Below are 72,089 nucleotides of genomic sequence, written 5' to 3' on the forward strand. Positions count from 1 at the left end.
AATCATTCTACGGTAACTACAGAGAGTGTGTTCTGAAGAGATCAAGTAGCAAAAGTTTGCTAAAGCCAAACTGGAATACATTTTCTTAACAACAGGAAGAATTTCATCACCAGCCTACAACAACCTCACCCTGAAGCCATTTCCTAAATTGTTCTTGACCTGCAGGGCATATCAGTATTTTCATCCCTATAAATCTCTCTCTTTTTGAGCTAAGTGTCCTTGGCTAGAGTTTTTCACCTTCTCTTTATGCTTCTCAGCTATAAAAGGCAACCCATACATCTTTAAATATGGAGACATGGAACTTTGAAAAAGAGATGCTATTATCCTTCTCCTATGAAATTCCTTTTGATCATATTTACTACCTCTATATGCAATTGTTATTGTCTCTTTTCAGATGCATCAATATCAGCATGATTATGATTTAACACCACACCCCCCTTTCTGTTAATTCTAGTACATGATCTCACACTCCTTTCATGCTCTGAAGGAGCATATGTGCTCTACCTAGGCAGATGTACATCCACTGCCAATTTGATTTCACCTACACACTGGAGACAGCCAACATCCATGAAACAAAACACTGCTAGGGATGAAAAGCAGGCTCCAGGAGTCAATCACTGGGACTGGTAACAGACACCATGTGCTGTCTGGGTATTACATCAGCTTCTGCAAGCAATACCAAACACTTCCTGGATATATGGTTACTCTGAGCTTCCAGTTTTTCTCAGAAAAAGACTTGCTACGAAATACCCTGGAATCTGGGCCCCAGAGAGGTTGACAGGGTAGAGAGGAGGAGGGTAAGGGGATCTAAGGTGCTCACACCAAAGCCATGTGACCAATGCAAAGGTAGTCAGGAAAAAAAGCAGATTTTTATAATAAATAAACCATCCAAGCTGCATTAGTGTTCCAGATATGTACTCAACAAGACCCTCTCCCAGTCAAAAATCCACAAGAATGGGACATGAAAACTCATTCAGACAGCTAATGGCATAGTCTCTCTGAACTGTGGAGAGGATTTCCCACTGATTTAAGGCCCACCTTTCGTTGTCTTTCCTACATATACCCAAGGATCATGCCCCCCACCCCACCACAAAACCCTTAGGGAGTCAAGGATACATCAGGGACAAGACCGGTAGTAAACCCTCTGCAACAAAAAAAGTTTCCTGATAAATGGCATTTTTGTACAGGCATGAAAGCAGGAACTTTCAGTCAGGAATGAACATTTCTCCATCCTCTTACTGAGCTCAAGTCCCAGGGACTTGCATTCCTTTGGTAGAAATTGTGGTCCCTGCTATGGGCTTCAGACCAACATAGCTGGCACCAGCATGAACTCTTCCACTTCTTCCCTACCTCCCTGAAGCTCACCAAGCTATACCTTTTACTGCTCTGAAGCTATTACTCTGGGCCATTGCCATTTCTGAGGATTATTCCTAGCTCTAAAAGTCTCCTGCACAGCCTGAAGTCATACAGCAAAAATACTTAGATTTATCCATACTGGTGGGATGAGGGTGGGACCTGTCGGATTAACAATCCCCTGACATTGCCATTCTATTTACACATCAAACAAAAGAAAACAAATTAAAATCCAGTTAAGAGTCTGCCCCAAGGATAACAGAAATAACCAACCAACCAAAAAAAAAAGAATTAAAAACAAGCAGCAACTTTTTTATAAAATTAATAAAAACAAGAGACAAATGAAAAAGAAATTGTCAGTAGCATCTATCGCCTCTCTGCATCTGAACTGCACTTATACAAACTAGTCCATTAGTACAGCAGCTTGCTAGAAATTGACTTTGGTTCAAGCTTAGTTTTAAAAAAATAAAACATAAAAATAATCACAAACACATTAGAAACGGTGGACGGACATTTGTTAGCTTCCCTGCTTGCAGTTCACTAGTTTTGAAGTTTTAGGGATAACCGGCTTAAATATTCAGTAAAACAGGAAGGTGGAGAGTTAGAGATGAACAGAGCAAAACCATGGGGCGGGGGGGGAAGGTAAGGGGTTCTGCCACTTGAGTGCAAACACAAATCTCACATGCTCAGGTCACAAACCAAAGCACATTAAAGTTTAAAGTTGCTGCCTTCTGGATCTTGGATGAGAAGCTCCAGGATCCCCCTGAATCATCAACAAAATGAACATAGCTGCATCTGCTCATTATTTTAGGACACTGGTGACAAAAGAAAAGAGGGCGGGGAAAAGGGACTCTTCTAATACCCTCACTAGCTAAAAGTAGTTTAGTTTTATACACATGGCAGAAACCTTTAAATCTTAAACCTTAAATCCATCAGGAACGGAAAATTAAAAGTGAACTGCATTGCAGTGATCCAGTCTTCTAATTTTTTTTTTTTTTTGGTTCAGATACTAGACTGTATATTTAAGAATATACAGATCTAACTTCAGTTCATTACTCTTCCTCATCTATAGAAATACCACTTGCCACATGTATCAGAATCAACCTTGAAAAGACAGTTACAGTGGCAGGCAAACCCTGAGGCTCTGGTCAGAGATGCTTACTCCCATTTTTACATTACTAGCAGCATCACAGCTCAGACACTACATGAGATCACCCAGGTACGTGCAAAGTCCCAGAGTCAGTTTGATTGTGTTAGCATCAATGATGGTAACTTCTGTTCTCACACTGTTGTGTTTTGTAGCCAGAGCACATTTTTATTAGAAAGTTTTTTCTAAATGCGATGTTGGAAGCATCAGTATTGACGGAAAAGGAATATTGCTATGAATAGAGAGTATCTGACCTCTTAAAGTCCTATACCAATTCAGCTAGTGGGAGTCTAGGGCTGTAAATGCTGCTTTGCATGCTGCCAATTAGTTTGGGTAACGCTTTTAAATATTTGTGTATGGTCTAAACAGCAAAATCAAATCAACAGAACAGAAGAGCCATTGGTATGTCACACAATCTAGACTTGGGAGGTCAAATCCTATGCTTTGGCATAAAAAAGACCCATGCACAAAAAGCTAAGAGCAGAATTTGGCCATTTTGTCTAAGTATTTCAGGGAAAGAGAACAGCAGTTCAGAATTAATTCCTACCTTTGCTTAAAAAGCATAGACCAGACTGGAAGTTTGCACACAATGAGCTCTACTGCCACAGCGAGCTTCCTGCAACAATAATGAACAGAAATTTTTCTGACCCCTACAAGTAACAATTAGACAAATTCAGAGATGAGGAAACTGTTCAGCATGTTCCCAGAAGATGAGGACAGAAAGTCTATTTGTGTTCCATTCTTCCTCTCCACCCTCCCGCCCTCCCCCTGTGGTGTGGGAGCTCACTGAATATAAACCAGGAGCAAAAGACAAATGCGTCCAAACTATATATATAAAAATAATAATAATAATCATAATAATAATAATAATAGAGATACACCAGTAATACAGGCCTGCCTAAATTGTACCAGTTAAGAAAGGAACCCCCAACACAATTGATACGATTATAAACACCTTGTATGACATAATGGCCTGTACAACAGACCTATAAAATGATAATTAAAAAAGAAAGATATTTAGACCAAAAAGAAGCAGGAAATCCCCTTCCTATGTTTGAGTTGATAACCCACCTTAACTTGTCATTGTGAGTGCTGGAAATGATAAGTAGTCCTTTCACTTTTTTGTGGGTTTTTTTGTTTGGATTTTTTTTTTTGATTTGGGGTTTTTTTTGTTTGGTTTTTTTTTTGGTGGCTTTTTTTTTTTTAATTTTTGGTTAGAAAGTTCTCCGATCCATGAAGTGATCCTGAAAAGACAGTGTTTATTACAAAATTAGGCAAATGTCTGTCTCAGCTTTAAATCCTTCCTGTTTTGCTTTTGGTTTTTATATCTTTTCCTTCTCTCCCTTGTCCCCAGCAACATGGTGAGAGGATGCCCATCACATTTTCAGTTTATAAACCCTGCTGGCAGCCAATCCCACCTCACAGTGAAATAGGCTGCTGGCAGCACAGCTCGGCCCGGCTCACTGTGCCTTGGAGGCAGTAGTGGTGGTGGATGTGGCCCCACTCGCAGAGGCCACCGTGAGGAGAGAGTTCTGGATGGACTCCGCTGAGGTGGAGGTGGTGTGAAGGCTGGCGACTGGTCCAGAGGTCCCTGCCGAAGCTGCAGCTGCAGAGACCAAGCTAACCGGATTGCTGGTGAGCAGAGAAAGGTTCTGAGGATTCAGGAATAGAGGAGCAGTTACAATGTTAGGAGTACCTCCAGCATTGGCAAACACCAAGTTTCCAGTTGCATCCAGTGATGTTATTGGAAGAGAGCCACCGGATGCAAGAGCTAGAAAAGGGAAAATTAACAGTAAGCAATAATGCAAAATGTGCATAAAAAGTGCCTAAAAAGTAACAGGTCTCTGCATTTTCCTTTCTCTGATATGCATGCCCTCTACAACCCTAATGACAATCATCTCATTGTAGGTTGGGTTTTAAAAAACATCTCTTTAAGAAGAGTGGACAAGACCTTGCAGATACTAAAATGCTTTTGCCATCTGCTCTTGAGCTAATTCCATTGTGTCTTTCTTCAGATCTTTAAGTGCAATACTGGTCTGTTTCCTGTCATGGGAAAACTGTACATTCAGGCAACCTGTACTGGGAAGCATTGAGATGAGTGTTCACAATGGAATGACAGCTATCACAAGATGAAGAAGGTCATGTAAGCCTGAACATAACATTTTAAATGTCAATATACAACCTCTGTTACAACTTACTTTCACAGTATGATCTCCTAAATTTAACTGTGACACTACAAAATGGTTCTTTCTTGTACACTGGAAACAAGATTTGATAAGCTGGTTTAGATGATATTTGAATACGTAGGTTAGCTAACTCTTTAGGTACTTGCTCTATTTTTTACAGATCACAAACCATGAACTGAGAACAACTCTTGCTGTGTGGCACTTCCAAAGTAAATCTTTACTCCTCTTAATGAGAATTTATGGATACATAAGGACTTTAGGAAGTAGATTGTTTGTTGTGGGTTCTTTTTAAATACAAATGAGGACAAGAATTCAGGGTCAAGTCTTGCTCAGAACTGCCCTCCTAACAGACCTCAACACAAGTCTTCTCAAACTTATGCCAGAAGAGTTATAAAAAGCAAATCTCTAACCTACTGTAAATACATGCCAAAGAGAGAAAAATAACAAAATAAATTCCAGATCACATTCAGTGTCTTAAAATGCCTTGTGTAAATCACTAGAACATCATACACAGTTCTAATCCCCACTATGAAGCTGTACCTGCTCTTATCTCTGTGATACATAAAATACATTTGCACATTTGAATTTTGTAAAACCTTTATTCCTAAAACATTTATGTCCACTGCTGAGGAGTTAGTGTTCTTTTCTAATAGGAAAAAACAAAGCTCGTAAACTGAAGTTGTATGACAGAGATGCATTAAAAGGAACAGTACTGACCTTGAATAGTTGCCAGTGTACTGTTGCTCATCAGGGCCGGGCTGAGAGCACCACCTAATGTCCCTGGATTGAGACTGAGTAAGGCACCTCTACAAGAAGCAAAATCGATGGAGAGACAAAGACAAAAGGAAGGAGCGTTACTTTTAAGGAAAGGCTGTCACTTTTCAGAAGTACACCACTGTCTTTTCTTAAAAAAAGAAAAAAATTGAGAGGGAGGAGGGACAGAGATAAAGGGCTAACTTTAGTTCATTTTAGTTTTTCATTCATGGTGCCTTGAATAGATGGTACCTTTCAGATGTGTGGTTAGTGACATGCCTTAAGCACAGGCACTGCAAATACAAGACTTGTATTGACTGTTGCTGTAAAACATTCTTGTATTTTGGGGAAACTGCCACTCATTAGAGAGCTATCATCATCTCCCAAATTCAGGTAAGGAAGACGTACATCAAAAGGAATTCAAGAAAGAGAGTCACCTCTCAGAGCAACATTTTTAAAACTAAAGCTTCAACAATGCAGCATCATGCATCTTTTACAGCTTCTTGCTCACAATAAAGAAATGAGCACAGAGGTGGGAAGTGGGCCTAGACTAGCTCTCCACTTTACAATTAGTAGAACAGAATCTATGACTCAATGGTAAGTTTCATCTCTTAAGCTCTGCAGTGGGATGGATGACTTATAAAATAACAGCATTGCTGCAACACAGCTTTTCCACCTGTAAAATGAAAACAGTATTTGTGTACATTGATGGGAACAGCCAATGACTGTCTGTAAGTAAGCCTTCAGAATCTGAGATAAATTACACAAGAATCACCAAGTGAGCTACCAGGAAATAGTGATACATAAAAGCAATTTATCCCTCTTTTGTCATCTCATCTAAAAGAGTGTGAAAAATTCATCCTTACCCAGCTGCAAACTGCGAGGATGCCATCAAGCCTGGGTTTAGTCCTGCTGCAGCAGCCATGGCAGCAAGACTTGCATTTGTAGGCAACTGTGCAGCTCCTTGTAATGCAGCTGCTGCCGCTGTTTGCAACCCTGATGCTGTTACCATCACCTGGCTGGTCCCAAGAGGGGAGGACAAGGGAGTGGAGGTTGTCTGTGTTGTGCTGGTCTCACTGGCACTGGATGCCTCTGAAGCGGAGGCTGAGGCAGAAGGGGAAGGACTCAGGGAAGGTGATGTCACTGCTGAAGAAGCTGGAGGTGCTGTTGAAATCACTGTTGCTGTGCTGTTGGAGGTGGTTTCTGATGTCCCTAGAAGATTTATTATGGTTAGATCAGTACAGAACACAGTAGACTGAACAGAAACTACCACCCACCTGAACTGAATTGCACATCCAACTGAAAGGGAGACAAACATATTTCTGTAGGATCAAGAAGCACCAAGAGTTCAAATGAGAAGCTGAGACTACACCAAAATGACACTTCCCCAGCAGCAGGCTGGGGAGCTCTAGATGCTCACAATGGAATATAGCAAATGTCATTTATCACCTTTGATTTTATTCCCAGAAAAGTCAACTAAATGATCACAGGTGTCCTGGGATACCAGTGACTAATACTAAATGAACTTCTGAAGAGTCTAAAAGGTAAAAATGGTAGAGGTTAATGTGGGAACAAGAGAGATCAGCCCTTACCTGTGACTGAAAGACTAGTTACAGCAGGACTAGTCAGAGGGAGCACAGGATTGACAGTCAGGGTTGTAGCTGCACTGCTAGTCACAAGGCTTGGTGTGGTTGCCACCTAGAGGTCGAAAAAGAATTCAACTGCTCAACCATTAAAACACAAAAAGAGTTAACTGCTAAAATTCTTTTTTACCCATCCTCAGCCGGGAAAGTTATCAAGGAAAACTATCAGGGAAAACACTGCATCCCATTACTTTATCATTCAGTGGACCAACCACAGTACCTTCTCTAATTACCAGCAATAACTTTATTCTTAATCATTCAGTATTTGAAGGGGAGATATATCCTTTACATCTAGGCTGCCTGAGGTCTGCAAGTTAGCCCTCCCACTCATTCTGCCCTCCCTCAAAGACAGCACCTTGTTTTAATAGTCACTCTCCTAGAAATACAAAACGTATTATTTCTGGATGGGTTTCACCTCTGTTTAAAAATCCTTCCAGCTCCAAACCCCTTTCTCTAATAAAATTATTTAAATGCCCCAGCGTTAACAAGGATATTTAGAGCCATGTTTTCACATGGGTAAGCAGAATAATATCTCACTTTTCCTCAACCAAAGTATAAGCTCTGCTTTGGTAAGTTTCCTTGTGCCAGAGGAAGGATCTCTGAATTTTAAGATATTCAAATGACATTAGTTGATTTTACTTGTGGACAGATTACAGGAAATCTACAATAAACTGAAGATAGAGATTTAAAAAAACCCACAAACAAACAAAAAACCACTAAAGATTTAAAGCTGGGCTAGCTTATGAGGAAAAATGAAATAAAAGGCAAGAAATTCTTATGGACACAAAATGGTGTCCAACAGCAATATTTGAAGGCTGTTATACATCAATGAGAGAAATGAATCCTTTAGAATTGCTCAAGAGAACACAGCCAAGGATTTAGGCTGAAAACTTCCTCTTTCTCCTCTCTTCCTTGAAGTTTATTATCAGAGAAATCTCTCATGCTGCATATCCTTATAGGAAGTTAAATGTTTCGTACATTTTAAAAAAGACGGGGCAACTGGGACAGATCTAAAAGTTTTCTGCCCATCTCAAATAGTGTATGAAAGAGCTAGACATACACAACACTTCCCACTAATGCAGCCCAGACATTGCATCTGTCATCAGAATCATAGAATACTTAGGGTTGGAAAGGACCTGAAGATCATACAGTTCCAATCCCCTGCCATGGGCAGGGACACCTCACACTAAGCCATATCATCCAAGGCTTGGTCCAACCTGGCCTTGAACACCAGGGATGGAGCATTCACAGCTTAGCAAGGCAACCCATCCAGTACCTCATCACCCTAACAGTAAAGAACTTCCTCCTTATATCTAATCTAAACTTCTTCTGTTTAAGTTTGAACCTGTTACCCCTTGTCCTGTCACTATAGTCCCTAACGAAGAGTCCCTCACCAGCATCCTTATAGGCCCCCTTCAGATACTGGAAGGCTGCTCTGAGGTCTCCACGCAGCCTTTTCTCCAGGCTGAACAGCCCCAACTTTCTCAGCCTGTCTTCATACAGGAGGTGCTCCAGTCCCCTGATCATCCTTGTGGCCTCCTCTGGACTTGTTCCAACCATTCCATGTCCTTTTTATGTTGAGGACACGAGAACTGCACACAATACTCCAAGTGAGGTCTCACAAGAGCAGAGTAGAGGGGCAGGATCATCTCCTTCCACCTGCTGATCATGCTCCTCTTGATGCAGCCCAGGATACAGTTGGCTTTCTGGGCTGCAAGCGCACACTGCTGGCTCATGTTCATTTTCTCATCGACCAACACACCCAAGTCCTTCTCCGCAGGGCTGCTCTACATCTCTTCTCTACCCAACCTGTATCTGTGACTGGGATTGCTCTGGCCCAGGTGTAGAAACTTGTACTTGTCATGGTTAAACTTCCTAAGGTTGGCATCAGCCCACCTCACAAGCATGTCAAGGTCCCTCTGGATGGCAATCCTTCCCTCCAGTGTATCAACCGAACCACACAGCTTGGTGTCATCGGCAAACTTGCTGAGGGCGCACTCAATCCCACTGTCCATGCGCACCAGCAAAGATGTTGAACAAGACCGGTCCCAACACCGATCCCTGAGGGACACCACTTGTGACTGGTCTCCAGCTGGACATTGAACCGTTGACCACACGTCTTTGTGTGCAACCATCCAGCCAGTTCTTTATCCACCGAGTGGTCCACCTATCAAATTGATGTCTCTCCAATTTAGAGACAAGGATGTCGTGTGGGACAGTGTCACAAGTCCAGGTAGATGACGTCAGCTGTTCCACCCCTGTCCATCACTTCTGTAGCCCCATCATAGAAGGCCACCAAATTGGTCAGGCAGAATTTCCCCTTGGTGAAGCCATGCTGGCTGTCTTCAACTACCTTGCTGTTTTTCATGTGCCTTAACAATGTGTTCAGCCCACTGAACAGTTAAGGCTAAGGTCACAATCTGTATTCCAGGGCAGTGAATGACCTAGAATTTATACAGCTAATCCCATGGTTGGAGTGACTACCTTCAGACAATGCAAAAGTAAGCTGCCATCAAAAGGAGCACTCCCCTCAAATCGTGCTTCAGAGCCCTAGCACTGGTGCAGCCAAGCTACAAGTCAGACTGGTTATAGCCATACTGAAAATTCAACACATGGTTATTTGCAGTCAATTTAGTAAACTGAGCTCAATCATCCTACAGACACATAACCTCCAGAGCTGACATAGGAATCAGCAAAGCACATTGCCAGTGAAGGCTGGGGGCAGGAGGACTAGAACATCCATTTGAGTGGTAGCAGTGTCTTAAGAGAAGCTTACAGTAAGTGAAAATACTTAGTGAAACATCGCTGAAAAAAAAGAGACTGCAGTCAACACCTCAACTTCTTGCATATAATGGCAGTTTCTAATAAAAGGGAAATTTATGTAGCAAAGCTTTCTTAAGTTGTAGTCTGAGTAAGTGTGCATGCTTACTAAATCAGGCTATCATAAATCTCACTATGGTCTGCTTTGGTAGCAAGGCATGCAACCTTGCTTTCCCACCGGAAAAAAAAGTAAAATAAATAAAAAGGCTAAGTACATTTAAAATATCCCTTCCCCTGAAACAAAAGGTTGCATGCACACATCCTGAGACAAGGATGAAGGGAAAGAATGACACATCACCAAAATTAATAATTTAATGAAGTACTGGAAGATACTAGCTACTATGGTGATGAGCTACTACAAAAGGACAGCTACAGGCTACATAAAATCCATCACATACCTATTAGCATAGCTAATATGAAATCTAATAGCTACTGTTTCTATTTATGAAAACAGACCTCCATGGACATTGGTAGCAAAGGAGCTGAAGGAACCTTGATGCATGTATTTTGTTACTCTTATTTTCAGGAAGTTTGTGTTTACCTGAGACAAATACAAGTGTGGGAAATAAATTATATGAGGCTTAGAAAGTTGGGACTAGGCTAAGAAAGTTGGGGCTGTTCAGCCTGGAGTAGAGAAGGTTGCATGGAGACCTGTGGAGACAGTGTTCTCACAGGAGAATGGGTATTTGGTACATGAGCTCTGAATAACTCTGAGGGATACAGCAAGGCCGTGGGAGGCCTGAGGAAGCTTAAGCAAGCAAGATAAGAAGAAGCTGTAATTCCCTGAGTTATGAGAACTGTGGACTGTTGGCAAGCGTTCGAGGTCAAGTTCTCACACCTGTGCTTAACCTATTATATGTTAGTCACTAAGGCTCTTCAAGACAAGTATCCAATCATGATATGCCAAATTGCTGTGTGTGTAAGCAATAGTATATAAGGAGTTAATGCTTTGCAATAAATGGCTTTTTGTCTGATCATATCGGTCTCTGACTGAGTCCTTTCCATGGCAGAGACCTCATAGCAGCCTTCCAGTATCTGAAGGGAGGCTATAGGGATGCTGGGGATGGACTATTCATTAGGGACTGTAGTGATAGGACAACGGGTAACAGGTTAAAACTTAAACAGGGGAAATTTAGATTGGATAGAAGGAAGAAGTTCTTTACTGTAAAGGTGGTGAGGCACTGGAATGGGTTGCCCAGCGAAGCTGGGAATGCTCCATCCCTGGTGGTGTTCAAGGCCAGGTTGGACAGGGTGACATGGTTTAGTGTGAGGTGACCCTGCCCATGGCAGGGGGATTGGAACTAGATGATCTTAAGGTCCTTTCCAACCCTAACTATCCTATGATTAACTAAATTGTTTCTTTGTCCACGTCTTTTTTTTTATACAGATCATTCCTGACTAAAAGTGACAACAGTATCATTGGATTTGTGTGACTTAAGTCTCCAAATGACATGTTATACTCCTGCTCTTCTACTTATCAGAGCAGCTAAAATATGAGGGAAGGGGTAGAGCTGTTGAGCATTTTTTTATTAGTACTATTTTACAGAAGACGTTTGGGCAAGAGAAAATGTCTAGATACAAACTGGAGTTACTATTTTGTATATGTTCAAAACAATAACCCCAAATGGAAATTTGCTACCCAGCATACTTACCCACAAGTTGACTAAATTAAACATCCTAACTGAAGGCCCAACTACTGCCTCATTTGTAAGCATAATCTCTCTCAGTAAGCAAGTAGGATGCTTAAAATGATAGTAAAATACACATTTGTGAGAACAAGTCTGGTGTACACAAAAGCCATAGCATGTGCAATTCCCACAGTGACCACAGTAGAACTATCTCTTCCAGTGATTTTCGTCAGCACAGTTTCTTGATTCTTACCAGTGAGGTTGGGCAAGGGAAAATTGCTTTGATGGGCGAGCTGCTGGTTCCACCACTGCTGGGTGGGTTGATCCTTTTCTCCTTCTGGCGTCGGTTACAGAACCAAACGCGGATCACCTCCTTCTCCATGTTTAGCTGGTCAGCTATCATGGTGATCTCATCCGAGGTAGGCTTTTGGTTCTGAGAAAAGGGAACAGCACTTGTAAAGCTGTGAAATTATATTCTGAAGTTTTACACTAAATAGCTACTTCTTCACTAGGCAGAAATATAGATGGGTCATCTATACCCTGAATCTGGTCAGTGGTACAGTAGAGATTGATCATAATAGATACTTTTGCCCTCCGTCTTCTTAGTTACAGGAACATTTCTACCAATAGGCAGCTGTGTTCCTCAGAGATGGATGATGAAGACTAAGCTTACATGCTTCTTTTTGAAAGAAGTGATCTGACTTGTGAACTAATCCTTCAAGGAATTCTAGACCTTGATAAAGAAATCTTTCAGCATCTCTCAAAAAGGAATACAAGAGATTGCCTACAGCAATAGCCAAATGAATCCCAGTTTGTCTACACCTATAATGAAAGGTAGATTGAATGGGCTACTTACAGAGGCTATCTGTCCATATAGCTACACAAAGTGCCAAATAAGAGTAACCTAAGGCCAGCTAAAAACCTCACATTATGTATGCTGGGGCTGTCACCCTATTTATCCATCTCCAGAAAGGGTAATCTGTTTTATTTCCTTTTGATGTGCTGAGTATCAGTCTTAGATCCGTGGCTCAGCACCTTGGAATGCGAAATCACGAACTCAGCAAACTGCAAAAACTAATGAGACATTTTGAGAAGTTTTGTGTTCTTGTGGTTGATTGTTGGGGTTTTTTTTGGGTTTTTTTTTTTAATGAATTAGGCACTGATGTGTGCTTCTTGGCATATCCTCTGTATCCACCCTGCTTAGTATAAGCACTTTTCTAAATAGCACAGTAATGAGTTCACTCTAATAGATATGATTGTTAAGCAAAGTTTCTTCATTTCTATATAGGCTGAGCAGTGCAACAGCATCACTGACCTCCAGGAAACTCTTCTCTAAGGCCACACGTATGTTGGTCTCTATGCTGGTGCGTTTCTTCCTCCTACGGTTCAAGCCTTCACTCCCCAGCCCTGGAGAATTCAGGGCACTTGGGCTGGAGAGAGTTGAATCAGATGAGAGGTTTTCTGAAAAAAGAAAGTAACATAAATCAGGAGATTTATTTTATGCAGTGCAGTCTAATACTAATGTTCGTCACCTGTGCAAAGTGTGTTAAAACCCATATTTCAGATATACAGAAATTTCTGAAGATCACATGCATTAATCCTCCTACTTAGAAATTACAGCGCATATTTAAAGGCTACAAGAAAGCCCCAAGGGCACACTCTGCTCCTGTATACTATCAGCATACCTTTTGTAATACCTATACAAAGTTTGCCTCTTATCTCACCCTGCACTCATTCACTGCAGGCCAGAGTTTAAAGAAAAAAGAGCAGAAACTGATATCCATGAGCCACAAAAGTAAGTCACAGGCAATTACAAAAAATCTGTGCAGCCTGCAGTTTCTTCTACCCACTCTGCAATACACTACAGGAAGAGGAAATTCACAGCCAGCTTGAAGAGGTGTGCAACCTCTTATCTCTGGTGATCTTAGCAGATACTCAGTGCTGTGCAATTCTACCAAACAGCCTACACAGATAGCAGCTCCCCTTAGCTACACAAGGTCTCGAGCTCTCAACCCCTGGCTACCCAGAAGAGCAAAGAGAGGACACATGTGACCCTACTTTGTAGCAGTTAGTGCAAAATAACCAACAGGCAGGTACAAAATTATTAATTATGACTGGAGATCCCTCACTACACTGGTGTTTGTGGGTGATAAGCAGGTGTCAAAGTTCACACTACTAAGACCATTTTTGTACGGTCAAATGGGCAAGTACATTAATTTCATTACTTTCTAGATTATTAATTTTTTTCAGTAATGGTATCCATAAACACACTGAAAGCTCTCTCCATGCTGAAAAACCCACACAACAAAGTTCTGTAACAATAAATTCCAATGTAATGTAATAGGAAGGATCATTGGTATGCTTCTCTGGCCTACTTTTACCTAAAAGTAGACTTTAAAGTCATCTTAATTTTTTTCCCAAAGATTTTCATGAAAATGAATCAGTGCCAAAGACAATGGCTCCCAGCTTCCAGCCTGTGAAGGACCCTGACACTATTTACAGTCCTTAGCTTAAATTTACAGATCAAAATATTTCTTCTAGCAGGAAAAGCACAACTCATCCAGTGTTGCTGGAAGGTTTTGGGACTACTGTCCTGTGGACTACAGCACATGTGAAGTTCTTCATGTTTTCTATCACAGATCTAGATTACCTAAACGTAACCCCTGCTAGCACAACAGAACGACTCTTCCTTGTTTCAATGCAGGACAAATTCTCAACACTGCATGCTATTACTTTCAAAATTTCAGAGAATACTGGAGGCACCAGCATAAAGCTCTCTTCACTTTGGTAAAAATAGTCTGTGCCATCTGTTTAGCAAATCCATCAGTTTTATACTATACATACTTGGAAGAAAAACTGACTGACAGCACTCTTAAAACACTTTCTATCCTAACACCTAGCACCACCATCCAGCTCCTTTTGCTGGTGGAAGAAAAGAAAAAAGAAAACATAAGAACACTGCCAACACTGGCATCATTAATAACTTGCATTCCACGAAAAAATAATCCTGGAATTAAAAAGCAAAACCTAGCCCACAAAAAACTCTTCTATGGGGAGAAAGAGGGTGCTTTTAAGGACCCTTGGAGAGAACTTAAAAGAACACACATAGTGGTGTAGGAGGAGATGAATGCAATAAGCTCTGCCTATTGAAACCACAAACCATGCAACTCTCCCTCTACTACACACCTGAAAAAGAAAGCTGGAAGAGGATTATGCATTAACACAAACAAAGGAGGAAAACCATGACACATATTCTCACCCCATGCAATTTTTCAACTGGCTGCAAAACACAGTTCTGAAAGTTCATATTGGAATAGTTTTGGATGAGGACAGGCACATGAAAAGGAAAATATGAACCCTTATTCCTACACCTTTATTTGTCCCATGGACAATTACAAAGATGGGTGGCTTCACAAAACCGTACGGGCACAAAAGAAACAGTTTTTCAGAGTTTTTTAGAATCCTACTGATTTTGGTAGGCTGGTGAAGAAATACAGACTCATTTACCTGCATCATTGAGCCACTTTTCCAGAAGTGGCTTTAACTTGCACATGTTCTTAAAGCTGAGGTTCAAGGCTTCAAAGCGAGAGATGGTAGTTTGGCTGAAGTCATTTCCATAGAGTTTGCCCATAGCGAGCCCAACATCACCCTTGGACAAAGAAAGAGAAAAAAGTGATTCACTAACATAGATGCTTCTACAGCAAAGAATCCTTTCATATTCTTCAGTTCTTTCAGTGACTCCACTGCTGCATGGGATGTTAGTTTCACAGAAACTTGCTCAGTGCTACCAAGATTCATGCTAAAGCAAATAATCATAAAGAAATGTCAAGCTTCAGTCAGTGTAACCATGTAACTCTTTCCAGAAAAACCCCAATGCTTTGTCTTCTGAGCATTATCACTGAGTAGAACATTCCACTGAATATTAACGCGTAAATTTTTTCTTAGTTGTTTAAAGTAAGTGAATGCCAAACACTCTTCAGGAGCATATTTGATTATCTACATACTTCACACTAAAAAGAAAAGTTCAAATAAGCAGAAATGCAGTGAATTCATGTTCTCAAATTAGCAGAAAACACTCCTGAAAAGATGCCTGCAAACATATGTCACATTTAAATAGACGCAAAGATATTATTATCTGAACTTTTAGTATCTTCTGAGGTTCAAGCCAAACTTGTCCTCACAGATATGCATTTCAAAGTGGACAAGAAGTTGAACCATTTAAAATAATGATTAACTGCGGTCTTCACTATCACTACCCATCTGTCAAAAAACTATACAGGAGATGTACAGACAGATGATCATCTCTTTAAATTTGTTATTCCTCTTCAAAACTCAGTTTAGCTAGCTATCAGACATTCTGCTTATCCTAATGTATATGTACACACATCTATGGAGCTTACACTTGGAAAATCTTGTTTAAAAAAAAAAAAAAATCAATCAATTCTTTATTGTGGCCATTAAAAACACCATCACGTTTTCTTGTTTTGCTTTAAAGCTGGAAGGTCCTGCTCTTTGAAAAAAAAAATTATTTAAGTATTTAAGTATGCTGTTTGGTCTAAAGTAGTTTAATTTAGATTTTTATTTTTTTAACACAAAAAAGTATGAAAATTCTAGAAGAGACTGAAAAGCCTGAGCATAATCAGTGGAGTTTAATTGCAAATGGGTTAGTTGGATTGTATGTAAAGCTTGCTTTCTTTTTTAGGTCAGATCCACAAACACAGCTTGATACAAGTGTACTAACAGCATGCAGAGTGGCCATATACAAGCGAGGAAATAAACAGCCTTTGTTAACCTTAGTAAATTGTGCAGGTTATGTAAAGAAAATAACTTCATTCCTAGAAGAGGAGCAGACCAATTGGTTTGTATGCCCTTCAACCACAGGAAACACGTGGGAAATCACATGTGCAACTCTACCCATATATATTTAAAAACTCATAAATCATTCCAAGAGAAGTAACATGGATGCTTTACTGGGTTTATGAAGAAGAAAATCTGGCTACATAAACCATTTTAGAGATGAACTGATTTATGTCTCAGCAGGAAAGAGTTATGAAATGTGCTCCAGTCCCCCAACTAAATTTAATTCTGGTATTTATGTTGTTCTGATTCTGTGATCTGCTGTCTGATTTAAAATGGACAGTTAACTGTTTCTTTGTCAATAGTTTTCAGTGCCAAAAGGTGGCAGCATTTCAGCTGTAAGCAAAGGAACTTCCATGTTGGGGTGAGAATTTCATAAATTGGGGTGGGTGACTGAAAGGACGGATGAGACAGAGGATGAAGGCACCGTATACGTATCTGATCTACTCTGTAGGTTGAATGAAGCTTTGGTACTGAACTGAAACTGGTTATAAGCTACATTACTGCTGTGTGTATTGATCTGTCAAGAAGCTCGGACAGACTAGCAGAGGTAATAACACCTTTAAAGGAATAAAACTAATATAGTCTAAAATGTTTGCTCACACAGCTTGAATCTGTACTGACCAATTAGTCACATACCTGCAATAACGCTAAGGTGCAATATGCTCATTGTATCTCTATGTCAAACATGGAAAGCAATTAAACAAAAGGATTTAAAACCATCACCCATTTTTCAGGGTGGGAGAAGAGACAGAACTGCAGAAATTCAAAACCTGTCACATTGTTCACAAGACAGAAGGTAGTAAGTTATTAGTTTGCAATGCAAACTAAATCTCACAATTATTTTTGAGAGGTAGGGGTGGCGTGAGTCTGAGAATGCTTACAGTACTACTGGAAATAAATTTCTGTTACCCTCTGAAAGGCAGTCTATTTATTCACCTATACCAAACCAAAGTAATAGGGGTCTCTACTTATCATCCAATTATGCAATTAGGTAGAAATTATTTAACTGCCTAATTATACACATACAAACTCAGAGCAGGATAGGAATGCTCAAATGTATTTTTATCACTTTCTCAAGATTCCATTTTTTTTTAAGCTCAAAAGTTAAGACTGAAATGTAAGCGTAAGCACTTGTGTTCATTTTTCCTCACCATGAAAATTCAGAACAGGATCAACAAAGTAAGGTTAACCCCTAATTTAAAAGTCTAGTAGAGCTTTTATAATCATCTCACAGCAAGGCAGATTAAACATAACTAAAGATCTACATGAACCTCCTCAGTCAGGATATAGGGAAACTGTTGTATTTTACTCTATTCTGCTCTGTTCCAGCCTTTGTTTGCATCCATCACTTGTACTTCTGTGCCTCCCTCTAGTGGAAAGAAGGGAGGGAAGGAGGCACACATGCCAGCAAACTCCATTTTACTAAGAACATTCTTCTGTTCTTGAGTTATAATTAAGATGCTACCACGAACTCTCATTATGATCCCTGATTTGTCAAACATTTAGGACTTTGCCAGAAAATATAAATCTGACTGCAGCACATACTTTCAGCTAGAGTAGACTTACTTATTATGGAGAACAAATCACGTATATTGGACTGACTGCTCTGAGCTCACACTTTTAAATACCTACTTTGATTTTTGCAAGCTATTTCTTCCAGCAAAAAACACACCTATGCTTACCACAAGCTCCTGCCAAAATTAATTGTTTACCTGGACAGATATTTTAATTGGAGGGGGGGAATAATTTTGATATTAATAAGAAAAGACTCCTGGATCCAAGCAGCATTTCCTTTCAACGGTCTAACAGGACATATAAATTCAGTTTGTACTTCTAATTGTACTTCTCATTCAACATTTTCACAACATTCAAGATTACTTTTCTCCTGTTCTGTGGATATTTCTGAGCTTTTAAACAAACCAAAACAAACCGCAACTCCAGGTCACCTCTGTAAGGAGCAAACTTTGAAGGTGACAGTCCTTTCAGGTTTAGCAACCTTAGCAAAAGCACTAAATACAGAAATCATTGATGTTTAATAGAAAAATTAATTTGAGAAATAAAAACCCTCTGACATCCAAAGCAACTGCACAGTTGTGATATACTCACAGAGCAGTTAATTGTGCTGTATGATTTCTGGAACTTTGTACTTCTGAAGACAGCTTTAAAGTGCTTTGCCCCATTCATTTTGCATCCTATAGAATGAATAGTGCACATGCAATGACATCTGGCACTGGTAAATACACGTACCTGCTGAGAAAATGGCTATGCTTTAAAAACAACAGGGAAGAAGATGGATGTGTGGCTTTTTCTCTTATTTCTTAGAAATCCCCTACACAAAAGCCAGAGCATAACCCTATTTAAGAACGTTCTCCTAGGAAAAGGTGGAATTGTAGTCTTCCCTCCAGACTTGAAAGATATGACCTCAGATTCTGCACTGGCAGGGACTAAGTTACACAGTCTCACCTGAGTGAATCCAAGTTTGATCCGTCTTTGTTTGAAAGTCTTGGCAAACTGCTCAAGCTCCTCAAGGTCACTGGGCTCCTCCAAGCTGGGAGTGTCAATTCGCTTTGGTGTTGACTGGCTCTGTGGAAGTGGCTGAATGGGGGTCGCTGCTATTGTGCGTGTTGGGGTTGCTGGCTATTAAGATAGCAAGGAAAAGATGAAAATCAGACTTAAAAGAATAATCAGCAAAAAATAAATTAAAAAAAAAGAGATGAGATTTCTGTGAGAAAGATCAATGAATTTGACATTTCCAGCAATCTGAAGTTCCTGCAATTTATTTAGATTCCTCTCAAGAATGAGCAATCACAATCCAGAAAACTGTATTAATATGACAGCCTTTTAAGAGCTGTCAGCATCAATTAAAGAGATGCTCAATGCAGCAGATAACCAACAACTTTTGCTTGCTGCAGAAGCTGCTCAAAAGAAAGGCTGAACACTCTTACTTAATATAGTTCTATCATTTACAGATAACTTGGCATTCACCCCCTTTTAATAATTTAAAAACTGAATTTACTGCTTGTGTAAAGTGGCAGACTGTCATCAGCCCAAAAGATTCATGTTTCCTATTTAGTCTTGGAACAGGGAACACATACAAGGTGCAGCAAAGATGGCAAGTTTCCTTGAATGCCATCTCTTGTAACTGACTCATGTCTTCCAGTAAGAAAAAACTATGGCTACCTCTAACCCTTATGTGGATATTTGCAACAGCAAGGATGAATGTACTGGTGATACAAGAAAGTAAGTAAAGGTAACCTGCATAAAGTAATTCCTTTTAGGTCACATTTTGTTTCTATAAAAAAGGCTAATTTTCCAGTAAGTCCACATGAGGTTCGCTATTCCCGAATATGGGCAGAACAGTGTATTTTACAATGCAACAATAACAAGAATCTGAAAAAAAAATTAGCATCTTAGAAAATATTCACATGGACAAAATAATATCTGGTATTGCACAGTTCATGCTTTATGTACAACAGGAACATCAGAAATGCGTTTTGAGTGCATAATTCCACCTTCTTTCATGCCATAGAGGAAATGAGATGCAGAGACAAATCATTTACTCTAGTAAAATTCTACTCAGTTCAGCTGTGGCTCTTAAGCAAAGGTGACTTCATGCTTTTCTGTGCTATGCCCAGCTCTGAAACTACAGAATCCTTCAGGGCAAATAAGAACAGCCTCTAGTCTAGGCAATATTACAGTACTATGCAAAATCTATGCAAGGGTCCAGAAATGACTGTTCTAAAAGAAATGGCCTACATATAGCTAAGTCTTTACACTGATCCTTATGTTGTTTTTTGTCTGGATTAATACAGTATTTTGCAGTGCACAGCAGATGGCAGAGGGAGGTCAGGATCTATAACTCCATTTCTTGAGAAGTAATGTGATCATATATGATCTATGATTGCAGATGTATGTGTCACACTATAAATATTTTTACTATTTTTTAATTTACATTAAACATAGTAATTACTTCAATATGTCTTTACTGACTTCAACCCCTTTAGACAATTTATTTTCTCTTTGCAGTTTTGATACTTGTTTTTTAATCCAACTGTAATCTTTAGTAGGGTGTCATGCTGCTAACTGAGGTATGAACTACAGAGGTGAGACAAATTCCATTTTCCACATGCTGCATGAAAAATACTATAGGTAATATAACAGAAAATGTAGTTTTCTAAGATGTTGATAGACTCAAGCATCTTACTACAGACTCAAAAATTCTTACATGTAACCAAGTTGACAGGAAAATACCATACATGGTATTTGCAAAACAGCACGCAGTCACATAACTAAACTGCACAGGAAAACCCAGAGTGAAGCAAAACTAAATTTGCAGGCCCATGCAACCTTAAAATTGCTCTTCTTGCAGTCTGAAAGCTTAATTATAGAGCTTTAATATTTTAAAATCTAGCAGAATATTTTAATGTATTTTTAACAATCTCCTCACTTTCACAGAAAGTAACTAGTAAGACTGGCAATGACTTAGCAACAATAGCAAAACAACTGGGCTACAATAAAGACAGATTACCACTGAAATTTCTAGAAAGGAAGATACTTGTCAGTAATCCTCTTTATAGGCTTTTAACGTAACCCATTCCTTCCTCTTCTGAATTTCACAAATTTGTAGATCATTCAAAAAAGTTTTACAAGAAATCAAATGATGTTCTAGAGCCTCAAGGTATCAATCATGGAAATTTTCAGCTAAAAGTAAAAATGTAGACCCTTAAATGCATAAGAGGCACATTAGGGTGGACACTACTAAAACAGAAAAAAACCCAGAAGTCACTAATACTTCAGTTCAACACTGAATCAATCTGGCAAGACAAACACTATTACAGCTGCAATACCTACTCTGGTAACTATTACAAAGGGTCCATTCATTTACAATAGTTAAATCACCTCAAAGCAACTCATAAACTGTAGAAATAAGCCTGACCTGCGAGGCAAGGGTGATGCTTGGCTGAGACTGCAGGAGGTTGGCTTGGCTTTGCTGAGGTAGTTGCGTTAAAAGATTCTGCGCTTGCAGGAGACCTGGAAAAGGAAAAGGGTGGGGTGGATTTGTCATTTTGAAAGACTAAAACATAAAGTGAGATAAAACAAGGCTCTTGACAAATAATGGAAAGTTACAAAAATTTGAGATGCAAGCCTTCGTGTCATCCCTGCACAGACTTCAGACTTTGGACTTTTCTGTCCAAATCCGTTGACATTTATGGAAGGGTAAAAAAAACAGAAGTCTGCACCAGTCTCTCCTGCAGAAAGAGTTTGCAATGATATAGGTTATCCCAGTTCTGTGTTTAGGAATCATTTACTGCTTCTTTCAGCTTACAGATCTGGGGTAAACCTCTTCCTGTAATGAACAGCTGACCAAGAATTTGGGAGCCATATAAAAATAAGCAACTGAACACTAATCAGATCAAATCCAACAACCAAATCCTAATCAAAACCACAAATTTGGCTCCTTGATCACCCTTCTTCCTCTCCATATTACCCCATGCAATCTGCGTAAGAAGAAGGCAACTTTCCCTGGCAAATGTAAGCAGAAGACCACGCCAGAAGACCAAATAAGCCCAGATAACCACTTCCTGGCTGAAATAAAGAAGACATCTTTTGGAAATGTAATCAGAACTTAAAGCTTAGGTAAGATACTGAACACTGGTTAAACGGCACAAACAGAATAAACATTACACTGAATGTATGAAAACCTGTGCTATTATGGAAAAGTGACAACATTAAAGAACAGTTGGGACTGATGCAACCATCAATTGCTGTTGTTCTAAAAATACATTCTCTTACAATCCACTATTTGTATGAATTATTAAATTTCTCAGGAAATAGAGATATAAGCTTGCATCTATATATTTTAACCATAAGCTATCTGATTAATTTTTTTTATTCCAAAATTAGAATTTATATATTTTTAAGGTGTAAGGATCTTGACAAAAATATATCCAGTTAGTTAATTACCTCAATTTTATTGTTAAAAATATTACTAGTATTCTTTAGGTAACTCCTGGCTATGACTATCAACTTCGCCTTATTAATTTAAGAACCTGACCAACTAAACATGTGTTTAGTAGACACCTTCAATATACCAAGTTCCTAAAACCAGGAGAGAACAATGGCACAACAACAGATGGACACTACAGGCACTCAGAGGACAGAACACCAAGTTTCACTTAAATTCTGTAATTTGAATTTGACATGAGCTGTTCTGGCTCATCAGCTGGCTGGTCAACCAGAGCACACCACTCACAACCAGCTACCTCTTAGTAGAACACAGGTAGGAGACACAGGAATTTAGGACTTGATAAATACCAAGTGAGAAACTGGATCTTTTATGCGAGGTTAAGGCCATAGGAGACATGAAAAGAGGGACTACCAGGGGTAGGAAGAAGAAAATGTATCCTCAATGAGGGATACACAACTACAGAATTGTCTTCTGGCAGTAATATTGCTTTTTTTTTTTAAGCAAACTGTTAAACATGTATTTTAAATAGAATACACTACTATCAAATGTCAAGATCCACAGAATAAAGCCAGATGTTCATGCAACATAATAGCACAGTATAGATATCTATGTAAATATGCTTTGCATAACATAATCAACATGTTCCATCTGTGTTTTTGAAAAGCTACAGCGAGGGAAGAGAGCAGCTTAAGGAACTTTGAAGACAGCTCCCTACTACACAGTGCTTTTTACAACACAGATATTTATTCACTTGAAAGATGACATCAGCTGCCCCAACCTAAATATTAATTAGTGAACAATCATCCCCAAGTGAAGAAGTTTTGACCTTCATTTAATGACAGTGAATTTTAACTGATAACTTGAAATAGAAAGGGGCAACTCATTACACTGATACTGTAGAGTGGCCAACCAACAATCAAACAAAAAACAGGCAGCTGACAGTGACCACATTTGACCTCTAGTGCACCAGTTACACCACAGATCACACGTTACTGACTCGTCTTATGACTGTAATCAGTCATTAGGACTGTCCTTTTGGGAGTTTTTGTCCTCAAAGAAATCCCAGAGGATGTTTTTCTGGCAATAACACTTTTGCTGGAGAACACAAGATGACTACATTTTTTCTCAGTTTATTCTCCCTCTAAAGTAATTAGCACTGAGGAACAGTATACAATATTCTGAATGTGTTTAATCTACTCAGTTTTTACATCAATTTATCCTATTTAAGAGAGACTGATACAAGGTTTCTCAGGCAAAAACTGAAGAACAAGTTAGGTCAACCTGCAGTTGACTGAAGTAATAATCAGGGCATGAGGAGCTGAACTGTTTCAGCAAAGCATACATCTCTTCCACTGGTTTACAATCTTTCCAGACATTTTTCATGCATGTGCTTTGGACTCTTGTTGGCTTCCATGCAGTTCTGTTCTTTGCATACATGACTTGCCTAACCTTCATCTTTGGGGTGCTTTTTTTCTGAGAAGAAACTACTGGTCCCCATTTCCACTAAGGAAAACCTCAGTGACTTAATTTATAGGGCACATAGCACAGTCTTTTAAATACAGTTTAAGTCCAAAACTGCACTTTTTAAGCAACTGCTGAGATCCTGGTGTTTCACAGTTTGCTGTTTCCTTAGGAACTTCACACTGCCATTAATACTGTTTAACAGTACTGATGGTAATAATTAATGAATATTAATATAATATCAATATCTTTATAACCAATAACACTGATGGGACAAAATACACTCTCAGGGAGCTTGTGGATAATACTAAATAGAGGGGAAATGGTCAATAAACCAGAAGTCAGGGTCTAGAGAAGCTATGCAAATGGAAACTCATAAAGATCAGTGCAGGAAAATGCGACATCATGGATGGGAACTGGAACAAGCCTGTATAGCAAAACAGGGTGGACATCAGGTGGCTAGAAAGCAGTTTCACAGAAAATAGACCTGGGTGTCCTGGAGGTCAGTAAGATGAGCCTGAGCCAGCAGTGTGTTCTTACAATAAGGACAGTCAACAATCATGTCCTGGGCTCTATCCACAAGAGTGCAATCACCAGGTCAAGGGCTGCAGTTCTTGCCCTCTCTTTGGCACTAGCAAGACGGCATCTAGAGTACTGCGTTCAGCTTTTGGTTTCCACGTACAAGACACAATCATATCCTGGATTTTGTACATTCAAGGCCCACGAGGGTGGCTAACAGACTGGAACACCCATATGAAGAACAGGTAAGTAACCTGGGTTGTTCAGCCTTATGAAAAAAAATAGGTTAGATCCTATTTCTGTCCTCAGAGACAGAAATGGGCTCTTTTTGAGGGTGCACAGTACTGAGATGCAAGAACATGTCTATGACAAGTAGACATAAGGAAACTTTTCTGTTTTATTTTAATCATGAGAGTAGTCAGCTATTGGAGTAGATACTTGAAGAGGCTGCAGAATCTCCATACTTGGTGATGTTCAAAGTCAACTGGCCATGGCCCTAAGCATTCTGCTGTAATTGGACCTGCTTCAAGAAATACTATATGACCTCTACAGGCCCCTTCCAACCTACGTATCTTTTTAAAATTGTACTTGTGTACTTACATTTACAGAGGTAGTATTTCTAGCCCTTTCCTTTGGGTTCTAAGAGTCCAGTAGTATTATTGCACTAAACATGCCACATGTATCACCTATATGATGCTCCAAAAGAATGGATGAGATAAGGATTCATGCAGAGGTATGATGCTTCAGATGTTTTGGAGGTTTCGTTGGATTTTTTAATAGTTAAAGTAAATATATCTACCATCATCCAGGACTCTTCCTGTAATGTCTACAAGAGTATTTTTTTGGTCCAGGGCAAAAAACTCTTCCTGCCAGCCAGCAGACTAATCTGGAGTTTAGTTCTGATTAAAATTAAACAAAAGATAAAACAAACATTCAAATGCAGACCTTTTTTTTCCAGCATAATTTTTAAAAAGTTGGCCCAGAAGCATAATACAGAATTCATTCCTATCTGATCCCCCCAAAGAGTGATTTTTATTATTTTTTTTTAATCTAAAAAGAACTTGATTGCTTTGCCAAAGCCATTCATCTTCTCACAGACATATCCTGGAAGTTAGCTTCCAAGACAAAGCCATTAAAATGTCATAATTTGATTAACTGGAAACAACTGAAAGGAAAGAAGGAAGGGTGTCATACCACATGTTACATACAGTGCTATAACTTTGTTTACCACTGTTGATGCAAAGAACCTTCTGGGCACCTTGGTGTACTCCATTTTATCAAATCCAAATCTTGCAAAATGGGGACTTGGAATTACACTGGGATCCAACACAAGAGAGAAAGTGCTAACCTATCCATTCCTACAAATCTGTTCCACCAAGGTGTTAAGCTGCTGCACACTGCTGCTGCACTTTTTGCTGCATCCAGGTACCCTTTAAGATAGCTCAGGAACATGACGCAAATGTGCTGAAGCTGCTGCACTGTGGTTTTGTAGAGTATCATTTCAGTGATCCATGCAAAGGTGCTGCCACACTACTTCAATGAAAAGTCAGCATTTTTACCCATTGATGCTGTTCAGATGGTTAGAAGCAAAGACTTGATTTCAAAGAGGACAGTATGAGAGGATTTAATTCAGATCTTGGTAATGGGTATTTGTAGCACATGGGGAAAAGTTAACATTTAAATTACTTCTCCCAAGTTCTTCCTCATTCCACTTCAAGCTCTCCCTTCCAATGTGCAGATTCAGCTACATTTTATTCAACTGCTGTGTCAGCAAATACGCTGTCATCAAGAGCCTCTTAATGACAATGAAATCCTGGGTCTCCTCATCTGCATATTGAGGAGACCTAAGCACTTTCACCTGGTTCACAGAGCATATTATTAACAAAACCAGTAAAAGTCCTATAAGAGCAGTACAGGTGCACAATCTCAGATGAGACGAATGCTTGGCCATTACAAATTTGATTTATCTGAGAAGAAATACAAGAAACTTCAGGCATCTTCCTCCATCTTAACACTGGGTAAGGAAGCTGCACTCCTGATTTATGGTACCAGAGGCCAGCAGGGTACATACCAGTGTTTAACATTCGTTATTTCATTTAAAAAATGTGTTTGGGTTTTTTTTTTTCAATGACACAAGTGAGGTCTCAAAGTCTGTTGGACAAGTATGAAAGAAGAGAACAGCACTGGATTTGGCCTGTCATCATCTTCCCAGGTATTTTTACAATAAAATCATAAACAAGGGTTTTAATAATAAACAGGAATAAACTGAGAGTAGGTAGGCCCAGTTTCAATGTTTAAAGCTACTTATTAGCTTGTCTTCCACATTTGCCTTTTTGGATACTTTCTTTACAAGTACTGATTCCAAATCCCCTTTACAATGATGCAGTCTTTTCTCATAACTTCTATTTGCAAGATTAATTTAAATGAAATTAAGTATGATTTCCCTTCTCCATTCACATTTTACCGATATGATTTTTATTGGCAGTATCTTCAGAGTAGAAAGGCAAATGGTCATTTGATGAGGGTATTATTTTTAAGAAACAGCTGTAATTGTAGTAAAGGATGTTGAATTGATTATTCTAGAGACAGATCTATTAGATAGGAGAACAGAAAAAAGATGTATAAATACTGTAAACGGTGCTACATTCCTGCCTATGACCTTAGCAATAATAAGTGGACAAGAATTGCTCTGAATAAGAAATTGTTCCAAATTTCTATTTCCATTCAATCTTCTGCATATCTGTTGAGTCTTGAAACAATTCCTTCAGTTATGATGTTACCTATTACCAAACGTGAAAAACAGGAACTTCACAATTTGTTTCACCTCAGCCAGAGAATAACCAGAAATCATGTGGAAAAGATGACTACACCAGACATATGGCAGTGCACTTAAAGGGAGAATTTCACATATGCTGCTGTGAGCTATGTGTATTGAAGAAAGATAGAAGAATAACATCCTCATTGTTGATTAGTATTTTAGGTGTTAAATTTTCAATTTTTTTTTTCCAGAAGTTGGATCTAAGCCATGACATTCAACCCCTTCCAAGAATCTCAGTATGATTGCTGATGATCACATTACTCTGCACACCATCACCTCTTCAAGTAAAAGAAGCTTCTCTGTACCTAATGTTTACATTTTTTCTACAATCTTGCTTAGAAATAACATTCTTCATTTCCCTCAACTACTCTCTGTATTAAAAATCATATTTCTCATTTACACAATTGGCATGTACAAAATACGTAGGCTGTAAAGCAGTTGATTTCTTCAAGAACAGATAATCCATAAATAAACCTGAATTTTCTTTAGCTGTTAAATACATACATACATATATATATATATATATATATATATATAAAGCGCTATGCAGTACCAATGAGGCAGCAAAAGAACCCTGAATGCCACTGGTTTTAAAGAAAGCTCTATGCTACTTTATTCAAAAATATTATTATTTTATGAAGTTGACTAATGTGCAAGTAGGACTAATAGGACAAGAAAAATATGGAAAAGCCAGCTGCAACAGCAAACAACAAAATAAAAATACACACTTTCTGAATCTTTCTTGTAAATAATAACACACTGTTTGAGATCTTCTAACAATAACCATGAAATACTGCACAAAGCCACACCAAAAAGTGATATAAGGGATATTATGACATACATGTTGCTTTATCATTGAGTGCTCATGAAGAAAATTGGATCCATTCAAGCATTTCAGTTTGGAAGATTGTCACACACTAATGGCCTATGGACAGAATATAAATCTTCCAACATTTTTGAGCTATTCAGTTGTCCAGGTTGCACATTACCAGTAAAAAATGGTGTTTCTACACACACTGCATCACTGATGACAGCAACATGCAGGTCTTAAACTGCAGTGAAGAAATCATTTTCAGAGATGGTCCTTCAAAGAGGTGTACTATGAAAACCTCTCTGGTAGTTAATCTACTTCAACAGATTTTTTTTAAGCAAACAAATAACTTTCCTTCTTTTCCATAATAAAGGCAATTCATTTTGAGATATTAATATAATTGCTTCTGTTAAGTTTCCTTTTTTGTGAACCATCTTCAGAGATGTTTTAAAAAAACAGGTTAGCTGAAAAATGTAGGCATTTTTTAGAAAACCAGTAAATTTTTCAAAACAATGCTTTTTTGTTGCTGTTTCCTTACAAAAGAAAAAAAAAACTGCCTATTTTAAAGAATCCTTGAACTAAATTTTGCTTAAGTTTGAATTCTTCTAGAAGAATACATCAAGCTTGTAAGTTCTGCTTCTTTTTAAGAAACTAGTACATCACTAAATGCTTCCATAAATAGCCTTTTAGCTACTTTCTACCAGTGCTGGTATAAAAGCTCTCCTAAATCAAGTCCTATTTTTAAAAAAGTTAATTTTGATTAACACTTTATCCAAATCTGAGAGCATTCAGACAGTGTGAGGGACTCAGCACAATGGAAAGCCAGGGCTATCAAATTCATAGTATGTAAGAAGGAATGGTGCATGAAAAAATAAAAAAAGAAAAATGAAGTGCAAAGAGCTGCTTTATAGGACAGCCAGGCTCTGGAGGACTCTTCAAGCATAACAGGATTTGCCTTCTGAGCAACAATCTTTGGATTACCAGACCTGAACAACTGAGTTCATACAGAAAAGAAAGGGTGGGGGGGAAGACCATTTTGGCATATCAGTATAAGAGACCATGGCTAAATGCAGTTTTCTGTGGACATCAACAAATGGGGTGCAATCAGTACTCTGATTTATTGCAACATGAATGCATTAGTACTTAGAGCAAAGTTACTGTACAACATCTTAACTGGTTGGGCACAATATCACCTACAACTGCCTTGGTTTGCCTTTAGCATGTAAGCCATACCCAGTTTACCACCAAAATAATATTTCCAGAAGGAATTCTAAAAAAAAAAAAACAAAACAAAAAAACCCTCAAGCCTTTTAGCTCTTTTTTCAAGGTACTATTATTATTTCAGTTCATGACAAAATTCACTGTACCCTCCTTAGGCTTAAGGACTTTTCTAGTCTCCCACAAGGACTCTTGACTTTGTCATCTTTTTCCAGCATGTTCTGGTTTTGGCTGGCATAGTTATTTTTCTTCCTAGTAGCTGGTATAGTGCTGTGTTTTAGCTTTAGTCTGGGAATAATGTTGATGTTTTAGGTGTTGCTAAGCAGTGCTTACACTAAGTCAAAGACTTTTCAGATTCTCACCCCACCCCACCAGTAGGCTGGAGGACGCAAGAAGCTGGGAGGGGGCATAACCAGGACAGCTGACCTGAACTGGCCAAAGTGATATCCCATACCATGTGACATAATGCACAGTATATAAACTAGGGGGAAAGCTGACTAGGGGCCGCTGCCCAGGAACTGGCTGGGTACCAGTCAGCTGGTGGTAAGCAATTGCACTGTGCATCACTTGCTTTGTATATTCTAATTTTTTATTGTCACCATCATCATCATGCCTTCTGGTTCTGTCCTATTTAACTGTCTTTATCTCAACCCACAAGTTTTACTTCTTCCCCCCTCCCTCCTCACAAATCCTCTCCTTCATCGTACAGCAGTTAGAGGAAGTGAACAAGTGGTTGTGAGGTGTTTAACTACCTGCCAGGTTAAACCATGAGACAGTCTTAGCATTTTGCGTTTAACACCCAGAAAGGAGGTGTCCCTTTCAAGTCTTCTAATAGCAATACTGTTATTTCTTCTAGGGAATATCAACAGTTAGTGAAGGTGTATCAACCACTTCAGTTTCACCTTCTCCTCTAAAAAGCTATTTACAATTTTCTTTCCTGGCAAGGACCACTTACCCTGCTGCCCCTGTGGTGTTTGAGAGATGATGAACTGTGCTGGCTGCAAGTTGGTTGTTGGATGCACCAACACAAACTGTTGCAGGTTGAGATTCTGTTGCTGAAGCTGCTGCAAGTGCTGCAAATCCTTAAGGAAACAGGGAAAGGGGGGGGAAGAAAAGGGGAGGGACAAAAAAAAAAAAGAAAGAAAATGGGAAAAGAGAGAACTGTGTGTTAGACATTTAAGTCAGCCGTGACTCCCAGTGTAACTAAATTTCCTATTAATCAGTTATATTCTGACATTTAAAGATAAATGTGGATGTCCAACACAGCAGTCTTGCTATCTGCTACTGAATATCCTTTACACTGGCAATCTGAGTTTCTCTGTACTTCATAAAACCAAACAAAAATTGAGTACCAAATAACCCAGCAAAATATTTCCAGCACTTTTCTTCTTTAACAAAAAAGAAAATCAGTTCCCTCTCTCCCCACCCCAAATGCAGTAGGTTTCAAATACTTTTGAATTATCAGCACACACAGTTTTCAAACTTACTTTCTGAGGATACAACTGCTACAAAATTCACTGTTGACAAATCAAGCATATTAGCTGGGAGCTATTTTGTTTATAACATCAACAATCTGCAATTACCATTCTAATCAGCAACAGGAAAGCAAAAAATTACAGCTTCCTAGCTTGCACTTTTCAGGCCAAATTTCAGAAAGTAGCTAACATAAATAGCAAATAAATATATTTTATTAGTTTTAAATCAAATTACAATAAGCTTAATAAACATGGCTATAATTAAAAATTAAAAGGGATAATTGAAAACACTGCACTACTGTAGAACCCTATTTTTACGTATGTAAACCATTCAGAACTATTACTTCTCTATAATCAAATGCTGGTCTCAACATAAATGCTAAACTTTGAAAAATGCTAATCTTTTCCTTTCATCTTCTTCAAACACAACAATAACAAGAGTAACTGAAGTTTGAAAATGGAAACACAACATGAAGCTGGCCAACATAACAGAGGTAATCTATGAAAATTATCTATTTACTTGTCTAGAATCTTTCTACCTTCCTGGGAAGAACCTATTTCAAAATACCCACCAAGTAGATGGATAAAAGCCTGAGATGCTGCCCAAACGCAGAATTTCTGATTAAACAAACCAAACGAACCAAACAACAAAACCTCCCCAAAACTCTAATTCTGATGAGTTACTCAGATACTGGGTTACCTGTCTGCAGGCAAACGCCCTTTTCTGAGTCTGACTGTGTCAGAAAACGTTAATATTGCCAGTTTGCCCCTAGACAGTGCTCAGTCTTGCTGCCTGAATGGAGCTGCTAGTTTTAACATACTTGGTAAGACACACTAGACCTGATTCTTAAGACCCATAAAGCCGCCAGCCCGCATTTTGACTGATGCAGGTTACTGAGCACTCAAACAAGCTGCTCAGACAGCAGATGTGAAAGGCCATTAACTGCCAGTGATGGAAAGTCAAGACAGACTGACAAGAATAACTTTTTATTTACACAATACAATCATTTGCAGAATATAGATATCTGACTATGACCTTACATGATTTTTAAACTGTTAAACTAAGACTTCAAGGTTGCAACAATCTCATGCTGGGGAAGAGAGGTGAGGAGAATCAGTGGGTAGAAAGGAAGACTAGGGAGGGAAAAAAGAGTCAATTGATTTACGAGACCACACACAGGCATTATAAGAAAATGACTACTTAACCTGCATTACGAAGACACCAGCCATCAATCACTTAGACAACTTGGTCATGGTAAGTCAAAAGCATGCAATGTAACAATATGGTAGACAGACAACAGATGGACTGACCAAGCAATGCTCTTTAAGAAATGAAAACTTACATTTTATAAGAGAATGGTAACATTTCAAAGAAGTACCTCCAGGCAGAACAGAGTGGTTTTGAAGTTGATGGTATTGTTTGCTTTCATAAAATTTGGTAAGTACCACAACCATTCCTATGAAATCAAGGCAAATTTCCTTCTAAAAAAAAAGAGATATAACTACTCCATTTTTTTACCCAAGAATTCCGTATTTCTTCTGATTTCATACTATGGAGTTAGCTCAGTCAGAATTGTTACTAAAAACTCTTACTCCTTCAGCCCAAATCACAACAGCAACATGGATCTCCACTCATTTTCACTTATTTCCAATGTTCTACTAGCTACCTTTTCAGATTGAGCAGACCCTCCAACACAGAGGGGCTCCTACTGAAATAGATGCAAGGACTAGATGCAGAGGAAGAAACAAAAATAGAAAGAGTAGGGCAAACTGACTACGGCTGTAGAGGTGGATAAGAAAAAAAGTAGAAATACAAAAGGAAGAGTTGGGAAGAAATTTTTGAAGGAAAAACTGTGGACAGAAAACCAGATAGGTTTTCTGTCAGGACCTCCCCCACCAAAAGCAAACAACCGAAGAACACACACACACACACACACACACACAGATGATCATGTAGATCTCAGATGATGTGAGGAAGTACCACAGTACATGGAGTTATATAACAAAAAGAATACAAAGAAACAGTGGCAGTGTGTTTCTGAGATCAAAAGAAGAGAGCTTTCTGTTCAAAATTACTGTATTCACAAAACAGGGTACTCAGCTAAGATATGACAGCTCTTATCATCAGGCTCTTACACTTTAATATGAGAAAACTGTTTTTAAATTGAGGCCTCAGGGATAACTGGTATAAGCAATCTTATTCTGTGCATCTATGTTGGTAAATGGCATGTTGGCTGAGTCTTGTTTAAATACAGAAATACAATACCATAGCACAGAATGGAAATGATACTTCCAAGGCTAATCACTCTTAAATAGCCCCTCAAATTAATTTGAAATCCAACTTTATTTCTACCTTGGGAAAGTTCTATTATTCAGTTAATTGTAGCATTTTAATAAAACCCCCAAGAGCAACCATGCAAACAAACGTGACACTGTTTCACTATACCAATCTTTTTCTCAATGGCAAAAATCTGTCTACTAGCACAAGCACATAGAAAGAGATGGAAAGACTTTTCAGGAAACATGCACTTCTTCTAGTGCTGCCTAACAATTTAGAAAGATCAAAACAATCCAGCTCCTATTTTGACAGAATAATCTGTCAAGTGATGCATCTTGACATGAGGAAGTATCTTGGTTTTGTTTTTTAAAGTCATCTGAAGTTCTAAATTCATCAGGGGCTATAGCAATTGGACAAGGGGTGATGGGTTTAAACTTAAACAGTGGATGTTCAGGTTAGATATATGGAAGAAGTTCTTTACTGTAAGGATGGTGAGGCACTGGAAGAGGTTGCCCAAGGAAGTGGTAAATGATCCATAACTAGCAGTGTTCAAGGCCAGGCTGGACAAAGCCTTGGGCGACATGGTCTACTGTGAGGCATCCCTTCCCATGGCAGGGGGTTTGGAACTAGATAATCTTAAGGTCCTTTCCAGCCCCAACCATTCTATGATTATCTCTAGCTACAACTTCAGAACTTCAGCATCTTTGACATTTTGAGATTTACATCATATAAACAATAATCATGGATCCTGAAAAAAAAATAACTTTCACAAAGAATTCCAAAACTTGGTAAAACCGTTTATTGACAATTTAGCAGCAGCACTAACCTCTTACCAGACTGCTACAGCTGATAACCTGTCATTAACTGAGCGCACATGAAAGACATGATGCTTCTGCAAATAGTTAGTTAAATAAGGTAACCCCTCTGCTGCAGAAGCCTGCCAATCAATCAATTATTCAAAAATCATCAATTAAAAGAAACATGCAGCTACCTGTGTAATCACATATATGTTCACAATAACAATGCAAACAAAGCTAAGCAGTACTTGTAAATGGTTGTCAAGATGGATCAAAAAGCATGGGTTTATGCACCTCTACAAATGTACAACAGAAAATTTCCATAGGGTATCTTAATTTATATCCAACATCTGCACATATCCTTGCCTCTAAATTGGAGAAACATCAGTTTGATAGATGGACCACTTGGTGGATAAAGAACTGGCTGGATGGCTGCACACAAAGATGTGTGGTCAATGGCTCAATGTCCAGCTGGAGACCAGTCACAAGTGGTGTCCCTCAGGGATCGGTGTTGGGACCGGTCTTGTTCAACATCTTTGCTGGTGAACATGGACAGTGGGATTGAGTGCGCCCTCAGCAAGTTTGCCGATGACACCAAGCTGTGTGGTTCGGTTGATACACTGGAGGGAAGGAATGCCATTCAGAGGGACCTTGACATGCTTGTGAGGTGGGCAGATGCTAACCTTAAGAATTTTAACCATGTCAAGTACAAGTTTCTACACCTGGGTCAGAGCAATCCCAGTCACAGCTACAGGTTGGGTAGAGAAGAGATGTAGAGCAGCCCTGCGGAGAAGGACTTGGGGGTGTTGGTCGATGAGAAACTTAACATGAGCCAGCAGTGTGCACTTGCAACCCAGAAAGCCAACCGTATCCTAAGCTGCATCAAAAGGAGCATGATCAGCAGGTCGAAGGAGATGATCCTGCCCCTCTACTCTGCTCTTGTGAGACCTCACTTGGAGTATTGTGTGCAGTTCTGGTGTCCTCAATATAAAAAGGACATGGAACTGTTGGAACAAGTCCAGACGAGGCCACAAGGATGATCAGGGGGCTGGGGCACCTCCCATATGAAGACAGGCTGAGAAAGTTGGGCTGTTCAGCCTGGAGAAGAGAAGGTGCATGGAGACATCATAGCAGCCTTCCAGTATCTGAAGGGGGCCTATAAGGATGCTGGTGAGGGACTCTTTGTTAGAGACTGTAGTGACAGGACAAGGTTCAAATTTAAACAGGGGAAGTTTAAACTGGATATAAGGAGGAAGTTCTTTACTGTAAAGGTGGTGAGGCACTGGATGAGTTGCCCAGGGAAGCTGGGAATGCTCCATTCCTGGTGTTGTTCAAGGCCAGGCTGGACAGAGCCTTGGGTGACACAGTTTAGTGTGAGGTGTCCCTGCCCATGGCAGGGGGTTTGAACTAGATGATCTTCAGGTCCTTTCCAACCCTAACTATTCTATGATTCTATATTATGCTTTCTGCTTTCATCGTAAGAAGCTAACAAGATACAACCAAGCTACATTTATGTATCAAAATAACCTATCCTAAAATAAATTAATCGTAAAGCCAAACATCTAAGTAATGAGGAATGCCAGAAAACAAGCAAAACTTTACTTTTTAACCCTTGTGTTACAAATACACATTGTATGTATTTGTATAGGTGGCAACTACATGATCACATCCTATTTTTCATAGAGCATTTAGCTCATTCACGTGCACAAACCAGACAACACTCTCTTCAGAAGCTCCTACTTGAGAGCACATGCCTGATCTTTTCCACTCTTTGCAATTTTCTGAAGTTTCTGAAGTTCTGGAGAAAATCCCAGCATGAAATTAGTAATCCTAAGCACTTCACACATTTTCATAGCTTCCCACTGAAGTGGAAGAGCAGCATTAACCACATCTTGCACACGTACAAAAATACCTGCTAACGCCTGTGGATCACTTACATTTAGGATGACTCACATAATATCAAATGGGAGCCCTGTGACAGATGCACAGAGAGATGCTAGAAGCTAATGACAAGGACATTTCCCATTCTTTTCTTGAAGTATGCCTGTATTACTGGCTAGAGACAAAGGTTTAAGAAAATTAAGAGATAATCTTGGGAGTTATGAGCTTCCTTGAACTCTACATTCTTGAATCATCTCCAGATCATGACAGTGAAGTGGGATACTTTGCTAAAAGAAGTAGTAACATCTGGTCACAGGGCACCAAGGGACTCAGTGGGCAGCTTCAGTTCTGGCCTTCTAAAAGTGGGCTGGCATCACTCTGGCCTTTGTAAGGACAGCCAAAGGGGTCAGAACTTTTAGACTAACACCACAGAAGTTTGCCAATTCAGGTAAGAAAAACCTGACAGCACAACGAGGCTGTTATTCAGCTAGCAGACTAACACAATAAAGGAATAGCATATTTCACCAATGGATGTCACAGGTAATTGCAGAATTTCCATTCTTTTACTTAACCAGCCCTCATCTTCACTTCTTGGACACTTCATCCCAGTTAAATGCAAGTGAAAACAGTCAGAATAGAAAACATCAGTCTTCAAGAACCTGGTAACTGTAAGAAGTAGCAACTTTGGAGATTACATACTCAACATGCTTTGTACATCTACACTAATCAAACTGAAATATTGCATACTAAGAACCTTAATCTATGGGAAGATGAGCCTCAGCAACACAAGTACTGTAGTACTCAAGATGCCTGTGCTGTATATTTGGCTACCATTGTCCAGAAGTGTAGAAGATTCACCATAACATTCGCTAAGCATAGAGTCAGTGGCACTGCATTCTCCACACTGAACTAAGCCAACCCTGGAAGACCTAGAATTTTGCTACTCCTAGTAAGTAGAACTTGCTTCACAATTCTTTTAGCACCAGGACCATAAAACTGGACAGATTCTGACACCAGACTCATTATACACAAGAGTGCCTATCCTTTGTCACTGAACTCGGAGCAATAAGCAGCAAGCCAAAATACCACACAACCGCGTCAAGTCAAATAATCACCTCTACTATTTTGCTATATGGATCTGACAAGCATTCTTTCTGATATATGTGTGTCCCTTCCCATCCACACAGGTCTTGACAAGTGTCATTTCTATGGGCATCTTTCTATGCCCCTTTTTCTCCTTTTCCCAAGCTAACTACAAGAAAGAGGAAATTTCAGAAAATACAGCACCTGGTCAGATTCTGGAACAGACTGAGAAGGCCAGTGGAACTGATAAGCAACTGGTATGCATTCTTTGCTAAAACTATCAACTTCAATCTTATCAGCTAGCGATGCATGGGAAAAGACTAACAGTACTCAAAGACTCTAGAAATTAACTGAATAAGAAAGAAAAATAACATTTGAATGATGCAATTAGTCAGACCTCTTTATTTTCCATTCTCTCAAGCCTCAAGACTCACCTGTGCAATCTGTATTGGCTGAGATAGAGGGATCTGCGTCATCGGCGTTGCAGCAGAGGCCGAGATGGTAGCACCAGCAGCGCTGTGCTGCTGACTGGCAGAATGCTGCACTGCAGCCGCCAGCAACTGTGCCTGCGCCTGTTGTAGCAATAACTGTTGCTGGGCTGGCGTCAACGTGAGCTATAAATAATTAGAAAACATAGCCATTAATAACTGAAAGAACCACTTCAGCTACAAAGTTATCAGCTAGCTCATTACTAGTTGTATTAACCAGACATGCCTAGAACTGTTACTACAGTTCAGCCATTAACTAGCCAATGACTCTGGCCTTCAGTAAGGACAACTGGCTACTCAACAAGATGTAGGAACCAACCCACCACATACCTGCCATAAACCAAACTGCATGAAGGCAAGTATTTGTACTTACTGGAACCTAGAACCTAACTTTATGCCTAACTTTTCTTCATAACTCTACCAGGAGGTTCAGGAAAAGGGTGATAATAGCTAGCAAAAGAAAAGAACCAGTATTGCCAGAATTTGAAAGGAAATTTACACCCAGCAGAACACCAAATAATTTGCCAGATGAATGAGAAGCAGGAATGCTGGCTATGGCTACTGAACAAACTGATAACAGCCCAGCTGCTTCACATTAGCATGAATCTCTGCCATATTTCATCATTTCCATTATGCCATAAGATATAAGAACATGAGCTCCATTTGTTTCTCTCCAAGTCTCCCCATCTGCCTTTATTTTTCTTTTTAGCAGAACAGAGTTGGCAAGTTTACATCCCTTCCTTTTCCCAGACATGCATTATCTCTGTGAAACAGGTGGCAGCAGTCTACATGTAAATGAATCTTGATGCCCATATTTACTACAATCCATATCTGCATAGGCCTGGAGTTTAGAATGTTTCACCACTACAGACAATCACAGTTTAAAACAAACTTTTTTTTTTTTGAGAATGAGAATAATAATAAAATATGCTGAGTTTTAAGCACAGTCTCACTCATATATTAAAACAATCTCACTTTAAAAACTTTCAAATGTAATTAACCAAAAACTAAATAGGATGGTTACTTACACACCAGCATACCAGAAGATCTAACAACTGAACATGAAATTAAGATACTGTTCCATTCAAGAGTAGAGATAATCTAACATAGTACTTCAAATCATAAATACATTGTTGAAGCAACTGCCCTACACTCCTTGTTAACATGCAAACTCTTAACACTGCAAAGCTGATTACACAGAAGCAAACTCTTTAACCAAACTAGTCCATTCATGAATGACTGAAAGCATTTACCATAATGCAGAAACACCAGTAATCCTAAACCAACAGTTACTTCTTAATTACTTCCAAAGCTGTGCAATTAAAAGAATCAAAATTGGTAAGTTAAACCAGGAGGGTTGAGTGGGCTTAAGGCAAGCACTAATATAGTTACTTAAGAGGAAACAGGTTTGAGAAGAGGAATTAGTGTCAGCAGTTCCCATATTTTTTGTTCTTCACCTGGCTATCTGATAAGATTTAGTCTCATGTTCCCATGCCTCATTGCAATCTTGGGAAAAAAAAAAACGAAAATCCTCTTTATGACATCCATGACTTTTTCATTTGTACACACACGAGGTTTTAATTTCACTGTAGAGTCAGGATGGATACTTACAACAGACAGATTTTTTTCTTAAAGCAAATATTTTGCAACTAAACTCAAAGATTAAATTCTGCTTTTTTATAGGAGATATTTTCTGTCCCCTCTTTCACTCGAGTTTCTTCCTATGTTAAGGAAATCACAATTACCCTCACCGATAGTTCTATGGGGCCTGCCACACATAGTACCATCATTTACTGGACAGGAGGCTTACTACAGTATACTTGGGGAAATCTTACCCCAGTGATCTGTCCTCCGGCCAGCATGAGCTGGGTCTGGGGTATGGCCGCCTGCACTGAAGGCTGCTGGGAAGGCTGGCATGGTTGCTGAGAGTCCCCAGATTCTTCATTAGATTTAGACTAGTTAAAAAAAAAAATAAAAATACAGCTCTTTATAGTGTAAAACAGATGTCAACATATAAACACTGCTGTCTCTCAACACTGCACAACAAAAGTGTTTCATCTGCATACAAAAAGCCCTTGGGTTTATTTTAAGAGCGTGTTTAAGCAATGGCTCTATATGACCACCATCTCAGCTACAATTGCTCAAACATGTCTGTAGGTAATGCAGTTTAAACAAAACAAAAAGACTCTCAGGTCTTTTGTAACTCTCTGACATAATTTTCAAGTCTCATTTCATTTTATGCAATGCAGTTGAAGCTGACACTACCTTTCACCATAAAGAAAGAAAAGGTCACTAAAATTATTCATTGCCTAAAATCCTGAACAACAGAATGAAGGAAAGGAGATTGTGCTTCCATTTTCTGTACCTGCATCCTACACCCCTAAGTCATCATTCTGTTGGCTTACAGGGAACTGGTATAAGAAATCCTCACAATCTTCATAGGTTTATCTACCTACAGCAGGATATACAATAAATACAATGCTTTTAAATAATCAAAGTTTAGCATTTACTTAATTGAATGCTACTATATTTTAAAATATTTGAGGGCTTAGGGATTTTTCTGTGGTTTTCATTTGGGGGGAGGTATTTGTTGGGGGTTTTTTTGTGGTTTGTTGTTTGGGGTTTTTGTAACAGAAGAAATTGTGAAGACAAGAGGGAGGAAATGTAAGCACATGATGAGGGGGAGAGTTTTATGATAATTAAAACTGGTTATGCAGAACATTAAAATTCTGCATAGATTTGCATATTTTCCACCACCTGTTTTGGGGACTGCAGAGCAGGCTAATTAACATAAAGGCTCTGATTAATTCTGCCAGTCATTGAGCGGTAATTACAGCGCAGGACTGTAAACACTGCACTGGAGATACAGCCTGTTTGCCAACATATCTCTCAGGGATGGAAGTTTACCATGGCAACCAAGGCAATTTTCTGCCTCCTTCCTCTTAGAAAGGAAGGTCACTATACCCCCTCTTCTTCCCAAATTGTTATTATGTATAAGTGGGTCCGCATTCTATTGCATTCCATGTAATGCACTACCTACATTCTTTAATAACAAGCACTACTGAAACCAGTTTTTTGTAAGACTGCATCCATCCCTTGTCCCTTAAACTACGACTGAGGAAGTGGCACATTAACTGATACACTAAAGTGTTCAGCATCTGAGCATAAAAGTTTGAAAGCTTTGATGTCTCACATATGTTATTAAACAACAATTACTCTGACTTACTTTAAAATCACTATGTGATATTTACACAAGCTATCTACACTAGCCACATTACACAGTTAATGTTACATTATATTCCTCTATTCAGCTACCAGAAGCAAGGACAAATTGCGAAGTAATACTTGCTATTTTTAAAATACATGAATAAATGGAAGAACATGAAATATTCCTGGAGGTTTATAGTTTTCATGATACAATACCTGTCTGAAATTCAGTATAAAGTTACAATCACTGCATGGTTTAACCCCAGTTTCTGAATGCTTAGAATTCTGAGCCCGATTTACAGTTATAAAACTATTATTCCTTCATACCTACACTTGCAAGACCAGTCAGAATGAAAAAATGAAGTAGTATATCATAAGTTAAAAACCATCTCTAATGGGACCACAATGCTGTCTGGAATGAGAGAAGGATGAGCAATGGAAGGTAACTGTCATTACCTGCACATTTAAGGACTGAGCAGCAGCCTGTAAACTTGTCCCAGCGAGCTGGACCTACAACACAGTGCAAAAAAGGGAAATGAAATTACATAGAATGCACAAAAAAACTTAACTTAAAAAGAACCATCTCAACAAAAACTCCCCGAAGAACAATGCATGCCCCTTTAACACCTGAATCAGTGAAAGGGTTGTGCTCCAGGCTGAAAGAAAATCTGTAACTCTCCCACAATGTTTGTCTACCTCTTGTTGAACATATTCCTGCATAGAGATCTAGATATTATCATGAAATTGAGTTAAAACAGCATTTTGAGGTGGCCAGGCTAACTATTCCTGTTTAAAAAAACTGAAGCTTCAGGGGAGGCCAATAAGCTCTGCTCATTATCATCCTTCTTGTGTTTCAGAATGGATATTACCCCAGACATGTACACTGCATTTACCCATTTTCTTATATGGCAGAGGAGCAACCACCTGGATAGCACAAAACCCACAGCATAAACACTCTTCCTCAAATCAACCTATTCAAGTATGCACAGCCCTCAGCCACTGAAAAGATGATCTCAAAACAGAGAGTGGAAACACTTTACAAAAGCTATGTGGATTCACGTATACTCAAAACTTGAACTCAATGTTTGTGATTAACAGGTCCAAAGAAGGTCTTTGTGAGTTAGCAGTAAAGAAAAACTGATGCTTCAAAAAGTGAGACTTTTGAAGTGTTATTTTGTCTTTAATAAGGATTTTCTCTGTACAACAAATGCTAAATTTTCATTTAGTGAAGACCTTTTTAGTTGGTCTCACCTTGTTTCTGCCACCACTCCTACTAATATAAAGAAGGAATACTATGTAATTAATTACCCACACTTGCAAAGGTCAGAATTATAGCCTGTAGTGAATTCCACCTCTGGTCATCCTTGAAAACCACTGCTAATTTGAAAACCAGGAAACACATAAGGATACAACAAAACAAAGCAAAATGTAGCACTCTTGCCTCCGTAAAAAGATGTCCTCATATAATATACATCACAAAAGAGAGCCCACACATCTGCAAGCACAGGAAGGAGAGTTTTAATTTGAATTGCAGTACACAAGATTAATAACTGAGTATTTGAACAAGCAACCCTTGAGAGTCACCTTGGAAATATTTCCTACCACTCTAGACAAAGGTGTTAAACTTACTAAGCATATTCTACATCTAAGCAAGCACTCCCAGAAAACCTCCTCCTCATCACAAGCAAAATATACTTTGACAAAGGTGATGCAATCTCAACTTTTAACGTGAATTAACAGCAGAGAATAATCTAAGCTGTAGTAGCCTGCCCTCCAAAAATCTACTCAGAAATAATAATTTTAAATTAATAAATAATATAAAATAGACCACACAAAACTATACAAATGTATCTCACTCAAGTACAGCCAGCATATTTCTGAAAATCTTTGAATGCAATTTGGACACAGCTTCCACCACACAAAAAAGCCCATTTCTAATTAAAACTTACACTGTTCCTGAATGTTGCCTACAACCTAATGTTTTGTATCGGTCTGGAAGAAAGCATTGTGTGTGAGTAACAGTGAAAAATAAAGCTGAATAACACCCCACTAACAGCCACCACATCAGAAGTGGACAGCTTGACAATGGATTCCCACACACCTGCAGGTACATAAAAGAATAGTCGAGATTTTCCTTTGAACTAGAGTTTCAAGGAATGAATCACACTTTATCAAACATGAAGTTATAAAGATCCTGACAACTCTTTAAATAAATATATTTCCAAAGCAAATATAGCATTGTGCTAAATACAATTACTGTCCTGGATCAATCTGTGTAAAATGAAGACTAAAACAAACACAAAATTCAGCAGAACAGCTGTATCTGTCTCTCTGTTAAACACATACCGACAACCCACAAAAAATAGTCAGCCTCTCTCTACATAAAGGCAGCCTACAACAGCCTATTGGTTCAGCAAATTCAAACACAGTCACACCCTAGGTCCTATATAACCCAGTCTCCTAGGAAAATTGTAATTATGTGACGTGTGCAATATTCCACACAATAAAATGGCAGTTCAGAGCTCTTAAAAGAGGGCATAAAAGCTTCAGCATGTCAATTATACCACAATAACTGTGCAATCTCAGACCTCAGACATTCAGGGTCTGCCAGTTAGGTACAGTATTTTAAAGTTTAATCTTGGTGTTGAGGAAGGGAAAGAAATTAGGACATTTGTTTTTGTACATCAAGTATGAACAGATTAAAAAAATACTACAAAAAATGCCCCTTATACTTCTCTCCACCTAGGGATGCCCTACTTTCCTTCAGCCTACATCTGAAGTTCAGTTTTGATTCCCTAAACACAGCATCAGCAGAACAGAGAGACAGTAGTAGAAGCCTGAATATCATCTGACAAACAGGTCCTTGAAGTAACTAAAAGGAAAATAAACTAAAACTCACAAACAGTACATGCTTAGTAAGTAGCATCACTTTATATTTTGAGTTAATGTGCAAGAGCTTGAAAGATCGAATCATTCAACACCGCTTCTGGTTTCATCAGGTAAGGACAGCTTCAGAATCCTGGCAACTGCTGGGCCAGTACAATCCTTTACCAAAATTATTACATTTTTATCTTGCCTTTCAATTTGTTGCCTTTCAATATCTCCATTAAAATTTAGGGAGAGTAGGGGGGAAATAAAAATGCTTTAGGCATTTTTAAGTCTCCAAAAGGGGGCTCTCTAGTTCCCCCATATAGGTCTCACCCTATTTTGACATACTCTGCAGCCTAATGCACTGAAGTGAGTGCCATAGTAAGAACTTTTTCCCACCCAAGCTATTTAAGCATGTGGTGTACCCATATATTCCTTTGCATATTCCTATCATTCACATAAACAGAGAACACGGAACATAAATGAGCAGCTGTGTTCATAACTGTCCAAGTCTACCTTATTTTGAAATGGGTCTTCTCTTACCTGATGAAGGTGCCCAAGGAAGGCCTGGGCCTGGGCTGTAGAGATAGCTCCTCCAACAGGCACAGGCTGCTTTTGAAAGTCCAGGCCATTTGTCTGTGTGCCTGGAGAAAGAGAGATAAGAACTATTAGTTACTACTTTTATGGAATAATAATTAATATTTCTAAGTCTTTGCTATTCTCTCAATACTATGCAGCAGAAAAGTACTCTCAGAGTAACAAGAATTTAAGATTTTTACTGAAAAGAGAATGGGGGTGAGGAAGCAGTGCTACTTCCAGACTTCAATACTATAGGAGGTGTCAGCTGAATTAAACCAATGCCATATTTTCTTTAGCTTCTATCACCTATGTACACCATTACCCCATCATTCTCTGCCATGGTTTGAGTACCATGCTGCTAAGGTTAAACTGCATCTACATTCTCTATATCCTTTCTATCTAGCAGCTGAAGACTATTGTCAAGTTCAGAAAGTGGCATGAACAATGTTCATATAAAAATCACTTTTCTTTAAACACAGCTAAAATAATACTTGCTAAAAACAGAAGTACAATGTACATGTAGCAGTTATAGGCCACAGTTTTGCTCTTGATAAAAAATAACTACACATTTCCATGATGTGCTCTCATAACAAAACTGCTTGGGCTTCCTTTTGCTCACACCATTTTTCCTATAACTAAAACCTAATTACATTCCTATATTTTTGTTGGTCTTCTTCCTAAGAAGCTCAGAAAACATGAAAACCCCCAAACTATCACCAAATAATCTGGTTGTGAGAAGAAATGGAGAGGAGGAGGGATGTGGGACAGAGACAGACTAGGGCATTTTTTCCACAACTAACACAGATTTCTTTTCTGCCAAGAGGATTTCTAACTATAAACTTTTAAGAATCGTTCTGTGGGGAGGTGATAAAAATCAACGTTAGGGGTTATCAACAACTGATTTTGTATGGTGTGCATTACTACTTACAGCAGCTAAAAAGAAGGCAGACTCAGTGCACCAGGCTGTGTGGAATTTCTAGAACAGATGATGGAATCTTAAAAATCGTGTGACTGAAATGAAGTAAAACCAGCTTTAGATTTGAGTGTTTACTTCTGATGACAACCAGATTTTGGTCAGTGCCTATGGACAGGTGTTCAACTGACTCCTATGTCATCATCTACCATTTTTTGCCGTAAAAATTAGCTTTATCTACTAAGCAAGAGAGTCACAGTTGCTAAACAATAACAGGGGTTTGCTACTCCTTAGAAACATCTGCAAAAGCAAGCAGGCCTAAAATCTGATCAGTGAAATATACTATCCAGTATTTTACATTTCTGTTTTGACCTACAAACAGCTTACACAGATAAGATTTCCAAAGACAGAGTCACTGTTCAATTAAGGAATGACAGAAGCTTTCCAGCACCCATGTAAGGCAAATCTAAGGTGGCCCTTTGGTGAAGGTTCTGTGCAAGAAAAGTTGGTCTATTCTCAAGTTTTTAATTCTGTGCTTTAGGCCAGGGCTTACAGAACTAAGAGACTCATGTGCAGCCAAAGATCCACAGACATGCTAAAAATACTTAAAATAAAAAAAAAAATTAAACTACATAACATTATTTTGCTTAATGAGTCTAAAATTCCAATTCAAAGCGAACACAACTATCACTGGCCTGAACTGATCTGGAATTAATGTGACTTAGTTGCATTTCTAAAGAAAAAAAAAAAGATGAAAATGAAGGTCTGCTGGAAAGAGCTGTAACAATATTTTTGTAACAGCAAGTAGTGATAGGATGAGGGCTCAAACCCAGAAAAGAGTAGATTTAGATATTGAGAAATTCTTAACTGTGAGGGTGGTGAGGCACTGGCACAGGCTGCCCAGAGGAGCTGTGGCTGCCCCATCCCTGGCAGTGTTCAAGGCTTGGCTGGATGGAGCTTGGAGCAACCTGCTCTAGTGGAAGGTGTCTCTGGCCTGTGGCAGGAAGGTTGGAACTGGATTCCTTCCAACCCATTCTATGATTCTATGATAATCTCATCTATTTTTCTTTCTTCCAGTAAATTGCAGAATTAGCTCAATGCAGGAGGTCAAAAAGGAGTGGGAAAATGCTTGGGTAAATATATATAAATAATTCCTGACAAAAAATAATTCCTGACAAACAAAATTCTACCACCTCCTCATTTAAGCAGATGCTTTGAATGAATTTTCACCTATTGGCAGGCACCTCCAAGTAGGGAAAAAAAAAATACAGATAAGAAAAGTTACTGTAAGTTTGAATTTCAATTGGAAACTTGTAGAGTTCAAAAGTATTATCTATATCTGAGACAAATAGCTGGAAGCCTCACCTTAAATAAATTAGGTGAAGCTGCTCTAGTGAACTGTCTTAAGTCAGGATACTGTAATTAAAAGAGCAGTGCTACTCATGTGCGCAGAAAAAAAGCACAGAAATAAGCACTTCTGCTGACTCTTAATATGGAAATTTAAACAAGCCTCCTAGGATTAATAGCTTTGAACAAAGCAACTTCCAAGACTGAACTTAAAATCTCTATGGGTCCCAAGAACCAGTTTAGACAGTTGCTGAGTGAAAACAATGTTTTCTTTAAATTCAACCTTGAAGGACTCCAACCCCTAAAACCAAAGTCAGAGGAAAAAAAACCCAAACCAAACCACCAATCCACACTGCTCACTCTCTGTTCTACTTGCATCTTAAGCTTTCTTTGGTATTTGAAAGTACAGTAAGTATTCCTTCCCTTTCCCATTCCCTTAGTTTCATAAGGAATGGTACCCAGACTGCTTGAATTTATCACAGGATGCTTATGTCTTTTGAAGACCAGCAAGGAAAATAAACTCTGAGATGCCTTGCTCTTAAGATGCTCATAAGGATGTGATACCAACTCTCTGGAATCCACAAAATCTGATCAGGAGACTGGAAAATGGGAGCTGTCAGAAGCAGGTCAGCACATTGTAAGGACATGAATGGACCAGAATGCCACTTCTGCTCAAGATAAGGAGTCAAGTGCAAATAGCCATGGTGATAAACAGGCATGGTAGATGGAATCACAAGTACTGTGATTTTAACAATCCTGAGTATTTACACCTTTTCCATCTCCAGAACTGCTAGAGCTGATCTAACAGCTTACCAATGCCAAAAACCCCCCACAAAAACAAAACAAAAAAACAAACAACAAACCCCAACAAACAAAAACACACACAAAAATAAACAACCCAAAAACCAAAAACAAACAAACAAAAAAAAAAACCCAAAACACCCAGGAGTGGGAACTCTATCTTTTTTTCTTGGATCCAACTACCTTGTCCCTGTCCTGCCTCTCTTTGTAGTTCACAGACACAGCAGTAAGACAATTCACCTTTCTAAAATGATTAGAAAATATGATATGCATGTGACCTGCTTCTTTCTTCTTTCGGCCAAGTTAGTTTTCTCCCAGTTACATGAGATAACTTCCCTTTGGCCCCAGCCAGCAGCAGATAATGCAAAGCAGGAAAGGTCAGAGATGTGTTAGCAGGTAAATGAGCCTGCCTTAACCCAGTTGTTAAGACTGAATCAAGCCATATGATGAAATTTCAACCCTTACAGCCCAAGTCCAATGCAACTTGAGCATGGTTAAATTCTGCCATAAATTCAGCCATCTGGTTAGCTACTTCATGCAGTTGGTTTGGATGAAAACCAATGTTAAACTTAACTAATTTTCAGCCAAATCAAATCTTTGAACCATTCTCATTCAGCACCATTCCAGGAAAAGAAACAGAATACTAAGTAAGTACCAGGACACTCTGAATATGGATCAGTTTATGGTGGTTTAGAATTGTACCAGCAGAGGATAAAGGCATGACAAAGTAAAATTGCACACACAGATAATACTCTCAAATCATCATAATTATCAGACTTCAGTCAGAGCTCACAAATCACTTAAGAAGAGGAGTTAGGAACTACAGGTCTGGGGAGATGTGAAGTACAGTGCAAGGATACATGTGGGTGCTAGGGATATAGATAGTAGTAGCCTGAGGAGTATAAAGAAGGACTACAGAGCTCTGGGAGAGGTGGTCAGGGGGTTTGGAGCTCAGATAGTTTTTTCAACAATTCTCCAAGACACAGGGGAGGACCATCCAAAGGCAAGGAGGATTGGACAGGTTAATAAATGGTTAAAAGGGTGGTGTCACAGTCAAGAGTTTGCATGTCTTGAAGATGGGGCCCACATTTGTAGGCCAGGACTACTGGGGTCTGGTGGAGCTGTTCTGATAAAGAAAGGGAAGAGTGGCTTTGCTGGGAGGCTTGCCAGACTTGTCAGGGATGCTTTAAACTAGATGTGTTGGGGGAGGGGAGCATCATTCCATCCCAACACACCCAGTCAGTTGCCAGCACCTATAATAAATGCTCTGAGCAATGTAGTAATATTATAGCCGCTCCAGCCATTGAGCCACCTTCATTTGGAGCTCGGATCAGATGCCTCTATACAAATGCCTGTAGCATGGGGAATAAACAAGAGGAATTAGAGATGTGGGCACATCTACAGGGCTATGATATAATAGGCATCACAGAAACATGGTGGGATGGCTCCTTTGACTGGAGTGTTGGAATGGAGGGTTACAGGCCTTTTAGAAAAGACAGGCCTGGTAGGAGGGGAGGGGGAGTTGCCCTTTATGTTAGGGATAGGCTGGAGAGTATGGAACTCTGTCTGGGGACAGGTGATCAGTTAACAGAAAGTTTGTGGGTCAGGGTTAAGGGGAAATCAGTGATGGGACACATTACTGTGGGGATATGTTACAGACCGCCTGATCAAGAGGAACCTGTGGATGAAGAATTCTACAGACAAATAGGAAAAGCCTCACGCTCACAGGCCCTTGTTCTCATGGGGGACTTCAACCACCCTGACATCTGTTGGAGTGACGGTACGGCCCGGCACAAGCAATCCAGGAGGTTTCTCAATTGTGTGGAAGACAAGAAAGAGAGGAGCCAAAGAGGAGAGGTGCCCTGCTTGACCTTGTGCTCACCAACAGGGAAGGGCTCGTTGGAAATGTGACTCTCCAGGGAAGTCTTGGATGCAGTGATTACGAGATGGTCAAATTCAAGGTCCTCAGGACAGTGGGAAGAGCGTACAGCAAGCTCACTGCCCTGGACTTCAAGAGAGCAGACTTTGGCCTCTTCAGGAACCTGCTTAGCAAGGTTCCATGGGATATAGCCCTAGAGGGCAGGGGAGCCCAAGACTCTTGGTTAATATTCAAGCATCACCTGCTACAAGCTCAGGAGTGTTGCATCCCGACTAGAAGGAAGTGCAGCAGGAGGGCCAGGAGACCTCCTTGGATGGATAAGGACCTGCTGAGAAAAATTCACAGGAAAAAAGAGGCTTATAAAAGGTGGAAGCAAGGGCAGGTGGCCTGGGATGAATACAGGGATGTTGTCTGGGTAGTTCGGGACCGGGTTAGGAAAGCTAAGACCCAATTGGAGCTAAACTTGGCAAGGGATGTTAAAGATAACAGGAAGGGATTTTATAGGTACGTAGTGGTTAAAAAACAGACTAAGGACAATGTAGGACCCCTCCTATAAGGAAGCTTTCAGGAGAACTGGCTACACAGGACTTGGAGAAGGCTGAGGTTCTGAATGGCTGCTTTGCCTCAATCTTGACTGGCAAAGGCTCTGACTGCACCACCCAAGCCTTGGAAGGCGGACGCAGGGACTGTGAAAACCTAGACCTTGGGCCCACTGTAGGAGAGGATCTGGTTTGAGACTATCTTAAGAAACTGAATGTACACAAGTCCATGGGACCTGAGGAAATCCATCTGTGGGTCCTGAAGGAGCTGGCGAATGAAGTTGCAAAGTCACTGGCCATCATATTTGAAAAATCATGGCAGAGAGGTGAAGTTCCTGATGACTGGAAAAAGGGAAATTTAACCCCCATTTTCAAGAAGGGGAAAATGGATGACCCGGGGAATTACAGACCAGTCAGTCTCACCTCTGTGCAAAATCTGGGAGCAGATTCTCTTGGAAGGCATGTTAGGGCACATGAAAAACAACAAGGTGCTTGGTGACAGCCAGCATGGCTTCACTAGGGGGAAATCCTGCCTGACCAATTTGGTGGCCTTCTATGACGGGGCTACAAAAGTGATGGACAGGGGTGGAACAGCTGACGTCATCTACCTGGACTTGTGTAAAGCATTCAACACTGTCCCACATGACATCCTTGTCTCTAAATTGGAGTGTCATCAATTTGATAGGTGGACCACTCGGTGGATAAAGAACTGGCTGGATGGTCGCACTCAAAGAGTTGTGATCAACGGTTCAGTGTCTGGCTGGAGATCAGTAACAAGTGGTGTCCCTCAGGGATCAGTGTTGGGACCGGTCTTGTTTAATATCTTTGTCGCTGACGTGGACAATGGAATTGAGTATGCCCTCAGCAAGTCTGCTGATGACACCAAGCTGTGTGGTTCTGTTGATATGCTAGAGGGAAGGAATGCCATTCAGAGGGACCTTGACACACTTGTGAGGTGGGCTGATGCCAACTTCATGAAGTTTAACCATGCCAAGTGCAAGGTCCTACACCTGGGTCGGAGCAATCCCAGTCACAGCTACAGGTTGGGCAAAAAGGAAATTCAGTGCAGCCCTGCAGAGAAGGACTTGGGGGTGTTAGTCAATGAGAAAATGAACATGAGCCGGCAGTGTACACTCACAGCCCAGAAAGCCAACTGTATCCTGGGCTGCATCAAGAGGAGCGTGACCAGCAGGTCGAAGGAAGTGATCCTGCCCCTCTAGTCTGCTCTCGTGAGACCTCTCTTGGAGTACTGTGTGCAGTTCTGGTGTCCTCAACATAGAAAGGACATGGTACTGTTAGAACAAGTCCAGAGGAGGGCTACGAGGATTATCAGAGGACTGGAGCACCTCCCATATGAAGACAGGCTGAGAAAGTTGAGCTGTTCAGCCTGGAGAAGAGAAGGCTGCGTGGAGACCTCAGAGCAGCCTTCCAGTATCTGAAGGGGGCCTGCAGGGATGCTGGGGAGGGACTATTCATTAGGGACTGTAGTGACAGGACAAGAGGTAACGGGTTGAAACTTAAACAGCAGAGGTTTAGACTGGATCTAAGGAAGAAATTCTTTACTGTTAGGGTGATGAGGTACCGGAATGGGTTGCCCAGGGAGGTAGTGAATGCTCCATCCGTGGCAGTGTTCAAGGCCAGGCTGGATGAAGCCTTGGGTGATATGGTTTAGTGTGAGGTATCCCTGCCCATGGCAGGGGGGTTGGAACTAGATGACCTTGAGGTCCTTTCCAATCCTAACTATTCTATGAAATCTATGAAGGGAAGGTGAACAAGGAGATGGAAGATTTCAAAACTATCTTGAGTATCTGTGCAGTGCTGTAGGAGACATCTTCCAGCACCAACAGTAAGTTCCCCTCTCCCTACATGGATTGAGAGAGAAGCTGCTGATTCCTTGTCCATATTACTAAGAAGTTTAGCATTAATTTTTGCTCCAAATATTAGCATTTAAAGAATATTTCATGGTTCGTCTCCAATGCTGCTACAGACTTTCTTCTTATGGACACTGGACAATCAATCTCTGGAAATGGAGCAATGCAAACAAGAATCCTTCCAAATGCTACACTTGTAGTATTATTTTACTGCTATATCAATGCATGTCATAATACTCCAGCTACCACAGACATTATAAACTTGGCTTTCACAGTACTGCATTCATACAGCTTTTAAATAAAGAATATACATTGCACAAAGAAACAAACAAGGTTGAGTTGTTTTGGAAAATTTTATGCTGCAACCTATAAAAAGGAAACCATAACGGCTGTTTACTGTAAGCTCCACTATGTACTTCTCTCTTTTTTCCCAGTAGATACTAAACAGACTGTCCAGCCACAACTGAAGATTGGAAAAGATTTTTGTAATTCTGCAATGCCAAACACCGTTTGATTAATTAATGTTCTTGTGAAAACAGCCATCCAACAACTCTTGTACTCATAAAGACTTCTGTTGCTGTTTTTAATTCATATGAAATATGGAGTTGCTTTTGCAGATGTTTAAAAGGGAGTCTACTTAGCACAAAAATTTTAAAGTTAAAAAATGTTTCAGGTGTTTTATTGTAACAAGTGTATTCAGGGGACTGTACTATGTTCCCTAAATAGAGTCAGAAACACAAAACCCTGACTTGTTGGCTTCCATGAAACTTAGCTGCTAGCTCAGGTATTTATTGTCTTCCTTGAGCACTAGCTCTGACAAATGTAAATTCCACGCCCTACAGTAATTTCTCTTAAAACTTTCAAGTTGCATCAGCTTACTACAGTTTAAAACAGAAATGATCCAAACAAACATCCTCTGAGGTCTAAAAGATAAGACTAGTAGTTCTTACACAGCAGACTCACATGATTTACAAATGTCACTGGAAAGTAGACAAGTTACAGAAAGTTACAAAAACAAGAACTCCAAGTGTTAATAAAAATACTCTTCAAGCATTTTGCTCCAGAAATCCCTGGACAATCAATGGCACTTTCAGCGCCTTAGCATCCAAGCTGAAGGCTGGGTTCTTTTCACTAAGTAAGCACAGAGCCCAGAGCCATAATCTAAGTACCCTAAACTTAGGATGACATTACATGAGTATTCCTCTCAGGGAATACTCACATCTGCCAGTTGACTAATGCAACTGATGTTTGACCCTCCAAAAATGTCACAAATGCCATTAATCACTACAGACAGCATTTTATGAGTACTGTATTTTAAAAAACACAACCGAACACTGAGTGCAGAACAAAGGGCCCTCAAAAATTCTGTATTACTTTAGACTGCATAATTTAAAAAGTCGAGAAACAAAACTGAAAGGAATGGCCAGGAACATTTAAATTGCAGAATCAGTGTTTGCAAAAGGTCCAAACATCAGTAAGAGTCAAACTTTTGTAATAACTAACCTGACTATAAAAAAATAAAGACATTGTATTCCCTTATGTAATGAAAGAATCTACATGCAGCTTTGCAATGAATCAATTTTTTTATACCATGACCACCACCTTCACACTGATGAAGTATTTGCCTAGGAGAGCAGAGCCAGGGTTCTGCTGAAGCAGATGCAATACTACTGTGATAATGGACTACCTTTGAATCAACCAAGTCCTCCTCTTTAACAGCTCAGTTCAGGTGAAAATGCTAAAGCTGTGCTCCAGGAAGTCTCTTGGGAGTGCACCCTGGAAAATGCATACACAGGGAACTGTAGTCACGCAGAGCAAGGAGTCTGGATTTTTCAGAAGTTTACACACACCATCCAGCTAAAAGGATTCTATAGGGATATTTAAAGCCATTCTTCTCTTGATGCTGTTTATGATTATGAAATATTTACAGCCCATGCTTTTTGAAATAATGTCCTATATCACCCTAAACCAGTATTAGAACCAGAAAAAGAATTTATCTCTCTCCTATTACAAATACAGCAGAAATTAAAAAAACGGAGATGCCAGTAACAAAACAAACATTAATAAGCAAGCAGAATTCCTGCTGACTGATCCCATGCACTGGCAGAAAACATCCAGCCTCTCGGATCAGTATCGGGAACATTCAGTCACTCTTATCTTTATTAAAGCCTTGCACAAAGAATGAGGAGACAGCAGCATAAAATAATCGTCCATTTCATCACAACACCAGAGTTTCATTTTAAACTCTAATAACTGAGCCAAGAGAAGGAAAAATAATTTTCCTAATACAAGGTAACTAGCCTTCTCTTAAGACTTCCTTCTCATCAAAATTTTCTCTTTCCAAACGCTACTCTGACCTCAGAGAAGATTCTGAATTAGGTTAAACTATTTACTTTCCATTCAGAACTGTCATTTCTCTTGCTTCTAAAATGAACATTAAATTACGTCCAGAAAGGAATTAAAGCTTGAGACAGTGTGATTGAGTTTTAGTGGCTTAACAAGCTTCTTCAATGGCTTCGAACTTGGCCACATCTTAAGGATATGCCAAGACGTACATTGCACTGACACAAAACCTGCTTTTTCCCAGCCAAATGTCAAGGTTTTGTTTTAACACATGGGAAACTGACAGAAAAGATGGCTCCTTTTTTTTTTTTTTTGATGTTGAGTAATTATGCTTTCTCCCTTTGCCTTATTGTTAAGAACTGTTGTGAAAGCTTAAATGAAACCTAAAATGAAAACAAGATCAGCCAGTGGCCCACATCTGCCACGGAAAATTTTAGCCACACATAAATGACCAAGTTAGACGTGCTGAAGGTATGTTCTGCGAGGAAAATAAATGAAGCTACTTATGGACAGCTAGGGAACCACACCTTCCACAATATCAGAAACATCACAGACAGAGGAAACAGGGAAGGTTAATCTTATACAAAGGGTGGGTAGTGCTCTGTTACAGCAGGTGTGAAAAATGCCCTACATACAGTAAGTTTATTGACATGACAAAAGCATTTCCAAGTCTATATGAATAGTAGGGTGTGGGGCTTTGTTTGTTTTGATTCCTGTTAACTGGTGAAGAAAATTCGCTTTTAATATCCACTGAATTCCACCAGCAAATATCTGCACACCAATTCATCATTTCTTACCTGTATTCCCATCCCCACTCTCCATCGATGTTTTACTGGTTTCTGACGGATTGTTCATTCTTGAGTCTGCATTAAAACAGAGATAAAGATAAACTAATATAGGAAAAAGTAAAAAAAAACCAAACCCCACAAAACAACCAAAAAACTACTCATACCTTCTTGTATAACATCAAAAATGTTATATGTACTTTAGCCTAATTCAGCTTATAACACAAAAAGAACGATCAGAAGCAGAACACAATACTGAACCTTCCAGGTAAACACTGTTTCAAAGTTTAATATGTCATTATTCCCACATGCGAAAACATGGCGTTAAAGGCATAAATGACAGCATGCTAGAGGGCAAAGATAGGTAGAAACCTAATTTTCAATACAATGAAAGTCATAGAAGCAAAAAGGGGGGAAGGGGAAAGCAAAAAAAGGAAGGAACAATGACTACATCAAGATTCAAAAATATTAAGTCTAACCACCATGGCCTGCATTATTCTTGTGTCATCCCTGCTACTCCTCCCTCCTTCCCCCCAGCTAGGAGAGAAAGGAAATTCAGTCATTTTAATTAAATAGATGCCATTTTTCTAATACTGCATTTTCATTTTACAGGAATGCCTGTAAAATTACTGATATTAAATGATTTTATATTTTCTATATATTCATGCAAAACAATACAAATACAAAATAATTCCTCTTCCTCCTCCCTCTGTATGAAACCTATTGAAAAGTCTGCTCTTGGTTTCAGCTTGTCAGCCGAACATAGCGCAATGCAGACGGCCTCTCCAGATGGCAGAGCAAGAATATAGTTTCCTTACACAGGAATCTATACAGATGTTCTGTGTACAGCATCAGGTCTCCAGCTTACTACCTCCTCTTATCTTGCTACTGACCTCAGTGTGACACATTATCACAAAGCAAAACTACAAAAAGAATCTCAAGACAGTTCACAAAATGAAGCATAAGCAAATCCTTAAGCATATTCTTCCATTCCCACAAGCAGTTAAATGCAACTCCAATAAATGCTTTACTCAGAATATTCTCTTGCTAGGTGCTTAAAAGGTTACCTCTGTCATGTACTTTCATCAAAGCAGAGATTACCAAAATGACAGCGGGCTGAAGAATAGAGTAACAGCATTAACTGCTGCATCTTCCCCTCAGGTATTTCCAAGAATGCTCAGACACTTCTCTGCTTGACAGTCTGTGAGACTTGAAAACGAGAAACCAGACTGATGCTGTACACCATCACCTGCTATTGCCCAGAGAGACCAGTGCCACCCCCAGGCTAATGGAACCAGGGGTGACAGCAGCAGAGGAACACAAGCACCAGCAAGAATGAATGAAGCACATGGACAGGGGCCTGAATAAAAACAGGAGTCAAGATGAAGCCTCGCTGGGAGTGTGGGGCAGGAACAGGAGGGAACTAATTCCAAATGCAGCATGTGTGAGAGAAAACATAAGAGACATCCAACTTGGAAAAACTCCAATAAGCAGTTAGGAAATACAAGTTAAGAAATGTCAATATTTTTAAAACAAATGTAAACTTCCATGTAAACAGCTGATGCAGATGAATGCAGAATGTTCCTATACCTATGCTTAAATCTTTCAAAAGTCACACATGTAAGAGATCTGAACTATCAATGTCACTCTTAGCAGCAAGGCAAATGTGTTATATGTTTGCAGGTCAAAAGAGGTGATCCTGCCCCTCTACTCTGCTCTTGTGAGACCTCTCTTGGAGTACTGTGTGCAGTTCTGGTGTCCTCAACATAAAAAGGATATGGCACTGTTGGAACAAGTCCAGAGGAGGGCTACGAGGATGATCAGAGGACTGGAGCACCTCCCATATGAAGACAGGCTGAGAAAGTTCAGCTGTTCAGCCTGGAGAAGAGAAGGCTGCGTGGAGACCTCAGAGCAGCCTTCCAGTATCTGAAGGGGGCTTATAAGGCTGCTGGTGAGGGACTCTTCTTTAGGGACTGTAGTGACAGGACAAGGGGTAACGGGTTGAAACTTAAACAGCAGAGGTTTAGACTGGATCTAAGGAAGAAATTCTTTACTGTTAGGGTGATGAGGTACTGGAATGGGTTGCCCAGGGAGGTAGTGAATGCTCCATCCCTGGCAGTGTTCAAGGCCAGGTTGGATGAAGCCTTGGGTGATATGGTTTAGTGTGAGGTGTCCCTGCCCATGGCAGGGGGGTTGGAACTAGATGATCTTGAGGTCCTTTCCAACCCTAACTATTCTATGATTCTAAACTGATTTTGGAAAGGGGAAGTGAGTGAGAAAATACCTTCCAGCTCAGCACTCCTGGCCCACACTTCAGCAAAAAGGTGCTTTGCAGATTCAAGCTATGAGTCCACAGTCTTGAAAGACAAAGCTCTGCTAATGTTGGAGATGCAGAACCTATTGATTCCCAGCTCCTTCTTTTATTATTTTAAAGTTTAGACAGCATGATCCACAACCTAGAAACAGAAGATGAGTTCCACTGTCTGCACAGAAATATTTGTTGTTGATGTGTCCATCCATGCCAACAGATCTGTGTTTGAAACACACAAACTGTGTTTCTATCTAGAAGTTGCACATGCCTTGAGTTTATTTTTGTGGCAATAGCTCATTTATTTAAGTGATTATAGGCAACATTCATTTGATAAACAGCATTAGTTCATTCCTGGACCCACAGATGGCTATTGAAATCAGTTTAGTTTCAGAGAACACTGGATGGGAGAGTTCCTTTTAGACACAGCACAAAGGGTTGTCATCCAATAAGAATGAATATGAGCAAAGAGGGCTTAGAAGGCCAGTATATTTGTTTGTGGAAACTGGGTAGTCATATGGCTATTGGATGTAGGACGTGTTTTTTAAACCCAGAGGGTAAGGTTAGCCTGAATGCATGACAGCAATGACCACAAAAGGGAAGAGCACAGGCTGAGAAGGGCATATCTCAGTAACATAGGATCTATGCACCAAACTACTTCAAAAAGCTCTTGCAAGGAAAATCAAAACAGGACCTCCTGTACTAGTTTGTTACAGAAATTAAAGCATTGAAACCACCATGCAGGACACTAATGATAAACAAACTAAACCCAGAAGGGGACACAACTGCCCTGTGCACATTGCTCCAAGCAACATAGCGACTATTCCCTCAGTATGAGGAGGCTTCTACAACAAAAATTTCCTGCAAGACCAGCAAATTTCCGCAAGGACAAAATTATAACTGTATAGACCTCTTTTCATAAATGAGCCAAGACACGTTTTTCTGTCAGGCTATGCTACAAATTAAATCCTTTTAAAAAAAAGGTTTCAACGTTTCCTAGTATTAGATATACACATGAAGTTTACTCAGCTACTAAAAGCATGTTGAAATGAAGACTATTTTACTGTAAAGGTTCATTTCTAACAAAGACCTCAAACACTGCTATTGCAAAAAAGCAGGAAGTTGAGTGAAAAAACACCAAGTTTAAATGAAGGATATTATTTCACCAGCTGACTCTGTCTCGTTCAATCTGTGGGCCTTCTGCATATAAAGCACCAAGAACAATGCCACCATTTCCATTGCAAATGGTATGGCATACATCTGAAGCACAAAACTACTACCAGCAAAACTCATATATATCCACAGGATACTAAACTTACAGATTCATTATCATCAAATAAAAAGATTTGGTTTATACATGCTCATGCAATTTCTGCTTTAGAGTTAAAACAGTACCAAATTAAGTGGGCTGAAAAAATCCAAACCATAATGTCCTCACCTTTTCTTTTTTCTTTACATTTTACTCAGGTTTTAAATGAAGGCCCTGGGCTACAAATTCTGCCAAAATTATCTAAAAACAAACTCCACAGAAGGAAGGATTGAAAGCAGCAGGTGCATGATTGAAATCAAACTCTCAGGAGTGAATACATTCAGTATTCACTACTCTGATAGTGGGGCTGAGGTTGTCATAAGGCAGTGTTGTGCCAAGCTTTCACACACTCCCAGTAACACTGCAAACAGTATTCAGAAGAAATAACAGACACTGCACCACTCTGGAGTATATTAGGGACTATACACAGTAGCAAAACACAGAAAATCTTAATGTAGAATATATCATTAACGTTTTTCTTTCATCCAGTGAAAGAAGTATGGTGATGGAGTACTGGGCAGTGAAACTGCTCAATCCTCCATCAGCACCAGCAAAAACAATTCACTAATGTGTATGAAAAAAACCAAACCAAACCAACCAACCAACCAAAACAAAAAAAAAAGTTCTATGAGTGAAAACATGCCACAAATTCTTTTGAAATTAATTTTCAAAAAAACACCACTTCATATTCAGAAACAAGTATTCAGTTGTCTGCTTCAAAATTTATCACCCAAAAATATATTCTTCTACTTTGATATATAAGTTATTACATGAACTTATAAAATGAAATCAAAAGACGAAGAAATCTATAAACTGAGCTTTGGGGAAAGAGCCTTGAAAAGAAATAAAATCCATTGTCAAATTAGGATGATCTATTATCATAACTAACTTTAAAAGGCATAAAAAAGAAATTATGGCATGTCTGTTCTGCAGTCCTGGTGGAATCTCAGTGCAGGAAATACATTATCCCAGTAACCTTAGGCATAGCTTGCAACATTATCAATGGCAACTACCATGCACTCCACCTTGTTTTCTGTTACGCATGAAGACCCTTGTTATTATATTAGAAATACACAGACATAATACACATTCTGTTGGGAAATGGCTCAATACAACTACTAAATTCTTTGAGACTGGTACTCTTATTTATTTTAATGCTTTCGAATTCACAACACAGATATCCAAGTCAAGCCCAGTGTTTGTCAGAAGCCAAATGCTTCTCAGATTGAAATCCTAAAAGAAAAAGGTCTGTATTAATATCATCCAAGCCTAGCAGCAAATCTCTCCAGAGTAGAGGAAACAAATTCTCCTGAAGTGAGGGAAAGAAGGAAAATAATCCAACCAACCAAAAGAAACAAAAAAAAAACCAACAAAAAACAAAAAAACACAACCCACCAAACAACCAGACCGTGTATTTGCCTGGTACAGACCTATCCGACTATCTACCAGACAGCTACTTGCTGCCGATTCACTGGTGAGCTTCAGTCTTACATATACTTCCTCTCACCTCTGCATATGCAAGTAAGCCTCTATGCATAGTCAACCTCACAGCCCCTATGTCCATATTAAATGCTCTTAAGAAAGAGCTGAGCTGGTACCCACCTATAACGTAGTCACTGCAGTCCAGCATTGCTGTGGTATCCTCTACAGGTTCAGATAGTCCAAGGAAAGGGAGAATGGCAATTTCTATCAAATCTACACTACTGCTCTCGACCGAACAAGAAAGGGAGTGGGGAGGTGGGGGAAGAAATACAACTTCAGTTACACCATAGCAATCTTCAACTGAACAGGGAAACTTCAGTTGCTCTGTGGAGTTTTAGTCTCTCCTACTAGCTGTGTCTGACATTGTCAAGGCGACTGAAGCGTGAAAAGTTCCCCTTTTTGTAATAAAATAGAAACAAAGATTGCAGCTGGCAGTTTCCATAATGAAGCTTAATCAGTATGCGCCTGATTAGGGCCTTATGCAAATCTCCTCTCGTTAGCACAGCAGCCAGCGCTTTGAAGTCCATGAACAATTCATTTGCAGAGTACACTGAAAGCGCTCCCTGCATAATTTAAATCATGGTATAAATATTTATCAGCTCATTTGCATATTAATTGGCAGTGCATGAAGGGAAAAATTATCTCCCAAGTGCCAGCATAATAATTAGGGAACAAAATGAATTTTCTTCCAATGGCTTGGCTTCTCAGCCCTAGCTCAACACAGTACCACAGGGGAGAAGGGAGGGGAAGAGACAGAGTTCTGTTCAAATGCCACTGAAATGACACGTACAAATTAGAAAGAACTCTACAGACTTAAGCACCTTTAATCTTATTTCTGCTGGCAACAATAACTTCAGTAATAAAGGGGATTTGGAAAAAGCTTTCTACACAATCCAAATAATCCACAAAAACAATTAGCAAGGTAGAAGCTGAACACAAAGCTGTCAAACCAGTGCTTGCACATCTGTGTGGAGTTTTCCACCTCCAAACACAAGCTGTCATAAGAAGGTCCTGGGCAGGAAAGAGAGTACCACCAGGGCAAGGAAGCAGCATGATTCCCTTTTAATGGCTGAAGAGCTTGGTGATTCATTTGCCATGGCCAACTTAACAGCAGTAGATACATCAAGTATTGTGTAACATTTGACACCCACTAATTTGTCCCAAGTGAAATCAAAATAGATTTACTCTTGCTTTCCAATGACTTCCAATAAAAAAACAAAAAACTATTACTAAGCCCTTCCATAAACATATACAATATAGCTAAAGAAAGCTTACTGTGGAGCTATGGCCTTTGAAAGGGGCACTTTACAGCCAGGTTACATCTTCAAATCACTCACTGATAACCAGAACATGCTTGCAGCTGTCAGCACAAAGTACACTTAAGGACCAGAGAACTGGGAAAAGGCTTTGGTCTGTGGAGGAATCTATCTTCTTTTCCAAAAGTGGTCCACAGAACTAGGTGTACTAACAAGCTATGAGGCTGGATTAAGCCATCTCAAATCATTTAACACACAAATACCAAGATATATAATGCAAGAACAGTTAGATAAAAATGTAAGTGTAATGTGTACATCACAACATTCAATATTCCACATTCTGATCAGGAAAAGATAATGTGATGATGCAGGTGACTATAGGCTTGAGCCACTCGCTTCTGGATGTTAATGTGAATTGAAAGGGTAAGGGTATTTTTCTTAGAAAAACAAACAAAAAAACAAAACCAAAAAAACCCCAAAACAACAACAAAAAAACCCCACATTATCTGTACTTTTCTTCTCATTTCTGAAGTGAATTCAAGCACCACCTCTCCAAACAACAACAGGGAGTGACAGAAAAGGGATTTCTCAATCATTCAGTACTGACTGGAATTTACTTCCATGCTTGACTGCTTTTTCTGTTTGGGTTCATATCTCTACTTAAAGATACTCCCTGCTATATATTTAGCATGAGTGAGCTACACTTGAAAAAGATTGCAAGAACGTAAGGTGACCTCACCTGCAGGGAAACAACTGGGTGTACTCAATAGGTTTGCCTAATATTTGTCTAAAACTTGGTTTTCTACTCATTTATGTGTCCCATTGAGAACTCAAGTACATCTCCATGGTTCGCAGACCCTTCAGTCACATTTCAGTTTATGAAACGTTACTCTTTCACACATGCTGTTGGAGTGCACTGGGAGATAATCGTTTGCTTCATCAGAAGAGTCTGTGCACAAATGCTGTAACAAGCCAAGCACTTCTCAAAGCAAATGCCAGTTTAACAGTGGCTGAGTGGAGGCAGCTAGAGGCACAGTAAGAGGACAGCAGTGTTATCTTGGGATCCCTTTCAAATGAGAGCCTGTGTTGAGCTGGTTGAACACAGGTGCAGCATCACAAGCACACGACTGCAGGAAGTTACAGTTAAGGGCAGGCACGTGTGTAGCGATGGATGACTTGTATCAAATAACAGAATAAGCAAACAGCAAATTAAAGGCCAGGGAAGGACATGCCTGAAGCAGAGTTAGCCAAGTGTGCTGGTGGTACCACAGCCCATCCATACTATCAACATTGCATTGACAGCTAACAAAGACAAGGTAGAAATTTTCTTCCCATTCCCAAACATGAATGCCAACCCAAATACAACAAACATTCCTTTGAACTGTAACTTCCACTAAGTTGCTAATTGAAATAAAACCTTATACTTCAACTTACCAAGCTAACAAAGGGAGGGATAAGAATACCATTCTGCCAGCAACCACTTCACTCTTTGACAATTTTATTATCCTCCCTTTTACAGAACATAATTTTTGGCCAAAATAAACACTATTGTTTCATTTAGGTCATACTACTGCAACTATTTATCTGGCAGGCTTCTGAAGGAGGCCTGAAGACACAAGTATGAAAAAGTCTGGGGAGGAACAGTGTATACCACACCCAGATTCAAAACCAATAGCTGGATATGCTAGTTTAACATTCTCTTTTGGTTCTCCCGCATCATTGGCCATTCTTTTCTTTCTGGTTTCTTACGTTAAAAGTTACTTAACACCCTAAAAACAAAGTTATTCTTCCAGTACTCATATTAAAGCAAAATATCAGGCTGGGCTTTGCATACAATGTTTCATTTTTCTTGGAGAGTCACCTCTAAGAAGATAAATAGGTGCACCTTGCACTCATCAGTGCAAAAATCTCTATACATCCCGCACACCTACAGATGTAACAATTATTTTTCTCCTCTTCACCCAATCCTACAACTCTTGCACTGATGATTTTCCCCACATAATTCTATTCAAGCTTTTCCTTAAAGCCAAAGGAACTAAGCCAATAACATGGAGCTAGGTATAGCAAAAGCAGCTCTTCTTCAAATCGAATATTTCAGAGTCGGCAGATACAGCCTCAGAAGACTTTTTTGGATCCATTTCTCTTCTTCTCTTTATATATTTTCCATATCTTCCCAATTCAAATGAATTCTTCTGTTTTGCCGTTTGTCTCACCAATATGTGACTTTATTTATTCAGTTATAATGATTATACTTGATACCTTAATACTTTACATTTTAGAAAGGGAATTTCATTTTCTCCTGCAGGTTATGCAAATCATTATTAGACCTCCTCTTTCATTTCTCCTCTTGTTTTTTTTTTTTCCATTTATTATGCCCAACTGACTGAGTGTAAACTCTGAAAAGTTATTCCCCAATGTCCTATAGATGGTGAAAGTTAATAAAAACTAGGGGAAAGGATGCTTAAACCCTTATACTCAGATGGTCTGTCTCTCTGTTCTGTGTGTTTTTGTTTTGTTAAAAGGCCAATACAAATGAGGCAGGATTAAAGGGATAAGTTATTATCATCATCATTCTATTCAGCATCTTTCTTGGAGAACAGAATCTTCATTTTTATATAGGTATATTTCCATATATTAATAAAATGTCATTTACTACCTGCCCTCAATAACAGCTAGGAAACTTCTGCCACTAGTCAGCTCTGTGACAAGCATGACCTTTGTAAGCTTCACAGGCATGTTTTCTGATACAACATGGCAATACTACCCTATAAGACAACTCTACTCATTATTCTCCTTTTGTATGGCATCCTTGTAATGATAAAAGGAAAGGAAATAAAATATGAATTGTAACATGTTAACATACTGCCTTTGTTAGTCTATCAGCATCTAGAATATTTTATCCTGAAGAACCACTGAAGAAGATTGGTCATCAGAGCTTTGAGGATAATACATGACTAAGCACAACAACAAGAAACACTGGCAACACTTTGAGTAAGGCTATTTTCTGTGTGCTGTGCCAGCCAAAGACCTAGATGCCGTAAACTGACATTACACAGAGCTACCACATTCTAACTCAAGACATTTCTAAACCTCTATTCCACAAGCAAAATGTAGCCTAACAAAAATTTTATCAAATGTAACTCCAACATGCTATACAAGTTTATAAAAATCACATACTTCCACAAAATTAGTTATTATGAAAGTTGGCACAATCCTCTTAGAGTAATTACATACAGAGAGCAGCCTGTTCATAGTTACGCCTGCAAACTAAGCTCTAATTTTAGCCAACACCTTTAGCTTTGGCTAACAAAATTGATTTTATCTGAAAATTAGTAAGTTTGCTCTGGAAGCCAAAGAGCAGTTGTCTGGAAAAGTCAAATAAAATTGGCCTGGTTTTGAATTACCAGTCATTACTCAACTGCTATGAATTGGAACTTTAGTCTACATCTGATTTTACTTCTCTCTCACAGACTCAAGTCATAACTATCCTTTCAAACTCCCCACCACACAAAATGTTTTTAAAAATTCTTTCCTGCACCTTTTTTGAAGAAAATTAAGTATACAGACAGCTAAGTAGGAATGCTAATTCAATTTATCAGTGCAGGGCAGCACACATTCGCAAGCACCTAAGACATAAATACTAAGGAGGTTGTTTGTGGGTTTGTTTTTTTAAGTCTCACTTAGCTTTGTCCACAGAAGGTAGTAACTATCATGGTTTAAGAAAACTTTGGTCATGACAAACTCACAGTATAGTACACCAGTGTCTGAGGAGGGGGAAACATTATAGCTATCACAAGCAAACTGAGCCTTATTTGGAACTCATGGCTAATTCTATCATTCTAGAGTATCATCTGAACAGTTTTGCCCTCCCCTTACTGCCTACAAGCCATAGCACATCATATTAAAGCTTTGCTTTCATTCTGTTGAGTGTTTTCTTTTCAGAAGCATAGGATACAAATTCAGTGCAGTCAACACTTGTTCAAAATTGCAAGCGAGCCATAAAACCATCAAAATACTTACTTAGAAATCACAGAATATTTTAAAGAGTAAAAAACCCTAGGTTTTACCTCTCCGGATTTAAGCACTTGTGTTTCACTCATGTTTTAATTTCAAAATGGCTTAAATTTTTATTTTTAATTTTTATTTATTTATATACACCAAACACTCCATCATAAGCACCAACATCAGAACCTAATTCAAATAAACAACCCAAAGTGTCACACATTTGAAAACAAAACTGTGTTATTTAACCAGCACATTGCTTATGCTATAGGGCTATTCGACAGTAGCACTTTTCAATATTTGCAGGAGGGCACTCACCTCCTTTCAATTTAACTTGAAGTTAGCATTGAAAATGAGTAAATTGTGCTATGATTCCACCACACTGGAGGTTTGGTTCTAATCTATTATATATTCCTTGCTCTAGTGAACTTTTAATTGAAAAGTAGTATCCAAAGTTAAGTGGGATATTTTTAAAAACACACATACAAATAAGTTGAAAATGTAAATATTTTAAGGAAGATGCTTGTTTGAGTTTTTATCCACACATACGTGGGTCTCATCTTTCTTTAAAATTACTGGTTTGTCAAATAGGAAATACTTCACATTGACAAGTATTGGATGAAGCCTTGGGTGATATGGTTTAGTGTGAGGTGTCCCTGTCCATGGCAGGGGGGTCGGAACTAGATGATCTTAGGGTCCTTTCCAACCCTAACTATTCTATGATTCTATGATTTCTGCTGGAGCCAACTCGATACATCAAGATCAACAGAGTATTTCATTCTAGTAAGCGTTAGACATGCAAAACCTCTGCTGTTCATGGTATGAATTGAAGCTGCACTGCTGTTATCCCTGTCCTTTGCAGAAACTGCTTTTGCTCTCTGTTCCTTAACAACTATCTCAAATCTGAAGGCAGATATTGCTTTAATGCACTCAACACACTGATCCAGACACTATTAACGCCTGTAGGACCCACAAGACATGTCATGAAAACGCTTCTTTCTGAAGCTTAAATTATTTGATCTTAAAGAGGAAAAGCCAAATTCCAGACAAGCTGGTGTGTGTGTGTTACAAATTAAACAAAAAATTGCCAGATGCAAGATCTGAAGAAAGAAACGGAGTTATTCACACTGCAGACACTGATTCCATCCATTAGCACACCTATCCAAGTGTCTATCATAATTTTGGATGGTCAGAGCTAACACAAAGACTGCATTAGCTGTCAGTCAGAAAAAAAAATATAAGTTTTTGGGCACCTGGTCTTTAATTTACAATAATATAGGAACAGCAGAAAGCGAAAACCATAGTGCAGCTACACATATCACCTACATGTGCTTTCCCGGGAAATGTTCACAAGCACAGTTTTGCTCATTTTATCACCTATGCTGTGCTAAAGTGGAGAAGACATTGATTAGCTTTTCCAGGAAATAACCACAAGAACGGGTTTACTAGAAGCAATGCTGAGTGCATGCTGTATGACTACCCCCTATGGCTGTGTTTGCAGAGGGTTTGCTGGGAAGACACACACATTTTATGTGCAGGCCCACAGACACATACCACTGAAGTCAGAAATGTCTTATTTATTTGTACAACAAACCAGAGCAAGGGTAAACCTTTCCTCACTGCCCCACTTTCTGTAATATATTTTGATTGGAAGTGTTGACAAATAGTGAATCGTCTAAAGAAATTCACAGAATCACAAACTGGTTTGGGCTGAAAGGGACTTCAAAGATCATCTAGTTCAAACCCCCAGTCACAGGCAGGGACACCTTCCACTAGACCAGGTTGCTCCAAGCCACATCCAACCTGGCCTTGAACACTGCCAGGGATGGGGCAGCCACAGCTTCTCTGGGCAGCTGTGCCAGTGCCTCAGCACCCTCACAGGGAAGAATTCCTTCCTTATACCTAAACTAAATCTCCCCTCTCTCAGTTTAAAGCCATTCTCCCTTGTCCTGTCCCTACATGCCCTTGTGAAAAGTCCCTCTATAAATTCATGATGTAGTCAAAATTACAGGGCGAAAAAAGTAGGTCAAAGGCCTAACAAATAAAATGTTTAAAAGTGATACCCAGAATACTTGAATTCTTGGTTTCCAATTCCTCAGTGAAACACAAGTTTTGTATATGCATATCTCACCATTTTCACAGAGAAACCAAAAAATAAAAACAGGACACTTAATTTAGAACCTTAAATAGGTGACTGTCAGTACTGCAGCTATGGGCCATGGCAGGAAAACACCAGCAGGAGTACCAGCAGTTGCAGCACCTCATCTCTGCTGCTCTACTGACTCCTCTTGTGCTGCCATTACACAACTACCCAAGAGAATTAACCTGTGCTAAAACTACTCCAACCACAGGGAGAAAATACCAACCCAAATCTGTTCCTTTGTCCAAGGGAAGAAATGTTTAAAGCACAAAGGTTGCAAAGGGGCGAGACTGTTTCAGCTGTAGTATTACCTTAAAACTTTTATTGTCTATGGCTTAAATCCACTCATACGTTATTCATCTCACGAAACCTATCAAGCAACTAATGTGACAAGTAGAACAAATTAAAATCTCATAACAACTATTTATTTCCTCTTTGGGACACTGTCAGCCCTAATGTTGATAACCTGTATCAATTAGTATACATTCATATAGAATCATAGAATAGTTAGGGTTGGAAAGGACCTTAAGGTCACCTAGTTCCAACCCCCCTGCCATGGGCAGGGACACCTCACACTAAACCATATCACCCAAGGCTTCATCCAACCTGGCCTTGAACACTGCCAGGGATGGAGCATTCACTACCTCCCTGGGCAACCCATTCCAGTACCTCATCACCCTAACAGTAAAGAATTTCTTCCTTATAGCCAGTCTAAACCTCTGCTGTTTAAGTTTCAACCCGTTACCCCTTGTCCTGTCACTACAGTCCCTAAAGAAGAGTCCCTCACCAGCAGCCTTATAAGCCCCCTTCAGATACTGGAAGGCTGCTCTGAGGTCTCCACACAGCCTTCTCTTCTCCAGGCTGAACAGCCCCAACTTTCTCAGCCTGTCTTCATATGGGAGGTGCTCCAGTCCCCTGATCATCCTTGTGGCCTCCTCTGGACTTGTTCTAACAGTTCCATGTCCTTTTTATGTTGAGGACACGAGAACTGCCCACAATACTCCAAGTGGGGTCTCACAAGAGCAGAGAAGAGGGGCAGGATCATCTCCTTTGACCTGCTGGTCATGCCCCACTTGATGCAGGCCAGAATACGGTTGGCTTTCTGAGCTGTAAGCGCACACTGCTGGCTCATGTTCATTTTCTCATTGACTAACACCCCCAAGTCCTTCTCTGCAGGGCTGCACTGAATTTCCTTTTTGCCCAACCTGTAGCTGTGACTGGGATTGCTCCGACCCAGGTGTAGGACCTTGCACTTGGCATGGTTAAACTTCATGAAGTTGGCATCAGCCCACCTCACAAGCATGTCAAGGTCCCTCTGAATGGCAATCCTTCCCTCCTGCGTATCAACCAAACCACACAGCTTGGTGTCATCGGCAAACTTGCTGAGGGCACACTCAAACCCAACGTCCTTGTCACCGACAAAGATATTAAACAAGACCGGTCCCAACACCGATCCCTGAGGGACACCACTTGTTACTGATCTCCAGCCAGACACTGAACCGTTGACCACAATTCTTTGAGTGCAACCATCCAGCCAGTTCTTTATCCACCGAGTGGTCCACCTATCAAACTGATGTCTCTCCAATTTAGAGACAAGGATGTCGTGTGGGACAGTGTCAAATGCTTTGCACAAGTCCAGGTAGATGACGTCAGCTGTTCCACCCCTGTCCATCACTTTTGTAGCCCCGTCATAGAAGGCCACCAAATTGGTCAGGCAGGATTTCCCCCTAGTGAAGCCATGCTGGCTGTCACCAAGCACCTTGTTGTTTTTCATGTGCTTGCCATGAAAAAGCATGCCTTCCAAGAGAATCTGCTCCCAGATTTTGCCAGGCACAGAGGTGAGACTGACTGGTCTGTAATTCCCCGGGTCATCCATTTTCCCCTTCTTGAAAATGGGGGTTATATTTCCCTTTTTCCAGTCATCAGGAACTTCACCTGACTGCCATGATTTTTCAAATATGATGGCCAGTGGCTTTGCAACTTCATTCGCCAGCTCCTTCAGGACCCACAGATGGATTTCCTCAGGTCCCATGGACTTTTGCACATTCAGTTTCTTAAGATAGTCTCAAACCAGATCCTCTCCTACAGTGGGCCCAAGGTCTACGTTTTCACAGTCCCTGCGTCCGCCTTCCAAGGCTTGGGTGGTGCAGTCAGAGCCTTTGCCAGTCAAGATCGAGGCAAAGCAGCCAATCAGAACCTCAGCCTTCTCCAAGTCCTGTGTAGCCAGTTCTCCTGAAAGCTTCCTTATAGGAGGGGTCCTACATTGTCCCTAGTCTGTTTTTTAACCACTACGTACCTATAAAATCCCTTCCTGTTATCTTTAACATCCCTTGCCAAGTTTAGCTCCAATTGGGTCTTAACTTTCCTAACCCGGTCCCAAACTACCCAGACAACATCCCTGTATTCATCCCAGGCCACCTGCCCTTGCTTCCACCTTTTATAAGCCTCTTTTTTCCTGTGAATTTTTCTCAGCAGGTCCTTATCCATCCAAGGAGGTCTCCTGGCCCTCCTGCTGCACTTCCTTCTAGTCGGGATGCAACACTCCTGAGCTTGTAGCAGGTGATGCTTGAATATTAACCAAGAGTCTTGGGCTCCCCTGCCCTCTAGGGCTATATCCCATGGAACCTTGCTAAGCAGGTTCCTGAAGAGGCCAAAGTCTGCTCTCTTGAAGTCCAGGACAGTGAGCTTGCTGTACGCTCTTCCCACTGTCCTGAGGACCTTGAATTTGACCATCTCGTGATCACTGCATCCAAGACTTCCCTGGAGAGTCACATTTCCAACGAGCCCTTCCCTGTTGGTGAGCACAAGGTCAAGCAGGGCACCTCTCCTCTTTGGCTCCTCTCTTTCTTGTCTTCCACACAATTGAGAAACCTCCTGGATTGCTTGTGCTGGGCTGTACCGTCACTCCAACAGATGTCAGGGTGGTTGACGCATGTCCCTCCAATTCCACTCTTAAGAATACTGGTCTTGATTTCTGGTCTCTGCACACACACCATTTCCATGCTCAAAAATGGAAATGTGATTCCTACACTTTAACACTTAATTATAAAATCACTTATTTTCATCAGATGTGTTGAAGAAGGTACTAGAACTACAAGGCTTTGAAAGTAAATAAAATGGGAAGCACTGACGAGAAACTACCAGAAGCAGCAGTGGAATAACAGCTACAATTACACCAATGAGTCGACTAGCTTAGACCTGGCTTACAGTAGTACTAAACTCCAAATCCAAGGGATTATTCACAGAAGGGTTTAGAAATAATTTCTAATAACTCTGTAATATTATATTAGAACTAAGCTATAGCAAATAAGTGAAAAGCACATCTTATAAAAATCTGAACCATGTATATAAAAAGCCCGTATGTTGGTCTATAGCATCACAAGAGGCTTAAAACCTGAAGTTTCTAGGGGGACCAAGACATTACAATAGATCAGAACCAAAAATAGTTACAGGTAGACAACCACCCATTAGCCCTCAGAATTGTTTTACATATACATATATATATATATATATGAGCTTGTATGTTTTAGATATAAACATATGTACTATATACACATGCTTTTATATAAAAGCATACATAATATAGTACATATATTATTTAGTATACATAAGTGTATATATACACACTTTACATATAACTTAGTATATATATTATTTAGCATATATATAGTATGGGGAGTTTATATGTAAGTTTAAAATTTTTAATATATAAATTGAAAGGTACTGAGGTGGTGCTCTCAGACTTCTCAAAGCATACTGTTCTGAAAACAGTTTATGTGTTCCTGTAACACATTCCTGCAGAAAAGTAGCAAGGCAGTTTGTCAGCCCAGTGGAAGAAAGATCGAACAGAGCAAGTTAGCATACAGTGCTATTTTAATCACGTTTGTCCAGTCTTGGTCAAAAGGCACATGGATGTAGTGAGAATGAAGCAAGAAAGAAGTAAAGCACTTAAGTACCAGGACACCACCATCCCCAAAAATCCAGGCACAAACAGCCTGAGAGCTGCTGCTGACTTGAGTGAAAACTGTGCCACAGCCTCCTTATAAGTCACAGTCCCCATTGAAAGAAGAACAACTCAGTATTCAGAAGAATAAAAACCATGCTAAGCTCAACATTGCACTGACATTTTAATATTGCACTGAGTTGAACTAACATGTCATTTAAAAAGAATGACCTGTATTCTGTACTGCCTTCCCAATCCCTCACCATCACAGAGGGAACACTCATTAAGAATGCAGAGAAAGTTTACAAATTCTCACTCTGAGACTCTAACAAAGTTAGAGGCAATAACACAAAACCACAAATCCTCTGCAATATTACATTTCCAACAAGCCTCTCAACACTGGCAAAATGCACTAAAAAGGCTACAAAATTCAGAGCCCTGCATGACTCTGCAAGAACTATCTATGTATACGAAGAGCTTGTCCATCCAACGTGACAGGTGCAAACTGACAAGCCCATTTTTGCCTGCCTGTTGGCTACTCTACACTCCTTTTTTCTTCTTTTGAATTTCCCCAACTTAAATCAAATGCAAATAAGCCAGGTGTGGTCCCCAGGGCACACAATCCCCACCAAATTCCCATAGCAACTTGCACAGCTGACCATGAGAAAGGTTGTATCTGCTTCATAATGGCTACAGAGTTTAAACTCGGAGTTAACCACCAATTGCAGCATCATGTAAAGGAAACATCTCCTGAAAAGCAAATCCATTTCTCCTTGATTAATACAGGAAAATAAAACTCTGGATATGCTCCTAGTTCAGCATCTGCTCAGCATGTAAAGTAAGCATCTGTTATTTACAGGAGGTGATGCCTATGAAGGAAATGGCTTCTCTCTTCTGCTGCAAGGTTTAAGAAACTATTTAGAAAACACGTGTCATTCTGTATATTGCAATCAAGAATACACAGCTGAAAAAGAGAAGTCTGAAACCCAAAACAAAAATACTTTTGGTTAAGTTGTAAGACTTCCACAAGATATCTGGAAAGTATTTCCTATTTTAATTCTACTTTTCTGCATAAGCTTTCCAAGTCTCATTCTAAAAAATCTAGTTATCCTGTGACTGACTAGCAATTGTTCATCACATACAAATCCTATCCTTTGCTCCTTACCTACAAACAAGTATCCCACTTTCTATTAATTCCACTCCTCTCTGTGTCCTGCAAAGGCTGCTCACTGTTTTTGCCTACATTCAAGCCCACAACTCTTCTTTTTGGCACTTCACCCCAGGTTTCTCACTTTCCGTATCTGCTGGCTAAAGAGCAGAGAGAAGGCAC

At 39.6% G+C, this 72,089-nt stretch overlaps 1 protein-coding gene across 2 annotated transcripts; it reads right to left on the reverse strand.

Moving 5' to 3' along the window:
• Positions 1-3,820: 3,820 nt before the first annotated feature.
• POU2F1 (POU class 2 homeobox 1) lies at positions 3,821-59,566 on the reverse strand. 2 transcript variants are annotated; one of them, XM_005144471.4, is made up of 16 exons: positions 59,539-59,566; positions 54,332-54,397; positions 43,806-43,906; positions 40,851-40,904; positions 39,023-39,142; positions 37,134-37,313; positions 30,141-30,267; positions 21,327-21,421; positions 18,854-19,027; positions 15,038-15,179; positions 12,846-12,991; positions 11,784-11,963; positions 7,032-7,137; positions 6,306-6,651; positions 5,404-5,492; positions 3,821-4,271 (listed from the first exon to the last, which is right to left on the reverse strand). In XM_005144471.4, exons 1-16 carry the CDS (start codon positions 59,564-59,566, stop codon positions 3,961-3,963), a joined length of 2,265 nt encoding a protein of 754 aa, XP_005144528.1. In that variant the 3' UTR covers positions 3,821-3,960. The 2 variants fall into 2 exon arrangements, with proteins under 2 accessions (XP_005144528.1, XP_033930339.1); XM_034074448.1 differs by lacking the exon at positions 59,539-59,566 and having other exon boundaries at positions 30,141-30,258; positions 54,332-54,395.
• Between the last annotated feature and the right edge of the window lie 12,523 nt (positions 59,567-72,089).

Source organism: Melopsittacus undulatus, chromosome 2, assembly GCF_012275295.1.
Source record: "Melopsittacus undulatus isolate bMelUnd1 chromosome 2, bMelUnd1.mat.Z, whole genome shotgun sequence".
In the NCBI taxonomy this organism is placed as follows: Eukaryota; Metazoa; Chordata; class Aves; order Psittaciformes; family Psittaculidae; genus Melopsittacus; species Melopsittacus undulatus.

Coding starts and splice junctions, on each gene's coding strand:
- POU2F1 (XM_005144471.4), bottom strand. CDS start 59,566: ATGCTGGACTGCAGTGACTACGTTATAG. Junction 30,268..37,133: donor AGCCAATACAGATTGCACAG/GTGAGTCTTGAG, acceptor TGTTTCCTTAAG/GATTTGCAGCACTTGCAGCA. Junction 15,180..18,853: donor TCAAACTTGGATTCACTCAG/GTGAGACTGTGT, acceptor TCTTTGTCCAAG/GGTGATGTTGGGCTCGCTAT.